This window comes from Capra hircus, chromosome 15, assembly GCF_001704415.2.
Source record: "Capra hircus breed San Clemente chromosome 15, ASM170441v1, whole genome shotgun sequence".
In the NCBI taxonomy this organism is placed as follows: domain Eukaryota; kingdom Metazoa; phylum Chordata; class Mammalia; order Artiodactyla; family Bovidae; genus Capra; species Capra hircus.
In genome coordinates, this window is record NC_030822.1 from 55558636 (window position 1) to 55630724 (window position 72089).

The following is a 72089-nucleotide window of genomic DNA, read 5'->3' on the forward strand; positions in this document are numbered from 1 at the left end:
TGGGAACTCATTCTCTTTAAGCTACAAATGATGGGGTGGGGGAAGATAAGGAATGGATGAAGCCCATTTATCTAATGTCTATGCTGGTGTTTGCACTTAAGAAGCATTCAAAAAGTGCTTGTTGAGTGAATAAATAAATGACTTTTATGGCAGCCAGAGGGATAGTGTTAGGATCCCATTGCCAATGAGTAAATAGAAGCCAGAAAGGCTAAGAAAGGTTCTGGGATTTTTACCCAGGAGTTCCTTGAAAGAGAGACATAATTTATTTTTTCCTGGATCCCATGGTCTGTGTATCACATCAAATTTTGGAGAAAATGAGAGAAGACTACCTCTCCCCAGGATGATGGTGTGGCAGACTGCAGAGGGGAGAAGTCAACAGGGCAGAGATGGCAAAGGACCAGCAGGGCAGTGGCCTACTGACCAAGCCCCAGGGAGAATGAGAGGCAGTGAGCAGAGGGGTGCATAGTCACTGCTTCGTAGATTTGTCTCCCAAGAAGAACATGAAGAGTTAGCACCTCTCCTCAGCCCTTCCTGCTGCCCGGATGGAGAAAGGGGAAGTGGGGGCTGACTTGTCCAGAATCCCACAACCAGCAGCAGAACTGTGTTGCTCAAGGTGTGACCCCTGGGCCAGCAGCACCCTATCACCTAGGACCTTGTTAGGAATGTAGAGTCTCAGGTGGTGCCCCAGAACTACTGAATCCAAATATGCGTTTTAGCAAGATCCCCCTGTGATTTCTAGACATACCAAACTTAAGAGAAAGTCAGTTATATCATGTGCCTAATACTTAGGGGACCACACGGTGTTTTATAGAGGGTTTGGTGGATTAGAAGTTCTCGTGATGACTCTTCATTAACTGACTGAGGGACTTGGGGAAAATCACTTAAGCTCCTTCTGGGCTTAGTTTACTCCTTTTTTTTTCCTTTTGATTGAACTATAGTTGATGTACAGTGTTGTGTTAGTTTCAGGTATATTGCAAAAAATATATATATATATATTATACATATATATACACACACATACATAATCTTTTTTCAGATTCTTTTCCATTAGATTATTATAAGACATTGTATACAGTTCCATGTCCTATACAGTAGGTCCTTGTTGTTTATCTTACATAGTTACTCATTTTTAATATGAAAGGATTGAAGCAGATCAGTGACTTAAACTTTAACCATCATCAGGGGCACTGAGGAGGAAAGGCTGATTCCTGGGTGCCACCCTGAGTTTCTGTGTAGGGCCTGAAAATGTGCATTTCTTATCTTTTCTTTTGGCTGCACTGCACTGCATGTGGGATCTTAGTACTCTAACCAGGGATTGAATCCACCTACCCTGCATTGGGACCTCCGAGTCTTAACCGCTGGACCATCAGGGAAGTCGTGAGAATTTGCATTTTTTAGGAGTTTTTCTTTTTCTTTTTTTGATGTGGACCATTATTTTTAAAAGTCTTTATTGAATTTGTCACAAAATTGCTTCTGTTTTATGTTTTCATTTTTTGGCTGAGAGGCATGTGGGACCTTAGGTCCCCGACCAGAAGTCGAACTTGCACCCCTTGTGTTGGAAGGCAAAGCCTTAACCATTGGACTGCCAGGGAAGTCCCTGGACCGCCAGGGACATCCCAAATGCATTTCTAAGAGGTTCCCGGGCTCCATGTGTGCTTAATCACTCAGTCGTGTCTGACTCTTTGCAACCCCATGGACTCTGGCCCACCAGGCTCCTCTGTCCATGGGGATTCTCCAAGCAAGAACACTGGTGTGGGTTGCCATGCCCTCCTCCAGGGGATCTTCCTAACCCAGAGATCAAACCCAGGTCTCCCATATTGCAGGCAGATTCTTTACCATCTGAGCCACCAGGAAACTGGACCATGATTATATTGCTGGTCTGGGGGGCCCACTTTGAGAACTGCTTGACTAGATGATTTCTCAGGTTCTTTCTGATTCCAGTATTCTGTGGAATTCCCATGCCCTATGTGGTACTCTTCTGCCCAGTGGCATCCACTGGTCCCCTGTGGTTTCTGGCTTCCCCTCCTGCTCTAGGTAGCTCATGTCATCTTCCCAGCACATGTGGGACCAATGAGCTGAGTCTTATAAAATGCAAACCGAAGGTAATTCAGGCAAAGCATTATCCACAAGATTTAAGAAGAGTCCTACAAAACACAGCAATAAAACCTGGAAATAACTATCCATTTCCTACAACAAAATGTCTCATTTCCGAGTCCATAAACGCTCCCCCTCCAGATCCCCAGACCCATCTGTTTTGTAAGCACGTATAATTATTAGTACCATAAAGTCACTTTCTATACCTGATGTAATTATCAGGAACCAAAATAATATCAGGTAAAGGAGGGCGAGGGAGTGGAAATCTTGCTCACTGCAAACTCAAGACTATTTCTTTAAAGAGAGAGAAGTAGCCACCTGGGAAGATAACAATTCTTTATGGTGATATTATACTTCCTGTGGAGGCTTTGGGGACAGCTTTGCAAATAAGACTGAGCTGGATCATCTCAAAGTAAAGAGTGGCTTCCGGCCTTGGATGGAGGATTTAGGTCCTGTTGGGAACTAGGAATTAGGATCCCCTTGCTTCTTTGGCCTCCATCCTCAGATTCCCTGGAGGCTCCAAGGACATGACCTCCCAACCAGAGGCATTCCCAAAGCCAGCTCTTTCCTTTCCTTCCTTTTGTATTTTCTCTGGAGGGGAAACAAACAAAAAAGGGTTGACAGAGTTATGCTGAGATATTGATCAGCTGGTGGTTCAGAGTAAACTCAAGGCTCTTGTCTCTGTCTCCTGCTGCTGTGTCTTGGAGGAACGAGTGAATGGGTGAGCGATGGATGAATGGGTAAGGCACAGATGATGACAGGACCTGTTATCACAGGAGGAGAAGAGCATCAGCCTCCTCTTTTTATGTCTCATTTATGATGGGGTGCAGGACCAAATAAGCACCAATGAGGCATTACTGCCAGGCTGATTTTGATTTCCCATGCTGTAAGCAAAATAGCATGCAACCATGAGAGCTGTTTAAATGGAAGGGCCCTCTGTGCCCAAGGGGTGAGTTTTCATCACTGGATATTTTCAAACAGAGCCTGGGAACCTTTCCCCGAGAGTCCAATCTAGGAGGTTGCTGTATTGGTATGGAAGAAGGGTAGGGGTGGTAAGAATAATTATTGAGCATTTACTGTGTTCCCAACTCAATATAATCTCATTTAACCCACTCACAAAAACCCATGAGGTAGACATTCTTACTCCTCTTTTGAGAATACAAAAAGCAAGTTCAGAGATTCATCGAACTGGTCCATGCCACCCAGCTAGGAAGAGATGCAGCTAGGGTCCAAACCAGCTCCGTCGGGTCCAAGCCAGCTCTTTGATCCAAGGTTCATCTGCCTCCTACAATGGCTTAGAAGGACCACGCCAAACTTCAAATTCTCCTGCGCGCTTGTCGGATCTGAACCTGACATGCCTGACTTGAGAACACATGGGCTGCCGCCGCTGTTGGCTGAGACAGCAATTTGTCTTCTGGATTCATCACTGAGAATTCAAAGCTCTCTTAAGAGAGCCTGTTATGGGAAGCAACTGTTTTCAAGGCAAATCTCTTTGGGTTCAAACCTTTTTTGTCAAGCTGCCCTCGCACCTTCTTATTCGCAGATTGGCTTGACTGCGGGGACCCCACATCCACGTGATGGTTGAAGCTTGCACTCTCTGATCTGGGGATCCACGTGTACTGTGGCCCCTTCATTTCGCTCCTCATGCTGGGGAAGGGGCTTTTGTGTCCTGCTTTTACACCGACCACAGTCAGGGCTGCCTGGAGGAGTGTTTCAGCCTGGCAGAGGCAGATGGCCCAGGCTACAGACTGCCGCGCTGTCGCTAATTTCCAGTGATGAGAGAATCCCTGAGGGGCTGGTGGTGCAGTCTGGGCAAGACTGAAAAGCTAGTCTGACCTGCTTTCTGAAGCATCTCTGCAGCCTTTGGAGGCCGCTCTGCATGTGTGTGTTTCACTCCTGTCTCTGTCCCTTGTTCTCATGCCAACCTTCTTTGGATGCCCACCAGATTCCTTCTGTGCCCTGTCTCTCATCTCTCTCTGCACCTGAGTAGCAGGGACTCCTTGCCTGTGAGCTGGGGGAGCGGCTGATGAGATGGCCGGAGACAGCTTGTCTGCTGTGCTAGGCCACCACCTTTCCTCTCTGAAGTGGAGCATCTTCCTTTTCCTCCGCTTTCCTTTGCCTTTAGTTCCTTCCAGCCCAGCGTCACATCACACCAGGGTAGCCCAGCTAGAGAAGGGAACCTACCAGGCCTCTGGGAGGGTGTATTCTTCTGCTGATCAGTACCCCTGTCTTTCTCCTACCCTTCAGCAGGGCGGAGAGGCCGTCCCCCAAGAACCTTGGAATTCAAGCGGGGAACTGGGCTCTGGCAACTGGCCTTCCCTCTGGCACTGCGCCTGCTCTGTCTCCATGGATTTCTCTCTGAGCGTTACTGTTGCCTGATGAAAAATGATCCCTTCCTGCAAAGCAAACCAGGGTTTTGTGTTGAGTCCATCCCTTTTATGCAACGGAAAGTGGGAGCTCCGGGGGTCCAGAACACAGTCAGTAGGAAAGGACTGAGAATCGATGCCCCCCTCCAGGCTGAGAGGAGCTTCCAGAGCAAAGGGCCGCGTGGAAGGCAGACCTGACCCTCCCAGCCTCAGACCTGTGGTGACCTGTCTGGCCCGGTGTGTTCATCTGCTACGGCTGCTGTGATAAAGCACCACAGACTGGGTGACTTAAGCAACAGAAATGTACTGCTTCATATAAAGAACAGACTTGCAGACTCAGTGGGAGAAGGAGAGGGCGGGATGATTTGAGAGAAGAGCATTGAGACATATATATTACCATGTGCAAAATAGACAACCAGTGCGAGCCTGATGTACGACCCAGGACACCAACGCTCTGTGACAACCTGGACGGATGGGTTGGGGAGGGAGGTGGGAGGAGGGTTCAGGATGGAGGACCCACAAGTATGCCTATGGCCGATTCATACTGATGCCTGGCAAAAACCATCACGATATGGTAAAGTAACTATTTTCCAATTAAAATAAGTAAATAAAAACTTAAAATGTACTGTCTCAGGGTTCTGGAAGCTGGAAGTCCAAAATCAAGGTGTCACAGGGGCTGGACCCTTCCACGGGCCCTGAGGGAGACCTGTTGCTGGTGTCTCTGTGTGGCTGGTAGAAGCCTATGTTCTCCTGGTGGTCTTTGTATCATCTTCACCCTGTGAGCATCTTGGGGCTCAAACTTTCTTTTTTTTTTAACAAAAAAATGTATATTTATTTATTTATTTGGCTGCTCCAGTTGTAGTTGTGGCATGCGGGATCTTTAGTTTGGGCATGCTAACTCTTAGTTATGGGATCTAGTTCCCTGACCAAGGATTTAACCGGAGCCATCTGCACTGAGAGCACAGCCTTAACTGCTGGACCACTAGAGGAGTACCCACTCCCCACCCCAATTTCCCTTTTTATAAAGACCCTGGTTGTATTGCTCAGGTGAGGCTGCTGTAATGAAATAGCATGGATGCTATGATTTAAATGACAGAAATTAATTTTCTCACAATTCTGTAGGCTGGAAAACTCACTATCTAGACGTGGCAGATCTGGTTTCTGGGGAGAACGCTTTTCTTGGCTTGCAGACACCTCCTTCTCACTGCATTCTGACGTGGTGGAGGCAGAGAGCTCTGATTTCTCTTCTTATGAGGACACAGCCCTATCAGATGAGTGCCTCTGCTTTACTCCTCTTAGCTACCTTCTCACAGGCCCGATCTCCAAATACTCTCACATTGGAGTGTTTATTGCTCAGTCATGTCTGACTCTTTGCGACCCCATGGACTGTAGCCCACCAGGCTCCTCTGTCCATGGAATTCTTTAGGCAAGAATACTGGAGTGGGTAACCATTCCCTCCTCCAGGGGGATCTTCTCGACCCAGGGATTGAACGTAGGTCTCCTGCATTGCAGGTGAATTCTTTACTGTTTGAGTCAAGGTTGGAGTTTAAATCTACAAATTTTGAGGGGAGGCAGATCAATCCCCAAGCATATAGGTTTAGGCCCCACTCTAAGAAGCTATCTTTGATTTGATTATGAGGGCTTCCCAGGTGGCACTAGTGGTAAAGAACCCGCCTGCCAATGCAAGAGACACAAGAGATGGCTGTTCGATCCCTGGGTTGGGAAGATCCCCTGGAGGAGGGCATGGCAACCCATGCCAGTATTCTTGCCTGCAGAATCCCATGGCAGAGAAACCTGGTGGGCTAGAGTCCATAGGGCTGCAAAGAGTAGGACACAACTAAAGCAACTTAGCATGTAAAGACTCTATTGCTAAATAAGGTCATATTCTGAGGTCCTGGGGGGTCAGGACTTCCAAGGGACACAATCCAACCTGTGACACTCGGGCTCCACTCAACTCGCTCTCCCACTCTGAAGTCCATCCCAGAAAAGACGGATGGCTCCTCAAGAAAGTCCCCCTCCTTTTCTAGGGCCAAGAGATGAGTATAGCCCCCTCATCGGCTCCCTTTTCTGAGGCTGACACCTAGGGCGCCCCAGGCTCTGCTCAGCGGCCCCGCCTCGTCGTCACCAGCTCTGCTCACAGCTGCCAGCTCCCATGTGTCAGCTCACCACTGCTGCCCTGGCTGACTCAGCGCCGGGCCAGCAGGAGGTGAGAAACCACAGCATCCAGGTGGCCATTTCGGTCTCCTTCAGGATATGTGGGCTGAATCAGGCAGAGAGTTAGAGGGAGCCTATCTGAAGAGGATGTGGGGACGGGGTATTTTGGAAGGATCAGAGAAATAGAGGAGAGGTGGAATAAGACAAGAGAGAAGTGGGAATTAGGTTCTCTTTCCTTCCAAAACCGCTGTCACAGCCATGGAGAAAACCTTTTCCCCACACTTTGTCCTCATCATAGGATTATCGCAAAAACATTTCAAGCAAGAGAAATGCTGTTTTCTTGTATATCTTCATTTAACATACATAATGATCAGAATTTTCTAGAATAAGTATTCCTTACACCTTTATCGTTCTCCTATTATTTCCTTCTGAAGGTAGAGAAGGCAGACAGGAGGCCCCCAGGCCATGCTATGATTCTGTGATCCTGAATTTCTGAGCTGGGGCCTGGGTCAGGGAGTTGGGGCTCCTCTCCCGTCCCCTTAAGCTGACCACGTGCTCTCACCCCTTCCCTTTCCTGATGAGCCCTGGGTCTCTCCAGGGTTTCTTCTCTGCCTCCCTCCTCATCTCCACACCCCTCTCAGCATCACAGTGAAGGGAGAACACAGGGCTGGGAGTGAGAAGAACTTGCTTTACTCACCGTGTGATCTAAGTGGTTCAGGGGGTGTTGGGGGCTCAAAGGAGAAGCTCACAGGGGAGATAGATTTCATGTGGTCCCTTTCATCCTGCTTGCACCAGCCCTGGCCAACTTCTGGGGAGAAAAATGGCTGCATGATGCCCTCCCCATTTCTACCTTAAAATCACAGACTTTGAGAGACAGAAGAGTCTTTGGAACGTGTCAAACTCATGTTCCTACTGAGTGTGTGGATGCTGAGCGGGGCTCTACTTTCATACATCCAGGGGTTGGCAGCTCAGAGTGTTAGAACATTTTCTCTAGTGATGAGTAGGATTGCTGCTATATTAGGGCTCCCCAGAGAAACAAAGCTAATAGAAAGTGTGTGTGTGCCTGTGTATACATATATATATTTCCATATACACTTATAGTTTCCATATATATGTGAATATACATTTCTACATTCATATCCATGTGTATGCTTATATAAAAATATATTTATACACACACATATATATGTATATATGGAAGGGGATTTATTAGAAGGAATTGGCCCATGCAATTATGGAGGCTAATAAGTCCTAAAATCTCCAGGGTCAGTGAGCAACTTACAGAACCAATGATATAGTTCCAGTCCAAAGGCTCAAGACTCAAGAAATGCCAATATTTTGGTTTGAGTTCAAAGGCTTAAAAAAGCCAATATGTTAATACCAAAGGCAGGAGATACTCTCTGTTACTCATGGAATGTCAGTCTTTTTATTCTATCCAGCCCTTTAACTGATTGGAGGAGGCCCACCCTCGTGGGGGAGGGCAATCTGCTTTACTCCATCTATTGATTGAAATGTTAATTTCCTTCAGAAACACCATCAGAAAAACATTCAGAATAATGCTTGGCCAAATGTCTTGGCACCTGGTGGCCCAGTCAAATGATCATATAAAATTAATCATCACACTCTTTTCCTACCATTTCTCCTTAACTCGGCCCTCCTTATCTGGTCTTAGAGGGAAGGGGACAACCCCTCAGTGGGATTCAGAGTGTTCAGCCCAGTTGACTGCTCCTGGGAAGGGGCCTGGGTACCCACGCCTGGAAGATGACTCTTATTCCCACTAGATTGCGTCTCTAGTGGAGTGGCCAGTTCCTCTTGCCTCACTGGGCCAGAAGTCACAACTGCCACACCTGTTCCTGTCTCCCTGCCCCACTCAACCTCATCCCTCTTAGCTTGTGGCTGAATCATGGGCAGTGGTGTCTGGGGCTAATAGGAACTATATGCTGGGACCAATCTTTGCAGAGAGGAAGTAAGAGAGCTCATTTCCACCTCTGTCCCCCCACAGCCAGGGGTCTTAAGGAGGAAGGAGCAGGGAGCCCTACTTAATGCCAAAGGCTTTACATGCCTTGCATCCTTGAAGCTGCATAAACACTCAGCACAGGCAAATCTCACCTCTATTTTAGCCACAAGGAAACTGATGCATGGTGACTTTGTGTCACCAGCTCAGAGTCAGATAGCTGCCAACTGCAGGAGCCAGGATTTGAATCCTGCTTTGGAGGGTTTCAAAACCTCCTCTTTCTGCCGCATCTTGGGATGTTATGTGCAGATGGAGGATACTGGTGGGCTGCAGTCCATGGTGTCGCTGGGAGTCAGACACGACTGAGCGACTTCACTTTCACTTTTCACTTTCATGCATTGGAGAAGGAAATGGCAACCCACTCCAGTGTTCTTGCCTGGAGAATCCCAGGGACAGGGGAGCCTTGGTAGGCTGCCGTGTCTGGGGTCGCACAGAGTCAGACACGACTGAAGCGACCTAGCAGCAGCAGCAGCAGCAGCAAGCCCCATAAAGAATACTGCCTAAGGAATGCGAGTGATACTCAGTTTACAGAAGTCCCACAATAGTGATGTAGTTCTGCCCAGGTGCCCAGGCAGCTCAGCCGTCAGTGCACAAAGGGAGTTGCTACAGCTCTGACATTGCCGTGCGGTGTCATCTGCAGTAGACAGTAAATGAGGAGGCTAGAGGAGATGACCACTAAGGACTACCTTCTCCAGTTCTGGGATCCTAAGGATAAAAGGCTTTCCCCTGACAAGAAGGATCCCCCAGAGCATGCAACCTGGAGTTCCCTTCATTTTGGTGGCACTGAGGACAGTGCCAGATGGAGGAATGCTGGGTGCACTTGAGCCTCGGGTCTCTGTCCCTTCTGTTGTGTGAGAGCAGGGCCTTGCTGCAGGAGGAGACGCGGATGGGAGCCATTGCAAAGGGCCGAACAGAGGCAGAGCCCAGTTTCCCGTGTTTGTCTGGGACACTGCCAGCCCGTGTTCTGCAGTGACTCGGAAGCGGAGAGCAAACAAGGGATTTTCAGATGGTCTTTGCATGCTTTCTACTTTGTTTTCTCTTGAAGGGAGAGGCAGCTGCCACGGGTTCTCTAAATCTTGGCCTGGAGAAACCAGGCATGAGGAGCTGGAGGGGGAATGGCTTATGTGAGATGGGAAGCCTGAGGCCAAGTTAAGCTGAGCTGGGGAGCGCTTGATCTCCCTGCTCCGGGAAGCTCCAGTTTCTCTGGAGAAGATGCACGCTGACCTCTTGGGATCTCCTTGCTTCTCTTACAGTGGACTCTAGAAGGAACAGTCATTAATTTGGAAAATCTTGGGGCTGGGGTGGGGCTTGAAGTCAATTACCCAGATATCCCTTGAATACCTACTTCCAGGGCAGCTCTTTTCATCTCTGCCCAGCTCCTGCCTGGGAGCTCTGTCTCCTGGTAGCTCCCATTCATCATTCTGGGGTCTCCCCCATCTACTCTGCACATGAATGTCCTCTGATCACACATGCGTATTTTGCTTGGAGAGGCTTTGCATCCCCATGGGAATGTGGCCTGTACTCTGAGATTACTTCCTGTGACGGTCATTTTGTCTCTTTGGCTGGACTGTAAGCTGCCTTCTGTAGGGACAGCTTGTCTTTTTTTTTATCCCACATATTCACTACTGGAGGGTTGAGCATATGGAGAGTGTTTAATCACTGCGTGGTGGAAGGAAGGGAGGGAGCGAGATGGGGAGGGAGTGTAGGGAGGGAGGGAGGAGAGAGAGCTTTGCCCTCATCTTTTTTGTCTGGCTGGACAATGGATGTGCACCCTGATGACAACTGGTTGTTCCTGTCTGGTGGGGCGGGGTGCAGGTAGCCTGCTGTGGGGAACAGCTTCAGGTTCTGGTCTCAGTACCTGGAGTCCAGTTCCAGCCTTTGTGTTTCCCAGCCAGGCAACCCTGGACAAGTTACTCCTCTGAGCCCCAGTTTCCTCTCCTCTCCTTACAAGATGCACGGGGTCCCCTGGTGGCTCAGTGGGGAAGAATCCGACTGCCAATGCAGGAGCCCGGAGTTCAGTCCCTGGGTCAGGAAGCTCCCCTGGAGAAAGAAATGGCAACCCACTCCAGCATTCTTGCCTGGTAAGTCCCAAGGAAAGAGGAGCCCGGAGTTCAGTCTCTGGGTCAGGAAGATCCCCTGGAGAAAGAAATGGCAACCCACTCCAGCATTCTTGCCTGGTAAATCCCAAGGAAAGAGGAGCCTGGTGGGCTACAATCCCTGGGGTCACAAATAGCTGGACATGACCTAGTGACTAAACAACAGCAAGGGGCATATAATCACTCACTTTAGGGCTGTTGTGAAGATCACATCAGATCAAGGACCTCACTGGGTTTCCTTAGTCATGATGGACAATGCTCAGGTCTAGCACATGGGGCATCTTGATTGTAACACTGATGACACTATTATTATTTGATTAATTTCTACTGTGTGTTGACCACTGAGACGTTCCTTACATAGGCTCTTGGTAATACAGATTATGAGGTGGGTCGTTTACCAGAGAGGGTCAGAAATCTTCAGAGACTTGAAAAACTAGGATTTGAACCCAGACCCCTAATGGCTTTTCTAGGTCCCTTGTTTCTCCCATCAGGCTTCTTCCCATTAAATGCAAATGAGGACCAATTTGAGGAGGTGGTTAAGTGTGGTGGGGGGATGTTGGATTCAAAGGCTCCAGAATAGACTCTCAATCTTGTGATTTTATTCTTTCCCATCTAATGTGTGCTAAGTCGTTTCAGTCGTGTCCAACTCTGCACAACCCTATGGAGTGTAACCCACCGGGCTCCTCTGTCCCAGGGATTCTCTAGGCAAGAATACAGAAGTGAGTTGCCATGTCCTCCTCCAGGGGATCTTCCTGACCCAGGGCTCAAACCTGTGTCTCTACATCTCCGGAATTGACAGGTGGCTTCTTTACCGCGAGTGCCACCTGGGAAGCACTTCCCATCTAATAGGGCAAAGCAAATACTCAAGGATCTTTCTTTTCCTGGGTTGCCTCTTAAAGTCTTTCCCTCTGCCTAAGATTTGGATCTGCTAGCCAGGCGCTACTTCTTTTCCAAGGAACCGGGGAGGGCTGCGTAAAAGATGTGGTTTTCCAGAAGCACTCAGTGGGAGTATGTGTATGTGTGTGTGTGGTAGTGGTTGGAGAAGGGGTGGATGGATCTGGAAATCAGGCAGAACAAGGCAAGGAAGAAGTGACTTTGAGGCCGTAACCAATGCATCATTCAGCAAACTTTATTGAGCATTAATATGAGCCAGGCGCTGTGCTAAACCCCGCAGGGTTGAAGAAACCTCACACTCTGATCTCCAGGAGCTTACAGATTGGTGAGGAAGACAGGATTCAAGGCAGATGGAAGCTCCTTCTGCTTAAAGATGGGCTGGAGAAGGGAGGGGAGGATGGTGGGAGGGAGGGTGTGCAGACGAGGTGGGGGTGGGGAGACACTCTGGGGGAGGGGATGGTGGGGGAGGGTGGCACACCTGGGTCCCTGTCTGGAATTCTCTACCCCCTGCAGCCTCCTCGGACCTTGTTCTCCGTTTAAGTCAAATAACTTAGGTTCCTGGTTGCCTACTGCTTGCCACGTTCCAGCTCAATCATTCTCTGAAATTTGGAGCTGTAGCTAAAACGCCTTTGCCCTGTAACAGGATTTTCGCAGGCTCCACAGCGGCGGTAACGTGGCTCATCACCTGCTGTTGTAATCGGCCCGGCTAAGCCCGGGGCTGCAGTCAGAAAGCTTAACTCGCCTTGCTGATTCCAGCTCGCTCTTCCTGGCATCAGAGCGGTGTTTCAGGAAGGGAAGCTAATCTGCTCCCCCCTCCCCACTTGCACACAGAAGCATTTCAAAGGAAATACAAATGGCAGAGGGAGGGGTGGTGAGAACCCAGATCCTGCAGGCCTGAGGGGGAGCGGGAACGGTGTGCTGGGGCTGTGACGGTCCCTTTTCCTGCAGAGGGGTGGGTGAGGGAGCTGGCTTTCCCTGAGGGTCTTATTTCCCGGCCAGGTTTCAAGGTCTGTATTGGGAGAGCTGGCTCTGTTGAAGGGAAGGGTGAGTTTTGAGTAGGAATGTGTGTGTGTTTGTCCACTGTGCCTGATGAAACACCTAGACACTTTTTCTAAAATCATCCTCACCGCTGGTAATTTTTTGCCCTCTCCCACCCTCTTAACACTTTCTATTTCCGAAGACCAGAGCCCAGAGCACCTAGAGAGATTCTGACATGTATTAGGAATACATTGCGGGCTCCTTGAGTCAATGAGTACTAGCACTTCAGCTCAGTTTTGTTCCAGGCACTGGGTTATGCCCTTAAACCCATGAGAATCCGATCACATAGGTTATACATGGGAAAGCAGGTTGGAAACAGAAGCAGGCTGTAAACGCCTTGGCGCATGGGCCATGCGTGCTTTTCAAAGGAATGCCTGCTAAGCTGCTTCAGTCAAGTCCTACTCTTTGTGACCCCATGGACTGTAGCCTTGCAAGCTCCTCTGTCCAGGGGATTTTCTAGGCAAGAATACTGCAGGGGGTTGTCATTTCCTCCTCCTGGGGATCTTCCCAGGAGACGCAGAGATCCAACACGCGTCTCCTGCGGTTCCTGCCTTGCAGGCGGACTCTCTACTCCTGAGCCACTGCGGAAGCCCGCATGCATGCCAGCATTCATTCATTCAAGAAATACGGAGCTTAACCTGTACCACCTGTTCTTACTAGATGCTGAGGGTATAGCCACGAAATGTACAGACAAGCTTCCCTGCCCCTGTCCTAGTGGAATGTACTGAACCGAGACTGGGCAATGGTCAGATTTTAGCCTAACCTAAGAAATAACTTTCTGATGACTAGACCTGCCTGACTATGCAATGTGCTACATATTCGGTAATGAGCTCCCCGCCACTGGAAAAGTTTGAGCAGAGGCTTCATGGGCATATACTGGGGATACAGAAGAGGGGGTGCAGCAGACCCTAGATACGCCTGCCTACATCCCCCTCCCCTTACCTCTTTGGTTCACACTGGAAAACTTCTGACTGTCAGCACCTGCATTTGTTTGCCTGACAGTTTCTTAGACCCCCCGCCCCCACCCAAGAATCTATTGTGCTGCCCACTCAGCAAGCTGGGAAGTGCCAAGGAATTGATGGGAACAATCTTTTCTAGATCACTTAGCCTGACAAAAACTAGGGCCTATGCCTGAGCAGGCAGGTAGTGGGGCTCATTGCCTTTTACCCCACTAAAGGCCCAGGGGTAGTGTGATTAAAGCATATTTTGTGGTGGAGGGGGGAGAGCGATGGTAGGTGTGGTAGACACCCTAGAGTGCCTCCCAGATCGGCCTTCAGTGAAGGACTAGACCTAGCTGCTGGGGAGGTGATCAACAGACAGACTTTAGTAATTGGGCCCCATCAGAGATTGCTTCAGCTGCAGAAAGCTTCCTGCCTAAGATACCTCCCTTTTGAGGTGGCCCACATCCAATGACAGATTGATGAGGGAATAGAAGGCCTGGCCATCTTGGCTGGATTGGGGACAGCTCCAGAGGCCCATTCTGTGTTCCAGGACTGCTTGTGGGGTTGGCCACGGCTGCTGCTGGCCTGCATAAAAGCTGCGTTCCTCCCTCTGCTTTCTATTTCTCTTCCCCACTGGTGTGGACCCTGTGGGCTCTGCTTAGTAAACACCTTGCTGGCTAAACTCAGTCTCAAGAGGTTGCTTCCCAAGGAATCCACCCCATGACAGTGGAACCTGATCCCTACCTGCCTAACTGAGCCTCTGGAATCGGTCTGCTATACCCTGTTCCTTCCCAAATTATCTCTACAGCAAGCTCTAGCTACCTTAAAGCCTGAGCCAGGTTCAGCTCCTTTCTTACTGCTTCATCTCAGCTTCCCAAGGAAGGGATGTGTGTGATCAGGCTGGTGGGCGTAGGGTACTTGCCTCTCTGACTGCCACACCCCTTCCCCTTACCACACTCGTGCCTCCACAACTGTGTTGTGTGTTGATGCCCCGGGCACTGTGCACCCAGACAAACCTAGTCAGGGGACCACCATGAAGACTGAGACAGTCTCGGGCTCCAGAGTAATGTCCCTGGATCAGAGGTGCATTCCAGCAGCTGGGACTGCGATGGGAGCTCGCTTTATTAGATCCCATTATAAATGGATGATTTGCCATCTCTGAAGATAAATGGGAAACTTAATGCAGAGGTATCCTGTCTAGGGGAACTGGAGAGTTATGGATGTTAGCTTTGTAGCTTTATGAAAGCACTTTCTTATGGAAACTGAAATGACCAAGATTAGATTGAATTAGTAGGTACTGGTATGAGCCTTTTCTCCCCCTATCCATCTTGATATTTTTTTTAAGGGAAATGATTTGCCTTATGCATGAGCATTTCATAAAAATGCAAATCCCAAGTTTGGGTTTGATAATTAGCAGAATTTCCTCCTGGTGCCTAGGAGGAAGCACCCAGCTAGAATTCTCTCTGGTGGTGGGCAAGTAGGCACCCTCTGTTGGCTCCACCCCAGGCAGTGTCTGCTCCTTCAGGTCCACTTCCTTCCCCACTGGTGCTAGGTACTCCCCTCACCTGTCCCCACAGAGCAGAGATGAATTAGTGAGACTTTCTGTCCCAGCAGCGGGGCTCCTGGCCTCCCGCTTTGAGGACGGGATCTCCCCATCCTACACAGGTCCCACTCTCCATCACAACTTCTCCAGCCTAAACTTTGAGCCCAGGTCCTAGTTGGGTGGTAAGGTTTTCTGTCAGCTAACAAGTCCGTCTGATGGATATTTGAGCACTTTTGATAACAAGTATCCCTGGTGGCTCAGCAGTAAAGAACCCACCTGCAATACAGGAGACACGGAGACCCAGGTTTGATCCCTGGGTCAGGAAGTTGCCCTAGATGAGGGCATGGCAACCCACTCCAGTATTCTTACCTGGAGAATCCCATGGACAGAGGAGCCTGCAGGGCTACAGTCCGTGGAATCATAAAGAGTCGGACACGACTGAAGCCACTGGGCACAGTGCCAGGCACCAGAGAAACAAAGATACAGATACTGATCCTCTGTCTTGGAGGCAATAAGTTTAGTTGAGAGAGGAATGCAGATAAAGATACTTTCCAGACTAGCACTGCCCAAAGAACTTTCTGTGATCACGGAAATGTTCTGTACCTGAGCTGTCTGCTGCGGTAGCCACCAGTGACATGGGGTCTTATGGAAATAACTTAAGAAAAGGATTCTGGAGAGGAATTTCAAGCTTAGTTTTTCAGCCACTCATCTGGAATCTCAGATACATTGATTCTGAGATGTGAACCTCAGTTTCATCATCTGTAAAATGGGATTATTAAAACCCATACTCTGCCTCTCTAGAATATTAGAACCAAGAGGCCTGGCTCAACTTCCTTATTCTATGGAGGAGGGAGCGGGGGTTGCGACCTGTCAGGTCTTGTGGAAAAGTAGGGGCAGAATCAGACCCTTAACATCTGATCCCAGGCTTTGGGGCCACAGCAGGATGCTGCTTGGGGGCGCTGTGGGAACTGAATATAGAAAAAAAGAAAGATCTTTGAAGCATGCGTATGCGTGAATGCCTGCATGCTGAGTCATGTCCAACTCTTCGCGACCCCATGAAATGCAGCCCACCAGACTCCTCTGCCCGTGGCATTCTCCAGGCAAGAATACTGGAGTGGGTTGCCATTCCCTTCTCCAGGGGATTTTCCTGACCCAGGGATCAAACCCACATCTCCTGCGTTGGCAGGCAGGTTCTTTACCACTAAGCCCAGTCTTTGAAGAGTCAAAACTGTCTAAGACGATGGGTGGTGAAACCGCCCAAGGGAACGATCGCAGCTGTTCAGGACCAGGTGTTGAAGAAGAAAGGTGGAAGAAGCCTCGCTTGTGAGGCTCTAGGCTTAGCACACACCTCACAGCTGGTGTCTGCCCCAAACATCAGACGATAAAGGGATCCCTAGAGTCAGGCTGCAGAAAGAGGAGACAAAAGGTGCAAGTGCCGCCTGAGGTCCGTGGGGACCTCAGACTGGGGAGCCCTGAGAGCTTCCAGGACCCTTAGAGGCTTTATCAGGGTTGAAAGCTGACCTACTGAGTGCCAAGTATCCCTACCAGACGCTGAATGTGGTATCCCAGCATACCACATTCAGAGCTGCCTTTGAGCCAAGAAATTTTGCAGACATGGGAGAGAGAGAGCCCCCAAATGAAATAAACATGGAGGACTCCTAGCAATGAACTCAGGCTCCAGGGGACTGAAATGAAATTTGAATGAAGGAATTGAGCATTGGATTGGGAGATGAGAGGGACAATTAGTCTCAGGAGGAGTCATTTAAAAATTTAAAATACAGATTAAACAGCTTCTTTTTTATGATGGTAAACGCTCTTCCAAATCCTAGGGTGTTTTCTCCACGAGATGCTGAGCTCTGCTGAATGGAAGTCCAGTTGAATGGGACTCTGTTGAATGGGATGAAGGCCTTAGGGTTGGTTCTTTCTACAGGCCCCAACTTTGGGCCCCAACAAGGCCCACAGGGGCCTCAGGGGCTCTGTCCTTGGCCTACCAGTCCCAAGGCTGCCTGCATTTCAAGCTCCATTCAGTAAAATTGTTTTTGCAGCTGGGAGCTGCTTCTGAATTCAGTTCCCAAGGGCACAAGCAAAAAGGTCCTGGAGGAGGGCCCTTGAGGCTGGCACAGGAGGCTGTCAGGGGCCGTGGGAGGGCAGTTTAGCTGGAAAGAGCTAGGGGCATCTGAGGACTGAGAGCTCCTGAAGGAAGAGGCCAGACTTGGGCCCTAGGCTGGGATTGAGCTGTAGATCTGTGAATCACTTTCCTACACGTGCTGGTGCCCCTGACTGTCCTGACTGGTGATTCTAACCTACAGGTGGAGTGTTGGCAATACTGACACACTATTCACCTGGGAGATGGGCTGTAGAAGACACCTGAGGACAGGCGGCAGGGCCAGGTTCAAAGGTCACTCCCCTGCATGCAGTAGGGCTGGGAGATCGGAGAGGAGAATGAGGACTGAGGGCTTCCTTCAGTTCAATGGACCCAAGCCTGTCATTCCTTCCTGGGGGCCCTCTTCTCTGGCCCTGGCTGTGGAGGCCCAAGGCCATAGGGTCAGCCTGCTTCCTGCTCCGGGTGAGTGTGGTGGGCATAGCTCTGGAGATGGACCTCCCCAAGCTTTCATCCATTGTGGCGTAATGACCCGGTTGACCTGCCCTCTCATAGGCCATCACAGTGCCGTCTCAGGGTACCAGCACTGGATGAGGACAGGCACGTAAAGTGCTTCACACGTACCCACGATGCAGCGGATGCTCAGCCTCACCGCTGCCATCCTCATTATTTACTGGGTCAGATCTCCTCTGTTAATGTAGGTTAACTCCCTTGCCCTGAAATGAGCTTCCTGACCTCCTCCCATGACCTGATGTCCTCCCATCTTTCAAGAGCAGACAATATAATCCAGGGACCTTAGTTTTCCACTTGGTGCTGGCCCAAGTGTGTGACCTCAGCCAAGTCACTTTTGCTCCTCAAATCTGTTTTCTCATCTGTCAGTGGAGGAACTTATTCTGAAACTGAGTTTCCCAGATGTGTTGTGGTACACGATGGGGGGTAGGGGGCTCAAATAGGTAACCCATGTGTTGAGAGGGGCGTTCCCTAGGTCCTGAGATGCCTGGGTGGGTGGGGATCGCCCAGGATGGCCCCTGGGACCCTGGCCGGCTCCCTTTCAGCTGGGAGTAGCTGAAGCTGTGTGCTCCAGCAGGCAGAACAAATGTTACCATTTCCCTGTGTGCCATAATGTACAAAGGTAAGAAATCAACTCCAAAGTCTGCTGGGATAATGTCTCTAATATTCTGAGTCGTCTCTGAGCTTCAAAATATACCTCTTCTGAGAAGTCTGCCCCTACAACATCATTCAAAGGTGTATCACCATCACGGTCGTCTTAGCGTTTATGACCTGCTTTAGTCTGAAATTAATTAGTTAATTTGTACTTCTTAAAATGTGGCCTGTGGGCTGTTTCCCATAACAGCTACTGTGACTGCAACTGCTGCTCCTGTTGTCTTTACGAGCTTGCAGGTGCCGGGCCCCTTGTGATGGGCTTCGCTCTTCACTCTCACAACAGTACTGTGGGGTGTGCGTGCACTATTGTGCATTGCACATGGGAAACTTGGGACTTCGATGGTTTGAAATAATCACCCAAATCGCAAGTAGCTGAGTCAGGATTTGGACGTGAGCCTGTTGGTCTGATGTGGCCCACGCTTATAGCCTGTGAAGCAGTGTGTGTGTGTGTGTGTGTGTGTGTGCACGTGCGCGCGAGCATGCACAGGCAGGCCCTCTCTCCTGGTTAGATGTCCAGTGTCCAATGAAGAGGCTTGTGTTTTCTGCATTCTTTCCGCCTCCCCGCAATTCAAGCCTGGGCTCAGTAGTAAGCACGCAAGGGCAATTGCTAGCATGCCAGATATTTTCTTGTAAACTAAAAGTGAGGGCTGGGACAGCCTGCCCTGGTCGCGGATGGAAGGCACAATTGACCTCTGTCAGGTCTCCTGGGAGGTGAGTGTGTGAAATCTTACATGCACTGGGGCTCAGCAGAGCAAGCCCCATGTAGCCTGACCTCTGTTGTTTTAGGGTAAGAGGTTGCGCCAGGGAAGTCCCAAACTGACCTCAGGTACACAGCTGATGATAACAGGTGCTGAGCCCCCACCCCCCATTGAAGTTTGCTAGACAGCCCCGTCCAGGGATCTCCGTGGGAGAGAGAAACAAGTCAATGAATGGCGTCCGGGATCAGCGCGTCCTGGGAGCCTGGAGAGGGGTTCAAACACCCAAGCAGTGCTCACTCAGGTGGCCCTGGGCTCCAGGCTACGGTTTACAGCACCCAGGATTCACTCTTTTCTTAAAAAAGTTTTGGTCACGCTGCATGGCATGAGGGATCTTAGTTTCCCGACTAGGGATAGAAACCACGCCCCCTGCTTTGGAAGTGCCATGTCTTAACCACTGGACTGCCAGGGAATTCCCAGCACCCTGGGACTTACACTTGACCCTTCCCCTCTCCTTCTTTCTGGGAGCTGCTCCTCCCCTTAGGTTGTGCGTTGGTCCTTACCTGGCCTTCTCACTGCTGGGATTGCCAATCAGGTCCTGTGAAGGATTTATATTTGGACTCCTGATGAGTTGTCCATGAGAGTCCTGGGCAGCCCCCAGCCCACTCGTCCTTCACCTGAATATCTGAACCACACATATACCTGCTGCATGACTAAGGGTCAGACAGACCTGAATTTCAGAGAAGCAATGGCACCCCACTCCCGTACTCTTACCTGGAAAATCCCATGGGTGGAGGAGCCTGGTGGGCTGCAGCCCATGGGGTCACGAAAAGTCAGACATAACTGAGCGACTTCACTTTCACTTTTCACTTTCATGCACTGGAGAAGGAAATGGCAACCCACTCCAGTGTTCTGGCCTGGAGAATGGACAAGGGACGGGGAGCCTGGTGGGCTGCCGTCCATGGGGTCGCACAGAATTGGACACAACTGAAGTGACTTAGCAGCAGTAGCAGACCTGAATTTGACTTCCTGCTACAACTCAGAACATGTAGCCTTAGACAAATTTGCTAACACCTTTCCAAGGAATGTTTACTATGTGTTTAATAGTACCTACTGTGTTTCAGGTACGGTTCTAGGCACATAGTGGTGTAGAAGAGGACAAGAAGCTGTGTGCCTAGAAGAGTGGTCAGGTAAGACCTCTTTGAGTTGAAATCTGAATGATGATTAAGAGGAAATCTGGAGCAAGAACATTCCACTGAGACAGGAAACAGCCAGTGCAAAGGCCCTGGGGCACAAGGAAGGATGACTTGTCCCCCAGGTTTATAACTTGTTGCTCCATGTAGAGCAAATTGCAGGGGATCGAGAGTGGAACTTGGGAGACTGGTTAGAAGGCTATTGCAAAGGTCTGGATTGGCAAGGATGATGGCTGGGTGAGTTCCGTCAGCTCCCTGAACCTCAGTTTTCTCACAATATGAAGATAGCAACATTATCTACCTTACAGGCTGATTGTGAAGATTAAATGAGTAGACACATAGCATACAATAAAATGGTAACTATTAGTATTAATAAAAGGAGTAATAATCATAAGCATGAGGGCTTAACAGCTAGGCCCCCACAGGAGGGCTAAGGCTTTAATTAAGTGGAGACTTTTCCATTTAACAGATCCAGGGATGCTTCCAGTGAGTCAGGAATTGGGTGTCTCCTGCCCCTCCTGGCTCACCTATCCTGGGCTTGGTGCAGGGAGGAGGAACAGGTAGGTGGTGTTGGGAGGGAGGGCAGTGACTTCTCTGTGCTACAAGAGCACGCCAGCCCAGGAACGAGAAAGCTTAAGCACCCCCCATGTTCCGTTTGTTTCTGGAACAGATCCGGAAGAAATCCTCCCCTTGTCCAGGAAGTCTTCTGCATTGAGACAGTGGCTTGAAAAGGGCAGGCTGATGAGGGGTCACAAGCCAGAATAAGAAGGCAGGGAGGTAGGCTCCTCTTCTTTCTGTTCTTTCCATAACCCAAGGCAGGGGTGTGGGGAGGATGCAGGAAGGGGTTGGTGTCATTCTCTGAGTTTAAGCCATCGTTGAGATGAGAGGATGAGATGGAAGAGGCTGAAGCTCCCATGAGGAATTTGGGGAAACACTCACAATCTCAAAGGTGGCAGCTGGGTTCAATCACATGTGACCATTCCAATAAGCGGGGGCTTCTCCCCCACAGAAATCCTCTTCCGCGCTGTGTTAGGGTTAATCCCACTGAGGTGGACAGGGCTCCAGTGACCTTCAGGGGGCCCCCACCTTCTCTCAGCATCTGCGATGTCTGTAGAGGGACATTTTATGAGCTCTTCAGTCCTTGCATCCCATGAGGATTTTGCCTTGCTCCAGACCCTCTCTGATACACACATATATCTTAAAAAGGAAAAGAAAGAGGGAGAAAAGCTATTTTATTTCATTGCCAAACTATCCACTTTAAATACCCTTTTTATTACAGTATCTGCATAGTAATACTAATAATAGATCTTGTTGGCAGCTCTAATGAGGCTGGAGAATATAAGGTTTCCAATAAAGTTAATTGTTGCCTTTAATATTCTCATACATTTATACATGGTAAATCTTTAACAGAGAAAAAACACTCCATTTCTTCCCTGCTTAGCAGCCGGTTCTAGACCAGATGGGAAGGGATGGCATTGGTGACGTCAGCTGGACTCTCAGGCAACTTGAATTTTGATCCTCCAAACTTTTTTCCAGTGGTAAGAGCATGAGTTTTGAGTCAGAAAGATCTGGGTTTGAATGCTGACTTTGTCACTTCTAGCTCTGTAGCTGGGACAACTTACTTTATGCTCTCAGCCTCAGTTTCTTGGTCTGTGAAATGGGAGTCGTGATAAATGTGTATAAATCTCAACATACTGGCTGGCATTTAGTCAAGGCTCTACACATGCTCCACTCATTGGAAATGACCCTGATGCTGGGAAATATTGAAGGCAAAGGGAGAAGAGGGCGACAGAGAATGAGATGGCTAGATAGCATCACTGAATCAATGGACATGAATGTGGGCAAACTCTGGGAGACAGTGAGGGACAGAGGAGCCTGGCATGCTGCAGTCCATGGGGGTCTCAAAGAGTCAGACACAACTTAGTGACTGAACTAAAACAACCAAACATGCGAGCTATCTGGTTGTTTGGAACTATTAAATACAACTGTTATTGTATTCACTCACTACATGAAGTGAAAGTCATTCAGTCGTGTCTGACTCTTTGCGACCACATGGACACAGTCCAAGGAATTCTCCAGGCCAGAATACTGGAGAGGGTAGAATTTCCCTTCTCCAGGGAATCTTCCTGTCTCCCTTCTCTGGGGGATCTTTCCAACCCTGGGATCGAACCCAGATCTCCTGCATTGCAGGCTGATTCTTTCCCAGCTGAGCCGCAAGGGAAGCCCAAGACTATTGGAGTGGGTAGCCTATCCCTTCTCCAGCAGATCTTCCCAACCCAGGAATCAAACCGGGGTCTCTCGCATTGCAGGTGGATTCTTTACCAACTCCCTGATAGACTGATAGCTCAGCTGGTAAAGAATCCACCTGCAATGCAGGAGACCTGGGTTCGATCCCTCGGCTGGGAATATCCCCGGAGAAGGGAAAGGCAACCCACTCCAGTATTCTGGCCTGGAGAATCCCCTGGACTGTGCAATCCATGGGGTTGCAGAGAGTCAGACACGACTGAGCAGCTTTCACTTTCAAGTGGAATACATTCATTCATTATTTCTCTCATTAACTGTGGAATAAATCAGGGTGTTACAATCATCATATCTGAACTTCACAGCTACTGTTTTTTCCTGTTAATCAGTTTCTCAAGGTTACCCAGTACTAAGTGACAGACGGAGTGAGAAGCCTGGATTCTCGGTCCCCTGCAACTTTGTAGCTAGGCAGCTCTTGGCATCCATCACTCTTCCCCATCCCACATCTAGAGCTTCCTTGACCCACTTTATCTGCTCACCTCTTCACCAGACCTGTCTGTGGCTTGGGCCCTGGGCCAACGTGGTTAAAACACTTGTTGTGAAGGGAGTGCCACTTCCCCGAGTCTTGGGACAGACTCCCAAGCCCCCTGTCCAACCTCTCCCAATGGTCACCATTCTTCTTTATTTTCACCTTCTCTTGAAGAAATTTCACGATTTTTACAGTCACAGAACAAAGAAGAACGTATGTCTCGCGATTTCTTATATAGCCAATTTCATTTATTTTTTGACAGTGCCATCAGATTTCTGACATTTACAATGTTTTTCTCCCGGGGGGGTTGGGGGTGAGTAGAAGGAGAGGATCACCCCACCCCATGATCCGGAAAAGGGAGAGATGAGCTTGAAATACCCTGGGTTAGGGACAGGCCTATGTGACTTGTGTTTCAACAAATGGATTGCCAACCACGCACCCCCACCTCCCCGACCTTCCCCACCCTGCCAGGGTTCTACTCTACACATCAACGCCTCTCCCGCTGGCAAGTGGTAAGAAATACTATGTGACAGGATGGTTGCCATGGCAACCCTCATTTCCAGTTAAACAACCGGGCCCTGATGAAAGGAGTCTCGTTTGCTTTGGTTAAAGGGTTTGTTGGGAGGGGTGTGGGGCTGGTTTCTTCCTTCTTCTCTCAGCCGCTTTCTTACGCCTCACTGTTTCCTTTTAGGGATGAAGTGGAGGCAGAGATGGGCCAGGCTCTGCCCAGGCCCTAGAGAATGGGCTTCTAGCTCCAGGCTGGACCAGAGGAGCCAGGATGGGGACTCAGTCTGAGACGAGACCCCAGGTTCCATCTCTTCTGCCGGCAGCCAAGGTTTTCCTCCCAGCCCCGCCTGCCTCAGGCCCCCAAAGCCCCCTGCCCTCCCAGAAGTAGGACCTGTTGGGTGAAGAAATGGGCTCGTGGAGAACCCAGTGTCCCAACAGGTGGTTGGGTAATTAAGTGAGCTTTATGCACACAACACTGTTTTGCCCGATGTAATTGCAGTTTCCATATAAATAATTCACGGGAAATTATTAGAGTGAGGACATCGCCCGCCTCCTCATAATTTGCTTAACCGAAATAGGCTCTTTCATCATCTACGTTGATTTGCCTTAAGACCGTGCACTCAGCATCCTTCATAGGCCTGCTCCTTCGAAAACGAGAATGCAGAATTTAATTAAGTTATGCAAATCGGGCGTCCCCTGCGTGGGGAGAGGCAGGGTGTTTGCCCACATGGCCGGGAGGTGGTGCAGGGAAGTGGGGCAGGGGCTGTGCTGCACCCCAGGTGATGGGCAGCTGTTTGGGGAGGCAGGAGGAAGCTTGCCCCACCCAGAGAAGGAGCAGCGTGCCCATGGCAAGTTCAGAAGCTGGGCTCCACAGATAGGGTGGACGAGAGTGCAAGCTTGAACTCTGGAGTCTGCCTCCTAGCTCACTGACTGTGCAATTTGAGGGGAAGTACTTAACATCATTACACCTCAGCTCCCTTCTCTGTCAAATGAGGATAATAAAAGCCCCACTCTCCTAGGACTGAGGTGAGGAGTGCATAAGGGCATCTGTCTAGTGTTTAATGTGATCCTAGCCACAGTGCTTCACAAGCAGCTGCTATTGCTGTTGTTATTACCATTACTATAGATGTTGACAGTTTCAGGTGTGTTAGACTTCTGGCTGTGGTTGGCCCTGCTCTTGATGGAACTATCTGACTGACTCCATCCTGCCCTTTGCAGTGAGGAGTGTTAAATTTATGACTTCATCCATAAATCATTCCATACTTTTGGAAAGGAATCGTTGCATTGGAAGGAAAAAGCACCTAACATTTTGGAGGCAGTCAGACCAAGGTTCAAATCCCAGTACTGCTGCTTACCTACTGTGTGGTCTTGGGCAAGTCACTTTGCAACAGGAGGGAAGGGGGCAGACACAATCTTTAAAAGAATGACATGGCCATAAAACATGACAAAAACAGCTGAGAACCAACTAGGTCCAAGATGGCTGAAGGTTTAAATCCCAATAGGCTCTGAGCCTCAGACATACATTGTAACACATCAGCATCTAAATGAAAAACCCACCAGCACCACAGCAGTTCCAAGGCCTACCATAACAGACCAGAAAGTGGGCAGTGGCCCAATTCCTAGAAATCCCTGCCTCTTCCCCAAAATAATTGGAATAACCCTCCCACTTGTTAGCCTATGAAATTACCCAGCCCATAAAAACCACTCCATATTTTGGGTCTCTCTCCTTCTGAGATGGCCCGTACTCCGTGGAGTCTGTATCTCTAAGTAAATCTACTTCTTACCTATCACTTTGTCTCCAAATTCTTTCACAGTGGAGGAAGAACCTCAGATATACCAGCAACAGCTTTACCTTCATGGGACCCTGAGTGCCTCTCGGGTAAAATGGGGGGAGTATTTTTGTCCTGCTTGGGGCTTTTGGGGATTAGGAGTAATGTGTGCAAGGCATCAGCTACATGTCTGCCACGTCGTAGCTGGCAGATGACGATCAGCTCATACAGGAATCCTCAAGCCTGGCTGCTGTGAGTCCAGGCGAGGGCCTTTCCTTGCCTCCTCACTCTCCAGTCTCTCTTCCCCTTAGTGGTGGGGCTTCCTCCCCGTCCTCTCAGTCGCCCTTCCTCTCATGCTTTCTGTTCAAGGATCCAATAAACTCATTCACCCTGAGGTGTTAATGACTGATGAGTTTAAACATTCTACTTCTCTTTAGTTGACTTTCACTTTCTAAAGGGGATAAAAAGCTTGATTATTCTTAAACTAAAGTTTTGGTTCTTTAATGGAAGTTATCTTGTAAGCCTTACAATGAAGCAGAGAGGTATTCCTAAAATCTCACCTGGAAAGTGATGGCTTCTTTGCAGAAGAACCGTTGGGTCTGGGGATTCACCCTGGCGGTTGGTGCCTCTCATCACTGTCCATCTCAGATTCAAGCTCTGTCACAGAGTCAACTGCTTCATCAGTTGACACAGATTTCCTGAGCACCTACTATGTGCCAGGCTTTGCGAGATTCATTGGGTTTACGTTGTGGGCAAAAGAGCACTGTTCCTGCCCTGAAAAGTGCAAGTGAAGGTTTCTCAGTCGTGTCTGACTCTTTGTGACCCCATGGATATACAGTCCTTGGAGTTCTCCAGGCCAGAATGCTGGAGTGGGTAGCCTTTCCCTTCTCCAGGGGATCTTCCTGATCCTGGAATTGATTCAGGGTCTCCTGCCTGGCAGGCGATTTCTGTACCAGCTGAGCTACCAGGGAGCAGGAACTTAAAAGCTAGTGGGAGGGACAATTATTAAACACATGGTACCAATTAATACATAGTTACATGCTCAATAAGGGTTAGAAGGAAAGGCACAGGCGGCAATGAGAGAGAATGGTAGGGGACCTGAATTTAAATGGTTGGGGGGATGCAGAAGCAGAAGGTGAAGGAGTAAACTGGGTGAAGAGTGAGAGGAAGTGCATTAATGGCAGAGGAAAGCACGGGCTCAAAGGCTCAGGGGCAGGAAGAATACTGGCGCCTTTGAGGAACCGAAAGGAGGTAAGTGGCTGGACTAAGGGAAACACAGGTGAGTTTGGTGACATAGGTGGGCATCACACGTGGGGATCCTGGGGCAACAGGGAGTCACCTTGAGCACGAGATGCAGAGCCTGGGGTCTTGACCATACTCACAGAGGCACAGGCCCTTCAATACCCAGGCTTTGTGTCTTAAAGAAGGCCACGCCCCACCCGTGAGGGGGCAGAGCAAACCTGTCCGCAAGAGGAACCGAGGAGACTCGTGGACTCAGCGTCAGAAAGAGCAGTCTGGTTCTGGCTCCTACTGTTCCTTAGGAAATTCTCTGCTCTGAACCCTCACATCCGCACCTGCAGTGGGCACATTGCTGGCCCCTGGAGACACGCACTGCCTTTCTCTACCCTGGGGCCTGGTCGGTATGCACTGCATCGACGGGCCCCCTTCATCTCCTGCGCAGCTGATTGGAGGCTCCAGCACAAAGACTGGAGGCAGGAGGAGCCCGAGGTGCAGAGACTTACTAACCTCACTCCTGCCCTGCTGGGCCATGGGCCGCCTGCCTCCTTCTCTCAAAGCTCCCCACCTGTCTCCTGTTCCTCTCCTGCAGCTACCGAATCCAGGTCTGGTCACTGCTCCCTCTCAGCTCCCCTCAGGCCAGGAGTGTCAATGCTCTCTGCTCTTTCTAGCCCTGAGGTGCATCGCTTTTCCTTGTCAGTTTCCCTTAACACTGCCCACATCTTTGCAAAGAGTCCCCTCAGTGGACATGACGGTTACTTTTACACGTCAGCTTGATTGGGCCACAGGTGCCCAGACCTTTGGTCAAAGCTTCCTCTGGGTGTGTCTGTGAGGGTGTTTCTGGATGAGATGAACATCTGAACACATACCGAGTGAAGCCATGTCCCTCCCTTAGTGTGGGTGGGCTCCACCCAATCGGTTGAAGACCCGACCAGGGCAAAAATGTTGCCCCTCCTCGAGTGGAGGGAAACTCGTCCTGTCTGAGGGCCTTGAAGCTGGGACGTTGGTCCTCCCCCGACCTCAGACTGAACCAGGAACATCGGCTGTTTCAGGTCTTGAGCCCATGCTTCTCCGCTGGGAACTTCCTGGTTCTCCAGTTTGCTGGCAGCAGCTCTCGATCTGTACCTGCCCTGCCCCCCTCCCTGGGCCATTGGGAGGCTCTGTCAAGGTGCTTTGTAAACCACCAAGTGCTCTACAATTTTGAGACCTGACAAGTGTTGCTGTTGTGTTCTCCTGAGCGTTGTGTTTTCTGTTTGTTCCCTGAGGTAGGGCTTTGGGGACATGACCCTCAGGTATGTGAGTTCAGCTCTCAGCACATCTTCAATAATGATCTCTGGGAACTGTCGTCCAATAAACAGTTAGTGAGGGATGAACTTAGCCACGCAGCCACACCGGTTCTGCCCTGCCATTTAGCTCACATTTAGAGCGGGAGGGAGAGAAGTCAGGAGCTCAGACTTTGTGGCCAGACGGTCTGGGCCCAGATCCCAGCTCCTCTTTTTCTTACCCATGTGGCATTTGACAGCTCTCTTACCTCCTTAAGCCTCAGATTCTCACCTGTGAAAAGGGATGCCAATATATATAGTTATCTATGTGCACAGCACTGCATTGTCACTCAGGTTACCTGAGACCTTGGCACAGTTCATGTGCTGGAGAAGACTCTTGAGAGTCTCTCAGACAGCAAGGAGATCAAACCAGTCAATCCTAAAGGAAATCAACCCTGAATATTCATTGGAAGGACTGATGCTGAAGCTGAAGCTCTAATTCTTAGGCTACCTGGTGCAAAGAGCCGACTCATTGGAAAGGACCTTATGCTAGGAAAGATTGAGGGCAGGAGGAGAAGCTGGCAACAGAAGATGAGATGGTTGGATACATCACCGATTCAGTGGACATTTGAGCAAACTCAATCGGTTTTGAGCAAACTCAGGGAGACAGTGAAGGACGAGGAAGACTGGCATGCTGTAGTCCATGAAGTTGCAAAGAGTCAGACACAACAGAGTGACTGAACACAACTGTGGCACAGTATATATCTTTAGGAAATAATAGTTATTACCACCGATGAGATGGTTGGATGGCATCATCCACTTGATGGACATGAGTTTGAGTAAGCTCTGGGAGTTGGTGATGGACAGGGAAGCCTGGTGTGCTGCAGTCCATGGGGTCGCAAAGAGTCGGACACGGCTCTGTGACTGAACTGAACTGAACTGAACTGGTTACCACTTTGTCAGTAGCCAGCTGTGTGGCCTTAGGAAAGTCACTTTACTCTTCTGGGCCTCAGGGATCTCTTCTCCAAAACACTTCTGGAGTGAGTGCATCTGGTATTTTTCTATTTTTTCCATAACAGATTTCCACAATTTTAGTGCCTTAGAACAACACCCATATCCTGTGGGTCAGAAGTCCCAGCATGACTTAACTGGGTTTTCTGCTTGAGTCTCCCAAAGCTGCAATCAAGCGGCTGGCCATCCCGTACTCTTATCTGGATCTCAGGGGGCTCTTTCAACTTCACTCATGTTGGCAGAATTCAGTTCCTGCGGCAGTAAGACTGAGGCTGTCACCCGCTAGAGGCTGTCCCTCACCATAGACAGTTCACAACAGGGTTGTTTGTTCCTCAAGGCCACTAGGAAAGTGTCCTTCTCCAGAAGGGCCCACCTTCTCTTTTAAGGTTTTTTTTTCAGATTAAGCTAGGCCCGTTTAGGATAATCTCTCTTTTCATTAATTAAAAAATCAACTGATTTGGGACCTTAATTACATCTGCAAAAAAAAAAAAAAAAATCTCTTCACTTTAGCCATTTGAAGTAATATGATCAAGGGAGTGAAATCCCATCACTTTTGCAGTTCATCAGTTCTGTCCACACTCAAAAGAGGAGCGGATATACGAGGCATAGCACCGAGGGAGAAAGACCATGGGGGCTCTCCTAGAATTCAGTCGACCACAGTGAGTTATTCTAACAATGCTCTGAATGTCTCTCTAGGAATGCCCCGACGGGGCAGAGACTGAAAGTTTGTCTCGCTTGTTGCCTTGCTTCTGGCATCTAAAACAGAGTAGGAGTTTGTGACGGTTGATTTTATGTGTCCGCTGGACTGAGCCACGGCGTGCCCAGGCCTTGAGTCAAGCATGACTCTGGGTGTGTCTGTGAGTGTGTTTCTGGATGAGATGAGCATCTGAATCATGGGCTGGGTGGAACAGATTGTCCCGTCTAATGTAGGCGGGCTTCCCTCGTGGCTCAGTAGCAAGGAATCCACCTACCAGTGCAGGAGATACGGGTTCAGTCCCTGGGTCAGAAAGATCCCCTGGAGAAGGAAATGACAACCCACTCCAGTATTCCTGCCTGGGAAATCCCAGGGACAGAGGAGCCTGGTGGGCTACAGTCCATGGGCTTGCAAAAGAATCAGACATGACTTAGTGACTAAACAGAAAAACAACAACAATCGAGGTGGCCTCATCTAATCAGACGCAGATCTGCATTGAGCCAAAAGGCTTTCCTACGAGTTCTCTTTTCTTGCTTGACAGCTTCATGATGGAATTTATACCATTTCCTCTCTTGGGTCTCCAGTTGACTGACTACAGATTTGGGACATCTCAGCTTCTGTAATCATGTGAATCAATTTCTTAAAAATCAGCCAGTCTTTCTCTCCATATATATCACACACATTGTGTATATATATGTACGTGTATACTCTTGGTTCTGTTTCTCTGGAGAACCTGAAAACAGTGTTCAATAAATATTTGCTGACTCTTGTGTATCGTCTCTTAGGTCGCCACCAACTCTCAAACTCAATTTAAGAAATAGAGTGTGAAAAAAGAGAGCAGGGGAGGGTACGAGGTAAAGGGGCACATTAGGCGCCCTGTGACTGGTCCAAGCCCAGACATCCTTTCATCTTTACTCTCTCTGTCTCTTTCCATCATCTCCAGGCCTTGACTGAAGAATTAGGATCAGGAGAAGGGAAGAGACAAAACAGTCATCTTCCTTACTGCTCTTGTACTTCTTTATGGATCCTTTTCTTTTTCAGCTTTATCAAAATATAATTGACTTACAATAAACTGAACATATTTAAAGTGTACAATTTGATGAGTTTTGACATATGCATATTAAAGATAATGAATATATCCATCATCCCCCAAAGTTTCATTGTGTCCTTTATAATCTCTGTCTTCTGTACCCTCCCCCCCACCCCCCATCCCCAGGCAACCACCGATCTTCTGTCACTGTAGATTCATTTGCATTTCCTAGAATTATATAAATGGAAGCATACAGTACGCACTCTTTTTTGGCTTGCCTTCTTTCACTCAGCATAATTATTTTGAGATCCATCTGTGTTGTAGTATATATCAATAGTTTATTCCTTTTCTTTCCTGATGGCATTTCATTAAATGAATACACCACAGTTTACCTGTTCACTGATTAATGGATATTTGGGCTTTTTCCAATTTGGGGCTATTCCATATCATACTGCTGGGAACATTTATGTAGAAGTCTTGGTATGGAAATATACATTCATTTCCCTTGGACAAATAGGAGAGGAATGGCTAGACCATATAGTAAGTGGATGTTTAAATTTTTGAGAAACTGCCATGCTGTTTTCCAAATTAGTTGTACTATTTTATATTCCTCATCCCCCACCCTTGAGAAGTGTATAAGAATCCCAGTTGCCTCATTTCCTTGGCAACACTTGGTATGGTAAGCTTCTTAATTTTAGCCACTCCAATAGAGGTACAGGGGTATCTCCTTGTGGTTTTAATTTGCATTTCCCTAATGACTAATGACATTGAACATCTTTTCATATATTCCTTTCCTATCTGTATATCTTCTTTAGTGAAGACAACTCTTTTGCTCATTTTTAAATAGGGTTATGTTCTTATTATTGAATTTGACAGTTATTTACATATCCATGGATACAATTTCTTCAGCAAGTATATGATTTTCTATTTTCTCTTGGGGTCTACAGTTCATCTTTTCATTCTCCTAATGGTTTCTTTGAGGAGCAGTTTTTAATTTCGATGAAGTCCAGTTTACCAATTTGTTCTTTTATGTGGTTGTATCTAAGAAATCTTTGCTGAACCCAAGGTCATAAATGTTCTCTCCTAGACTTTTTAAAGTTTTAGTTTTTACATTTGGGTCTATATTCCTTTTTGAGTTAATTTTTGTATATGGAACAAAGAATGGATCAAAGTTCCTGTTTTTCATGCAGGTATCCAGTTATTTTAAGTACTAGAAAATATTATGCTTCCTCTGTTGAACTGCCTTTACAAATCTGTCAAAAATCAGTTCTCAGTACATGTTTGGGTTGATTTCTTCTGTAGAACAAAGTGACTCAGTTATATACATATAAACATCCTTTCTCCATTATAGTGTACCCTAGGATATTGAATATGGTTCTCTGTGCTATACAGTAGGACCTTGGTGTTTATCCACTCTATATCCATTCTATCCTGTTGTTTATTCGATTTGTAATAGTTTGTATCTACTAGCCCTAAATGCCCAGTCCACCCTCCCCACACCCTTCCCCTTGGCAACCACAAGTCTGTTCCCTATGTCTTTCTCTGATTTGTAGATAGGTTCATTTGTGCCGTATTTTAGATTCCATATGTAAGTGATATATGGTATTTATCTTTCTATTTCTGACTTACTTCCATTAGTATGGGCTTCCCTGGTGGCTCAGAAGATACTAACTTCCATTAGTGTGGGCTTCCCTGCTGGCTCAGAAGATAAAGAATCTGCCTGCAATGCAAGAGACCTGGGTTTGATCCCTGGCTCAGGAAGTTCTCCTGGAGAAGTAAATGGCTACTGATGCCAGTATTCTTGCCTGGAAAAGTCCATGGATAGAGGAGCCTGGTGTCATCCATGGGGTCGCAAGGAGTTGGCTATGACTGAGCAACTAACACTTTCATTTTTCATTTATACACACACACGCACACACACACATATACACACACATTCAGTTCAGTTTAGTTCAGTCACTCAGTCGTGTCCGAATCTTTGCAACCCCATGGACTGCAGCACGCCAGGCCTCCCTGTCCATCACCAACTCCAGAGTTTACACAAATTCATGTCCATTGAGTTGGTGATGCAACCTAACCATCTCATCCTCTGTCATCCCCTTCTCCTCACACTTTCAATCTTTCCCAGCATCAGGGTCTTTTTCAATGAATCAGCTCTTCGCATCAGGTGGCCAAAGTATTGGAGTTTCAGCTTCAACATCAGTCCTTCCAATGAACACTCAGGACTGATCTCCTTTAGGATGGACTGGCTGGCTCTCCTTTCAGTCCAAGGGACTCTCAAGAGTCCTCCAACACCACAGTTCAAAAGCACCAGTTCTTTGGTGCTCAGTTTTCTTAATAGTCCAACTCTCACATCCTTACATGACCACTGGAAAAACCATAGCCTTGACTAGACTGACCTTTGTTGGCAAAGTAATGCCTCTGCTTTTTAATATGCTGTCTAGGTTGGTCATAACTTTCCTTCCAAGGGGTAAGCGTCTTTTCATTTCATGGCTGCAATCACTATCTGCAGTGATTTTGGAGCCCCCCAAAATAAAGTCAGCCACTATTTCCCCATATATTTGCCATGAAATGATGGGACTGGATGCCATGATCTTCGTTTTCTGAATGTTGAACTTTAAGCCAACTTTTTCACTCTCCTGTTTCACTTTCATTAAGAGGCTGTTTAGTTCCTCTTCACTTTCTGCCATAAGGGCGGTGTCATCTGCATATCTGAGGTGATTGATATTTCTCCCGGCAATCTTGATTCCAGCTTGTGTTTCTTCCAGTCCAGCATTTCTCATGATGTACTCTGCAGATAAGTTAAATAAGCAGGGTGACAATACACAGCCTTGACGTACTCCTTTTCCTATTTGGAACCAGTCTGTTGTTCCATGTCCAGTTCTAACTGCTGCTTCTTGACCTGCATATAGGTTTCTCAAGAGGCAGGTCAGGTGGTCTGGTACTCCCATCTCTTTCAGAATTTTCCACAGTTTATTGTGATCCACACAGTCAAAGGCTTTGGCATAGTCAATAAAGCAGAAGTACACATTTTCCTGGAATTTTCTTGCTTTTTCGATGATCCAGTGGATGTTGACAATTTGCTCTCTGGTTCCTCTGCCTTTTCTAAATCCATCTTGCACATCTGGAAGTTCACAGTTCACGTATTGCTGAAGCCTAGCTTGGAGAATTTTGAGCATTACTTTACTAGCGTGTGAAATGAGTGCAATTGTGCGGTAGTTTGAGCATTCTTTGCATTGCCTTCTTTGGGATTGGAATGAAAACTGACCTTTTCAAGTCCCGTGGCCACTGCTGAGTTTTCCAAATTTGCTGACATATTGAGTGCAGCACTTTCACAGCATCATCTTTTAGGATCTGAAACAGCTCAACTGGAATTCTACCACCTCCGCTAGCTTTGTTCGTAGTGATGCTTCCTAAGGGCCACTTGACTTCCCATTCCAGGATGTCTGGCTCAGGTGAGTGATCACACAATTATGGTTATTTGGGTTGTGAAGATCTCTTTTATACAGTTCTTCTGTGTTTTCTTGCCACCTCTTCTTAATATCTTCTCCTTCTGTTAGGTCCATACAATTTGTGTCCTATATTGAGCCCCATCTTTGCATGAAATATTCCCTTGGTATCACTAATTTTCTTAAAGACATCTCTAGTCTTTCCCATTCTATTGTTTTTCTCTATTTCTTTGCACTGATCACTGAGGGTCTCTTATCTCTCCTTGCTATTCTTTGGAACTCTGCATTCAAATGGGTATATCTTTCCTTTTCTCTTCTCTTCTTTTCACAGCTGTTTGTAAGACCTCCTCAGACAGCTATTTTGCTTTTTTGCATTTCTTTTTCTTAGAGATGGTCTTGATCCCTGCCTTATGTACAATGTCCTAAACCTCCATCCATAGTTCTTCAGGCACTCTGTCTGTTGGCCATCTGGTGATGTCCATGTGTAGAATCGTGTGTTGTTGGAAGAGGGTATTATGACCAGTGTGTTCTCTTGGCAAAACTGTTAGCCTTTGCCCTCCTTCATTCTGTACTCCAAGGCCAAATTTGCCTGTTACTCTAGGTGTTTCTTGACTTCCTACTTTTGTATTCCAGTCCCTTATAATGAAAAGAACATATTTTTTTGGGTATTAGTTCTAAAAAGTCTTGTAGGTCTTCATATACATACATTCATCAGTTCAGTTCAGTCGCTCAGTCGTGTCCGACTCTTTGCGGCCCCATGAATCGCAACACGCCAGGCCTCCCTGTCCATCACCAATTCCCAGAGTTCACTTAGACTCACGTCCATCGAGTCGGTGATGCCATCCAGCCATCTCATCCTTGGTCATCCCCTTCTCCTCCTGCCCCCAATCCCTCCCAGCATCAGAGTCTTTTCCAATGAGTCAACTCTTCACATCAGGTGGCCCAAGTACTGGAGTTTCAGCTTTAGCATCATTCCTTCCAAAGAAATCCCAGGGCGGATCTCCTTCAGAATGGACTGGTTGGCTCTCCTTGCAGTCCAAGGGACTCTCAAGAGTCTTCTCCAACGCCGCAGTTCATAAGCATCAATTCTTCGGTGCTCAGCCTTCTTCACAGTCCAACTCTCACATCCGTACATGACCACAGGAAATATGTATATATTTATATGTTTAGGTCTATTTCTGCACTCTGTTCTGTTACACTGAGGTTTTTCTGTTTTGTTTTGTTTTTACAGCAATACCACACAAACTTGGCTACTGCAACTCTTTCATAACTCTTAAAATCAGATAGTGCTTAGCCTCCAACTTTGCACTTCTTTTCCATGGTTGTTTTGGCTATTCTGGGCCCTTTGAATTTCCATAGAAATTTTAGACTCAGTTTGTCAATTTCTACAAAAACAATATTGCTATGTTGATAGGGATTGCCCTGAATCTATCAATGAATTTGGATAGAATTGACAGTTTAATAATAGTGACTCTTCCAACTCATGAACACAGTTTATATTTCCATTTATCTAGATACTTAAAATTTTCTTTCAGCAACATTTTATGTTTTTTGGTGTACTTATCTTTCACAACCTTTGCACATTTACCCCTAAGTATTTCATATTTTTAATACTATTATACATGATTGTGCTTTCTTAATTTCTATTTTTGAATATTCATTTTTAGTATATATGCCAAAACAATTGATAATTTGTTTATTGATTATGAGTGATGGTAGCATTCTCCCATGAAAATTTATGGGCCTGAAGTTTTATTTATCAGAAGATTTTAATTTAAAATTTAGTTCCTTTAAGTAGATATAAATCTATTCAGGTTATCTATTTCTTCTTTAGAGAGAGTTGGTAATTTGTATCTTTCAGTGTATTGATTTCTTTCTAAGATGGATCTATTGACATACAGTTGTTTATAATACCCACTTATTATTCATTAATATATGTGTAATCTGTAGAGCTGCCATACTTCGTATTATTTACATTGGTAACTTGTGTCTTCTCCCCATTTTTAGTGATCAGCCTGGCTAACTGTTCAATTTTATCAATTTTATTGATACTCTCAAAAAACCTACTTTGGTTTCATCGATTTCTGTTTTGTCTCTTGTTTTCAGTTTCATTGATTTCTATTCTAACCTTTATCAGATTCTATTCCAACCTTCTATTCTAAACTTTTCTTATTCTGGATTTAATTTGCTCTTTGTTTTCAAGTTTTTTAAGGTGAAGCTTAGGTCTTTGATTTGATACACTCCTTATTCCTTGTTTTCTAATATAGGCACTCAGTGTTCTAAATCTCCCTCCCAGCATCTCACCAGCCCAATACTGCTTTGTGGCCTTACCCAATTTTGATAAGGTTGTGATTCATATTTACTTGTTTGAAAATATTTTCTAATTTCCTTTCTTATTTCTTCTCTTGAGAGTCCCTTAGATTTTAAGGAGCTCAAAGCAGTCAATCTTAAAGGAAATCAACCCTGAATATTCACTGGAAGGACTGCTGCTGAAGCTCAAATGCTTTGGCCACCTGATGCAAAGCGTCTGCTCTTTGGGAAAGACTCCTACTGGGAAAGATTGAAGGCAGGAGGAGAAGGGGGTGACAGAGGATGAGATGGTTGGATGGTACCACTGACTGAATGGACATGATTTTTAGCAAACTCCGGGAGATAGTGAAGGACAGAGAAGCCTGGTATGCTGCTATCCATGGGGTTGCAAAGAGTCAGACACAATTTAACAACTGAACAACAGGTTCTTCTCTGATTCACAGGTTACTTAGAAGTGTGTTGCTTCCAAATATTTGAGGATTTTCCAGAGATATTTCTGTTATTACTCTCTAACTTAATCAAAGAAAATTGAGGAAACATATTTTGTATAACTTGACCTCTTTACATTTATTTGTGGTGCACAATATGTTCCATCTTGTGAAATGTTCTTTGCATACTTGAAAAAAATTGCATTCTCCCATTGTTGAGTGAAGTGTTCTATGGTGTTAATTAGGTCAATTTTTGATGATGCTGTTCAAATCTTCTCTTTAATAATTTTCTATTTCTTCTATCCATTATAACAAGGAGTTTTTAAATATCTGACTGTAACTGAGGATTTGCCCCATTTTGCTTTAAAGTTCTATCAGCTCTTGCTTCATATCATTTGAAACTCTGTCATTAGGTACATAAATGTTTTGATTATGTTGTCTTGATGAATTGACTCCTTTTCCATCATGAAATAACTTAAAAAATATCTACTATTTCATTTTTGAATGAAATCTACTTTGTATGACATTAATATAGCCATTCTAGCTTTCTTTTTTTTATAGCTTTATTGAGATGTAAGCTAAACAACATAAATTTACACATGTAAAAAGTACAATTCAACAGTTTTCCACATATTTACAGATTTACTATCACTGCAGTCTAATTTTAGAACATTTTATTAACCAAAAGAAAACTCATACCCATTACCACTTACCCACATTCTGTTCTGCTGTCTTAGCCTTCAGTTCAGTTCAGTTCGGTCTCTCAGACGTGTCTGACTCTTTGCAACCCCATGAATCACAGCACACCCAGGCCTCCTGTCCATCACCAACTCCCAGAGTATACCCAAACTCATGTGCATCTAGTCGGTGATGCCATCCAGCCATCTCATCCTCTGTTGTCCCCTTCTTCTCCTGCCTCCAATCCCTCCCAGCATCAGGGTCTTTTCCAATGAGTCAACTCTTCATGAAGTGGCCAAAGTATTGGAGTTTCAGCCTCAGCATCAGTCCTTCCAATGAACATCCAGAACTGGTCTCATTTAGGATGGACTGGTTGGGTCTCCTTGCAGTCCAAGGGACTTAGGCTACTGTTTTCACTTCTTATAGATTTCCTTATTCTGGATATTCAATATGAATAGAATTGTACAATATATGGTTTTTGCATAGAAGTTAATTAATATTTTTATTTTGTGATAATGGTAGATCCCATGCAATTGTACGTAGTATAGAGAGAGTTCATGCAGTCTCCCATCTTAAAAAATTGCAGTACACTGTCACAATGAAGACATGTATATTGACACTGGATGTAAAACATTTCTATCATTACAAGGATCCCACATATTGCCTGTTTATAGTCATACCAACTTCCCTTCCATCCCCACTTCCTCCTTAACTTTTGGCAACCACCAATCTGTTCTCCAATCCTGCAATTTTGTCATTTCAAAAGTGTTGTATGAATGGAATCAGGCAGTAAGTATGGTTGGCAGAGGGACTGGATTTTTTTACTCACCATAATTCTCCAGATGTGCATGTAGGTTGGTGTATACAGGAATGAATTTGTTGCTTTTTATTGCTAAGTAGTACTGCAAGATAAGATGCGCTACAGTCCGTTTAACCATTCATGCATTGAAGGACATCTTGGTTGTTTCTAGTTCTGGGTCATTGTTAAAGGTTGCTATAAGCATTTAGGTAAAATTTTATTGAGAAATAATTGATGTACAATGCGGTATAAGTTTAAAGTGTATAGCATGATGGTTTGATTTACGTATGTTATGAAATGATTATCTCCGTAGGTTTAATTAACATCTGTAATCTCATATGGATACAATGAAAAGAAAACAAACTCTTCTGTGATAAGAACTCTTTGGATATATTCTCTTAACAACTTTCCCATATATCATACAGCAGTATTAACTATAGTCATTATATTGTACATTACATCCCTAGTACTTATTTTGTACAGGTTTTTATGTGAACATTAGTCTTCATTTCTCTGGGATAAATGCCCAGGAGTACAATTACTACATCATACTGTAGTTGCAAGTTTAGTTATTCAAGAAAGTGTCAGACAGTTTTCCAGTGTGTCTCTATCATTGCCACTCTCTTTAGGAAAGTGAAAGTGATCCAGTTTCTCCACATCATCTCCAGCATTTGGCATTGTCACTATTTTAAAATTTTAGCCATTTTGATATGTGTGTAGTGATCTTTCTCTGCAGTTTAAATTTGTATTTCCCTAAAGGCTAATGCTGTTGGATAACTTTTTATGTGCTATTTTTCATCTATATATCCTCATTGGTGAAATGCCTCTCCATGTCTTTTGCCCACTTTTTAATTTGATTTTAACAGTTGAGTTTTGAGAGTTATTTACATATTCTAAATATAGTCATTTTCCGGACATGTAGTTAACAAAATATTTTTTCCCCACTCTGTAGCTTTTCAAACTTCTTAAAGGTCTTTTATTGAGAAAAAATGTTCAGTTTTAATGAAGTCTTATTTTTATCATTTTTTCCTTTTTCAGTCTTACTTTGGTGTCAGCTCTACAAAATTTTTGCCTAGCCCTAGATTTTCTCCTATCTTTTCCTAAATGTCTCATAGTTTTGCATTTAAGTTTGTACTCCATTTTGAGTTACTTTTTGTATAGCTGTAAGATTTATGTATAAGTTAAAAAGCTGTTGGCTTTCTGTTGATTATCTTTTGCTTTATTTTGTTATTGCTATTGTTGTTTTATCCTATCAGTGTCCAGTTGCTCCAGCACTGTTCATTGAAAAGGCTATTTTTCCCCCCTTGGACTGCTTTTTCACTTTTGTCATAAATCAATTAGTCATATTTGTGTATGTCTATTTCTGGATTATCTATTCTGTTTCATTTATTTTTGTATCTCTATTCCTCTGCCAATACTACACAGCTTTGATTACTATATGTCTTGAAATCAAGTAGGATGATTCCCCTCACTATATTGTTTTTTTCAAAATTGTTTAGAAATTCTAGTTCCTATGTCTTTCCATTTAAATTCAAAATAATCTTGTCCATATCTACAAAAAAATTGTCTGAGATTTTGATAGGAGTTCCATTAAACCTGTATATTGATTTGGGAAGAATTAACCCTGAAGAAGGAAATGGCAACCCACTCCAATATTCTTGCCTGGAGAATCCCATGGACGGAGGAGCTTGGTGGGCTACAGTCCATGGGTCACAAAGAGTCGGACATGACTGAGTGACTTCACCTTCACTTTCACTTTCAACACCTTTCAGTCCACAAATACCCATGTCTCTCCATTTATTTAGATTGTATTGATTACCTTTATCAGCATTAAGTAGTTTTCAGCATATAAGCACTGTACATGTTTTGTTAGGTTTGCATCTAAGGATTTTTTGTTTTTAAAGAGTGAAAATGGTGCATGCTGTGCTAAGTTGCTTTAGTCATTTCTGACTCTTTGTGACCCCATGGACTGTAGCCCGCCAGGCTCCTTTGTCCATGGGATTCTCCAGGCAAGAATCCTGGAGTGAATTGCCATGCTCTTCCCCAGGGGGTCTTCCCGACCCAGGGATTGAACCCTTGTCTCAGGTATGTCGTGCATTGGCAGGCAGGTTGTTTACCATCAGCGCCACCTGGGAAGCCCATTCTGGGTTATTCAAATGGTCTATTTTATATTAGATGAGTTGTGGTAGTCTGTGTTCTGAGGTTTTTATCTAGGTTCAAATACATGTTTGTAGACTATTCATTGTTATTCCTTATTTTTGTGATAGCCTTTGTTCTGATGTATTGGTCCATTCCATCTAAGTTGTCAAATACACGTTTGTAACTCTTTGTTCTGATGTATTGGTCCATTCCATCTAAGTTGTCAAACACAAGTTTGTAACCCTTTATTATACGTTCAGTGTCTGCAGAGTATATAATGATGCCCTCTGTTTCATTCTTTTTATTTCTGTCATTTGTGTCTTCTCTCTCCCTGTCAGTCTTGCTAGGGGTTTGTCAATTATACTGGTCGCTTCAAAGTATAGGCTCTTTGTTTCATTATTCTGTTTTAAATTTCATTGATTTATGCTCTTTATTATTTCCTCCTTTCTGCTTTCTTTGAGTTTAATTTGCTCTTTTTTCCCTAGATTTTTAAAATGGAAAGTTAGATGATTAATTTGAGACTTTTTCTCCTCTCTAATGTATGCATATAGGGCTATACATTTCCCTATCAGCATTGCTTTAGCTGTGTCCCACAGATTTTGATTTGCTGTATTTTAATTTTCCCTCAGTTCTATATGCTTTTTAGAGATTTCCCTTGAGACTTCCTCTTTAACCCATGGATTATTTGGAAATGTGTTGTTTGGTTTCCAACTCTGTAGAGAGGTTTCTATTTCTATTATTGATGTTGATTGATTTTTTTCATTCTGTTGTTGTTAGAGATACAGTTTGTACGATTTTAGTTATTTTAAATTTGCTGAGGTTTGTTTTATATCCTAAGACATAGTCTATTTGGTATATGTTCCAAGGGCACTTGAAAAAAAAAAAAAAGAGTGTATTCTATTCTTGTTGAGTGGAGTGTTCTATAAATGTCTATTAGGTCATTTTATTTGATGGTGTTGCTAAGTTGTTCAATATCCTTGCTGGTTCTCCATCTAGTAGTTCTATCATTGACTGAGAATAGAGTGTTGAAATCCTCAGCTATAATTGTGTGTGTGTTCCTTTTTCTCTGTTTCTCTTCTGAGTACTCCCTGCTTGGCTTCATTATGTTTCAGCCCTGTTTGTTTGGGTCATAACCTAGGATTGCTATGTCTTCCTAGTAGATTGATTCTTCTATCATTACAGAGTGTCTCTTGCTGTCTCTGGTCATTTTCCTTATTCTGAAGTCTAGTCTATCTGATATTAATACAGTTATTCTTGCTTTGGATAGATGTTAATGTTTGTGTTATATGTAATTTTTCATTCTTCTACTTTCACCCTGCCTAAATCATTATATTGAGTGTGAATTTCTTGTAGACAGTGCTTAGTTTGGTCAGTCTTTTAGTCCACTCTTTTAATTTATATATTTATACCATTTACATTTACTGATCTGTTATTTTGTTTTATTTTTTTGTTTTATGTTTGGTCTCATTTTTTGTTTGTTTATCTGTGTCTCTGTTTTCTCTTTCCTGCTTTCATCTGGGCTGCCTGGACGTCTTTTATTTTTAGAATTTCATTTTGATTTATTAATAGTGTTTTTCAATGTATCTGTCTCTATAGGATTTTTAGTAATTGTTGTACACACATAACCACCAACTATGATGTCATTATTTTACAAGTTTGAGTAAAATATAGAAATCTTTCTCCCCTTTGCATGCTTTTACTTTCCCCTATTTGTAAGATAATTGACTTAAATAGTTTCTCTGCATACATTTAGGACCAAATCAGATAATGTTATAATTTTTGCTTCAACTGCCAACCATATTTTAGAACATTTTAGAGAAAGAAAACCTCTTGAATTTACTAATATTTTTGCTTGCTGTGTTCTTCCTGATGTTTCAAAAAATAATTTTTTTAAAAATCATTCGCTTTATGTTTAGCGAACTTTCTTTAGCTACTCTTTTAGGTTAGGCCTTCTGACAAACAGTTTCCTTACTTTTGAGAATACCTTCATTTTCCTTTCATAAATAAAGGATAATTTTGTCAGATCTGGGATATCTAGTTGGCCAATAGGACTCTGAATTGATAGTAATTCTCTCTCAACACTTGAATAATGAAGTGCCACTGCCTTCTGACCTTGATAGTTCCTGATGAGAAATATGCTGTGATTAGAATTGTTTCTCTACAACAAACTACGTGTCATTTTCCTCTGGCTGCTTTCAGGAACTTTCCTTTGTCCTTAGTTTTCAGTAGTTTAATTACGATGCTTTATCACAGATTTCTTTGGGTTTATCACGTTCAGGACCTTCTTAGCTCTTTGACTCTACCGATTGATACTGTTTGGCACATTTGGTGAGTTTTCAGTCATTATCTCTTGGAGTACTTTCCCCAGCCCACCCCTTTCCTTTCTCCTGGAACTCTGGCAGCACAGACACTAGGCCTTTTGGTTTTATCTCCCGTATTCATGGGGCTCTGCTGGGTTTTGCTTGTTTTGTCCTTTTCTTTCAGCTGATATTCTCTCAGTTGTTCAGACTGCGTCATTTCTATTGTTCTATCTTGGAGTTTATAGATCTTTTTTCTCTCCTGTTCTGCTATTGAGTTCATTCACTGAGTTTTATTTTAGTTTTTGTGTTTTTCTGTTCATAAATGTCCCTTTGGTTATTTTTTTTATCTTCCACTTAGTGATAAGAGTTGGACACTACTGAGCAACTGAACTGAACTGAAATCTATCATATTGCACTTCATTTTCTATTTGTCCCATCTATATTTCTTTTTACTGTCTTCTTTGGAATAAATTGAATATATTTTAAAATTCCATTTTATTTCCCTTGTGTCTTTAGCTGTGAATTTATATTTTTTTTTATTTTTTTATTGATTACTCTAGGGTTTAGATATCTTTTTCTCATCACAGTTTACTTTCTAGTAATATTTTGGTTTTTGAAAGATATTTTCACTGGGCATAGAATTCTCAGTTGCCCATATCTTCTTTTAGTACTTTAATAATGTTGTTCTACCATTTTCTCACCTGTCTTGGTTCTAATAAGAAATCTCTTGTCATCCTGATCTTTCTTTCTTTGTACATAACTTGCCTTTTTCCCCTAGCTGCTGCTAATAATTTAAACAATTTGGTTATGATGAGGCATGCTGTAGTTTTCTTCATGTCTCTTGTGCTGGGGTTCATTGAGCTTCTTGAATCTGTCAATATGTAGTTTTGTAGTTTTCATCAAATGGTGAAAATTACTTGTCATTATTCAAATACTTTTTACTGCCACTCCTCCTTGGAAACTCTGATTACATATATATTAGGGTGTTTGAAGTTCTGCTATAGCTTACTGATGCTCTGTTTATTTTTAAAATTTATTTTGGTTTGTTTATATTGCTATGTCTTCAAATTCACTATTCTTTTCTTCTGCAGTGTCTAATCTGACACTAATCCTATCTGGCATATTTTTTATTTTACTTATTGGAGTTTTTATTCCTACAAGTTCAGTTGGTATCTTTTTTGTGTCTTCCATATCTCTGTTTAGTTTCTCAACATCCCATGGACAGAGGGGCCGGGTGGGCTACAGTTCATGGACTCACAAAGAGTCAGACATGACTAAGTGACTAAATATCAGCAACACATTTAGAGTTTTTATTCCTACAAGTTCGGTTGGGATCCTTTTTGTGTGTGTCTTCCGTACCTCTGTTTAGTTTCTCAACATATGAAATACAGTCATAATAACTGGTTTAATATTTTTGTGTGCTAATTCTAACATGTATGCCAGTTTGAGTTGCTTTTAATAAATTGATGTAATCACAAACGTACTTACAAGGTGGAAGCAAGAGGGCCAGAATGTGACAATGGAAATAAAGGTGATACTCAGAGAGAGATCTGAGAATGCTACATTGCAGGTTTGAAGATGGGGGAAGGTTCCATAAGCCAAAGAATACAAATGGTTTCCATATAAAGGAAAGGAAATGAACGAGTTCCTAGGGTTTCCAGAGGGGACACAGGCCTGCCAAGAGGAAGTGTTGAGTTTGAAAGAGGAAGTCTTGAGGTTATCTATGGGGGAATATTTTTTCACTGGAAGCTGGTTGAGAAAAGGCCTTGTTGATCTTGGGACAGATCATCTTTGAACTTAGAAAAAAGATCGGAGGCAGTTGGAACAACTCCGTACCTTGAGGGAAAGAGGGAGGCCTGGTAAGGGAAGTAACTTGTCTACAGTTGCTCAGTTCATTATCAGCAGAATGGGGCGTGAAGCCCAGGTGCTGTGCATCCCTGCTCTGTGCTGTTTTCTCCACCTCCTAACACACTACCACCACCAGGATTAATTTTAGATTCCTGGGCTGGGCTTCGGGAACTAGTTTTCTGGCTGAGGCCGCCAAGTGGCTTGGACACAACCAGCTTCTTGGGGACACAGGGAGAAAGGCCTCAGCTTGCTAGAATTGTGTAAACCATAGGAGGAGGATTAGGGCTGGTTGTAAGGCCATCTGATGTGGAGACGACTGGTTCGAGCCAGAGTGTCAACACTGCTGCCTTGTTGAAGGGTTGGGATGTTCCTACTGTCTCCAGGCCACTGAAGCTGACAATGCTAATAGGGATCCAGGCAAGCTGACCTGTCACTGCCTGCCTGTGGCCACTTCCTGTTGCGTGATTACAGGTGAGTCAGGGAGTGGGACTGACCATTAAGAGGAAGAACTGGGTCAGGACTTCCAGTGCCTCCCCTGCCGCAACTGATACTAACATAAATCGAGTGCCCTGGGAGCTGTCTTGAGAATGCAAGTTCACTTCCATGCAGTTGGCTGATGTCTATTGCAGCTTACCCTGTACCGAAAATTGTGCTAAGGCCAGCAGGCAAGAAAGGGAGTGAGGGGGCAAAGAGAACAAAAAGAACAGATATGATCATCACTGAACCAAATTTAGGTCCACTGGCCTGTGTGCGGTAAAGCGAATCTGCTGACACTGGGTTGTGATAAAACAAAATGCAATGTTTATTGCAGGGAAGCGAGCAAATAATTCAGGACAGTAAGTGCTCAAAAAACAGCCTAAACTTCCCAGTGTGTTTCAGAAAAGTACTTTTACAGGCTAGGTGAGGGAGGAGCATCCCAGGTTATATGATCAGCTGGTGCACAATTCTCTGATTGGTTGTTGATGAGGTAATAGGGTGGTGTCACAGAGGTTAACATTATCAATCCTTGGGTGACAGTAGGTCTGGGGGCTACATGCTCATGGTCATCAAGGAGTTAAAGTCTTTCATTAGGTGGTGATTTTAGCATCTGTAAAACAACTCAGGAAATGTGTATCAGATACTATTATCTAGGTATTTCAGAGAGGAACTAGAGAATATGGGGCAGGGGGTCTGTCCTGGCAGGGTCCTAGGGTCCTGCTTAGTTACATGATGAGAGTTTATGAGTCTGTCAGCCTCGTGGATTCTCAAAGAATGCTCTTTAGGTGAATTCACTAATTCACAAACACTGACACTTATCTACTGGCTCCAGACACCTGAGTCTGTGCTAGATGAGTTTCCAAACATTATTGTACTTACTGTCTATACAATTCCCCGCAAGATTTGTCCTGATCACCCTGATCCTACACATGATACAACTGCAGTCTGGAGTTGTCCAGTGATTTGCCCGAGATGGTGAGATGCATGCCCGCTGAATACATGAGTGAAGGAATGAATAGGAAAACAAATACTGTGCAAGCTAGCTTCAGTATGTGAAGGACAGGTGAGGTTCTGAGGAGGGAAAGATGCTTGTGGAAAAGGCTTAGCAGGGAAGAGGGAAGATTCTGCCTCTGGTTACACCAGGCTAATCATCACTCAGTGAGGGAAGATACACATGAAAGATGACGGACTAACTTAAAACAATAAATCTGTTAGGAAATGTGGATAGAGTCACAAATTCTGGTGGAGGAAGAAAGAAAAATCCACCCTCAGGAATGGTGATGCCCAGGGCTGCAGGGAGGGGACCTGGAACCTGGAGGGAGGGGGTGATGTTTGTGGAGAGAGGAGTAGCAACCTGCTCCATCAGGGGTGGGCAGAGAAGCACATCTGGGAGGGCGTGTGGCATGCGAAGCCAGACTCTGGCCTGGGGTGTGTCTGGTGCCATGCTGGAAACTGCATGTCTGAAAGGAAGGGTGGAGTTGTGGCAGGAGAATGGGTCACGAGAGAATGGACATGTCCCAGGTCTCGGGCAAGTCACAGGGACAGGCCACCAAGTGAAGGTCCTCGACTTCGAGTAAGAGAGAATTTGGGCTTCCCTGGTGTCTCAGACGGTAAAGAATCTGCCTGCAATGCACGAGACCTGGGTCAATCCCTGGGTTGGGAAGATCCCCTGGAGAAGGGAACAGCTACCCATTCCAGCATTCTGGTCTAGAGTATTCCATGGACAGAGGAGCCTGGCAGACTACAGCCTATGGGATCACAAAGAGTTGGACACGACAGAGCACACACACACACAAACACATACACACAAACACTCCATAGGCAGAATGGGGTCCATCTCAGAAGGTGAGAGTGGCCCAAAATATGGGATGGCTAGTTTTTATGGGCTGGGTAATTTTATAGGCTAATAAGTGGGAAGATTATTCCAACTATTTGGTGGAAAGGTGAGGATTTCCAGGAACTGGGCCATTGCCTACATTTTGACCTTTTATGGTCAGCCTCAGAACTGTCCTGGGGCTGGTGGGTGTGTCATTTAGCATATGCTAATGTATTACAATAGGCAAATAGTGAGGCTCAAGGTGTATGGGAAGTCAGATCTTGTGTCATCTTGGTTTAGTTGGTTCTAACCAGTTTTTGTGTATCCTCAATGGCTGTGTCATAGTTTTAATGATTGTGCCCTGCCCCCTTCCCTCCTGTCTCAGGGTGGTAGGTAGAAGAGGGTGCACCACCAGGCAAGGAGGCCTAAGCAGGCAGGAGTCCGAGAGGAGAGAGAATTTATTGCAACATCCCAGGGGCAGCTTCAGGCCCAGCCCCAGTCCTGGCCAGGATGCCCAGGGTTTGAAGCTCCCCTCCTTTCAGAGAGTCGTCTTTCTGAAGTACCATATTTTTCTTTCCTTTTGAACTTTTAATTTTTTTTACTGGGGCATGGTAAAGCGTCTGCCTACAATGCGGAAGACCTGGCTTTGATTCCTGGGTCGGGAAGATACCCTGAAGAAGGAAATGGCAACCCACTCCAGTACTTTTACATGGAAAGTCCCATGGATGGAGGATCCTAGCAGCAAAGAGTCGGACACGACTGAGTGACTTCACTTTCACTTTTCACTTTCACTTTCATAGCCGGTTAACAGTGTTGTGAGTTTCAGGTGAAAGTCAAGGGATTCAGCCATTGATATACATGTATCCATTCTCCCCCAACCACCTCTCCCATCCAGGCTACCATTTAGCAGAGTTCTATGTACTCTACAGTAGGTCCTTGTTGGTTATCCATTTTAAATACAGCAGGGCGTACATGTCTGTCCCAAACTCTGTAACTATCCCTTCCTGAAGCACCTCAAGCATCTTTAATGGCTCCCAATTTCCAGAGGCTGTGTTCCTCATTCCTTAATCTGGTTTGCTGCTGTCCAGGCTCTGGTCCTAGCACAGCTTTGAGGCCACGCCATCTGCTTTTACCCACCTATTTCCTGTGCTACAGGTGTGCCAGTCTTTATCTGCTTCCAGAATAAGCAGAGACTTCTTGCATAGAACCGCTGCGTGGCCCATCCTTTGCCTTCCACCCTCACCCCATGGATCTTCTCCCTCCTTCTGTCTTTCTAAACCCAACTTCAGCCTTTGAGACCTGGCTCAAGGGCCACCCTGCCTGGCAGCCTGCCCTGGCTCTCCTAGTTCAGGACGGCCTCTATCTCCCTTGAACTCCTGTAGAATTTGTTGTCTATGCATCTCCTTTCCCTCTTGGCACATCGTCCTTGGGTTGTCCACTTTGCTGCTGTGGGGAAATGATTCCCAGACTCAAGATCTGGCTTGTGTGAATTTGAATATATCCAGGAGCCTTTTTTGTTCTACAGACTCCTTTTTTGTAAAATAAATGCAGGTGATTATCCTGTTAGAATTCCATTGTGAGGACTAAAACAACCTGCTATGTGGGATACGGTTCACAAACAGGTGGTGCCTGATTAATGGTTGCAGCACGCCTGGTGTTCTCTTGCCATGCCTCTGAATTTGGGTTCAGATACTTTAAGGGGCCAGCCCTTGCTTGCTGATGCCACGAGGATCTGGGAGCCCAGCGTGGGTCCAGGGGAGGCAGGGAGCCGTCACTAGCTGACCCCTGAGTGTTGGCACTGGCCTGCCTGCCTCAGTCCATTGTCCCTGCTTCTCTCGCCTCCCCAGCAGGTGCAGACACGGGTTCTAGGCTCACTGCAGAGTGCTGAAATGCTGAGGTTCATTGCCACTGATGATTGCTAAGCTCCTTGTGTTCCTGGTCCCTGGGAATCTGCCGCTGCCTTTTAGAGATTCTTAAACAGGTTCTCAAATCCCAACCCCAGGGATACATTCCTCTTTTTTGTTGGTCACAAAGCCCTACTTTCCTAATGAGCTGCTAAGGAGCTGTCAATTACGAATGTAAATGAAGAGGCCCGAAACCATTGCTGGCCCAGAAATGAATGCAAGGAGCAGCTTCCCTTCATCCTCCCATGCTAGCCCCAGACCTGCCCTGGGAAGGCTGAACCAGAAGCAGGACATGGAGACTGGTCTGCCTGGGCCCAATGCCAGCAGCATCTCCAGGATTTCTTCTTCCTATGTGACCCTTCTCCTCTGGAGGCTGCCCCTCAGAAACAGGTCAAAACTGCAAAGGATTGTCCATGTATATTATATGTACTTTATGAGACTGTTCACACACAGAGAGAGACTGTTTTCAGTCTGGATACAGCAGACTGAATTTTTATAATTTATATATACATTTTTATAATTTTTATAAATTAGGAACTATTAGTGTGACAGATACATTTCCTTTTTCTAAAAATATTATTAAACTTCCTTTTCTGTTATGTGGCCATATGTATGTTTCTGATAGCTCAGTGGGTAAAGAATCTGCCTGCAATGCAGGAGATCCCGGTTTGATTCCTGGGTTGGGAAGATACTCTGGAGAAGGAATAGGCTACCCACTCCAGTATTCTGGCCTGGAGAATTCCTTGGGTTGTACAGTCCACGGGGTCGCAAAGAGTCAGACACGACTGAGCGACTTTAACTTTCATGTATCCCTCCCACAGAAATGTAGGGCAGTAATTGTTCAATAAACTTTCACTTAGCTGAAATCAAAAAAGGAATATATGAGCCCATTGGGCTGGTTAAGAGGGGGTTAACCGAGATAGCTTATCTTCCTAGCCCTTCTCTCCCAGCTAAGTCTCCTTCTCTGGTTCCCAAAGACCACTTATTTTTTGCCTTCTAAAAAACAAAAAATATTTTAATAAAATATTGACATTTGACCAGTGTACCATATGCAGTGTGGGCTTTGTATCAGCCTGCCAGGGTTCAGATACTGTCTTCCCTTCTATTTAGTAAAGCAGCAAACCTCTCGGAGCTGTTGTCTCCTTATTTGTTATACACAGGCAATTCTAGCACCCAAGCATAGGGATTGGCCTGAATGAAATGACATACCACATGAAAGTATTTACAGTCTAGCACACAGTAAGCCCACGTGACAGTGAGCAAAGGCATTGCCTGACACAACCCTCACAAGACCCTGTGAAGAGAGGTCTTCAGGCCCTATTGTACCTACTGTGAAGCCCCTATTGTGAAGAAGCTGAGACTCTGAGAAATTAGCCCAAGACAGCTAAATAGAGGTGGGAGTCAAACCTTTAGCATGGCCCAGTGGTTAAGAATCCACCCTCCAATGCAGGGGATAAGGGTTTGATCCCTGACTGGGGAACAGAGATCCCAAATACTACCCACATCCAACCTCCACGACTAGAGAAGCCTGTTCACCACAATAGACCCAGTACAGCCAAAAACAAAGAAACATTAACACCACCACCACCAACAACAAACTTCCAGCACGGAAGTCTAGAATTCCTGTTCTCACTATCGCTAGAGCTTGTGTTGCCTCTCCCAAGGGATTTTGTTTTAATGGTGACCAGAGGCTCCGTATTCACACACAGACTAGGAATATCTAATGGTCAAATCGTAAGGGTAGAAGTGAGCAGGAAGAGGGAGTGAGTTGGGGAAGGGGAAGGGTGAAAGTCTAGCAGGGAGGGAAAGAAAATCTGACTGCTTCAAAATCCTGACACACAAGCATAAACTCTTCTTGTTCTAAACTGACTTAGAAGGATGAAATCTCAACCAGGAAAAGAAGGGGCTGAGGAAGTGGGTTTTGAGAACCCCTGCAGGGTTCTAGATAAAGAATTGCTGTGCTTGGACCTTTGGAGTTGGAGAAGATTTTAATAATCACAGGTCTGGGAAGGCACTCAAGAGGTAGCTTGAAGCTGGAGCAGGCATCTACTGAGGAAGACTGAAGAAGGTGCTGGAAGGGTGAGGGTGATTCAGTCTGAATCTTTAGCTGGTCTAATGCAAGAGGAAATGGGTTTAAGTGACTGCAAAGGGAATCTTGTTAGAGTAAACACTGAGAAGCCCTGGGCTAGCACTGGCTTCAGGCAGAGCTGGAGCTAGGGGCTCAAATGATGTCATCAAAGTCTCATTTCATCTTCATCTCTCAGATCTGTACTCCATTCTCACGTTCCCCAGGACACCTACCAACAAGGCCAGGATCAAATGGTCATTACACCTGCAGACCCGTGATAGCAAAGGAGCATTCCTGCAAGTGTCAGTGAGTGCTCGGTCAGGAAACCAGAAGCTCCTTTAGACATACAGAAGAACAATGCATTCAGCACAGGAAATAAAGCTGATACAACCACTGGAACTACTGGGGAACAAAGGTCAAGGAGACCTGGACTGCAGGACCTCGGAGAGGCTGCTCTCCGGGTCTTAAGTCTGTTTGCACACAAATGAGTGATTCATAAAGGGGGTGTGGATGCTCAGTCGCTCTTTGCAACTCCCTGGACTGTAACCCACCAAGCGCTTCTGTCCATGGGATTTTCCAGACTACTGGAATGGGTTGCCATTTCCTACTCCAGGGGATCACCTCAACCCAGGGATCGAACCAGTATCTCTTACATCTCCTGCATTGGAAGGCAGGTTCTCTACCACCGCGCCACCTGAGATGCCTGGGAGCCTGCAAAACTCCACGAAGCTGGAGAAAAACATGGCTCCTTCTTCTCTTCACCTTCTACATCCTGTACACATGACTCCCACAGGTGAACTTTTAAATATCAGCCTGGTGAGGGAGTCTGGGAAAAAGAAACTCCTGACCTTTGGTTCTATGGACCAATAAGGAGCTGAGAAAGGTAACTGTGCGTGCGTGCGTGCGTGCGTGCGTGCGTGCGTGCGTTAGTTGCTCTGTCGTGTTTGACTCTTTGCGACTCCATGGACTGTAGCCCACCAGGCTCCTCTGTCCATGGAAATCTCCAGGTAAAAATACTAGAGTGGGTAGCCATTCCCTTCTCCAGGGGATCTTTCCGGCCCTGGGGTCGAACCCGGGACCCCTGCATTACAGACAGATTCTTTACTATCTGAGCCACCAGAAAAGTGGGGTATCAACAAATAGCCCCTCTCTCCATAATTCTCTTCCTATGGATTAGTTGTGTTTTGTTGACTCTGGCTGGATGAGGTGAGCATCCCCAGCAACGCACTGGGCCTGGATCTGCCATGTTCTAAGGATCCACCTGAGTCGTAAGACCTCTAAAGCTGGGAGTTGAGTAGATTCCTCTCCAGGATACAGAATGAGAATTCAGAAGAGTGTCTCTTGAAAGAAAATATGGAGTATTTTTCCTGAAAAAGAAGGAACTGATACTCAGAAAAACATTCATTGCAATTTCTATGTGGGACAGACAAAGCAAAAACAGACTTTGAAGCCTATTGCTCCTGGTTCAAATACACATATGATTTGGGCAAATGTCTTAGATGTCTTGGAGCTTCATTTTCCTCCTGAGAGTAACACGATGATGCTATCTAGTTGACAGAGTTGGTGTAAGATTCATGAATGAATAAATGTCTTTGCTACCACCTGGTACAGAATAGATGCACAAAAATGTTAGTCTATTTTCCTTCTCCCTTGCCCTTCTATTTATTTATTTAGTATTTTTTATTGTGGTATAGTTGCTTTACAATGCTGTGTTAGTTTCTGCTGTGTAATGAAGTGAATCAGCTATATGTATACGTATATCCCCTCCCTTCCACCCCACTACCATCCCACCTCTCTAGGTCACCGCTGAGCGTAGCTCCCTGAGCTACACAGGAAGTCCCCACTATCTATCTCTTTTACCCATGGCAGTGCATATATATCAATCCCAATCTCCCAGTTCATCCCACCCTCTCTGCCACCCTGTGTCCACATGTCTGGTCCCTACATCTGTATCTCTATTCCTGCCCTGCAAAAAGCTTCATCAGTACCATTTTTCTGAAAAAAAAAAAAAAAAAAAAAAAGGTACAGATAAACCTGTTTGATTTATTTATTGATACCGTAAATATTAATTAGGAGCTTGCCATGTATACCAGCACCTCGCTGGATGCTGGGAATAAAAGATGAATATAACAGTTTCTGATTTTTACTAGCTCAGAGTCCGGGGAGGAAGACAGTCATAAACAAATACTACCCCCGAGAGTGTGTTGAGTGGTATAATTCATTATAACACATGATCTCTCTTTTCTGATGCATAAATGCAATGAGGTGCATATTAAATGGCATCTCACTATATACTTAACACTACCATTGCTTGCAATTAGAGCTATGTTGGGAAAGCCAGGGTTTTCAGTTGCTATCATTCTCTACCTGCTATCATCACTCTACCCGCCCCCTGTCCTCACCGTGATGCAGAGCTGCCCACAGGAAGCCAACTAGATGGTCCAGTTCATCACCACCTCCTCTTCTCCCTTCCCCACAACCACACAGCTTGGCTTTTGCCCCACAAATGAGAAAGGAACGTCCAGGGGTTCCTGCAAGTCAGACAACCACTCCAGATTAGCGCTCTGTTCCCCTTCTCCCTTCATTCCCTCTCCCCTAGTGTGGGCAGTGCTCCTGGGGGCTGGTGGGACAGGCAGTCAGGGAGGTTGGTGGTCCTGGTGCTTCCCTGCGAGAGGCTTTTCCCCATCTCTGAGGAGCATCTTCCAGCTTTCTACACAGTTTGGTTCATGAGGCATTAAACTCCCAAGGAAAAGGTTACCAAGGGGCCCTGGCTGGCCTATATCTTACGTAACAACGGCAGAGATTCTTCTCTGCAGTAACCTTTGATCTACTTGCACACACGGAGTCCTTCAGCGAGACTCAGTTCTTACAGAGGATGGAAGTGACGAGACTGAAGGGCTGTGAAAGTTCAGGGCTTGGCTTTATGGCTTTTTGCCTCAAATGCCATCCAGGCCCCTGCTGTGGGAGCATGCCACCATGGATGCCAAGTCTAAACGCCCTGATAGCGGAGGTGTCGGGGATCAGAGCTATGGCAAGGAGGGAAGAAGGATGGGGGAGCATGGGAGGGCCCCCTGAGGACGGACCCAACGCCCAGCTGCCACAGAAGGGCATTAGAACCCAAACAGCCATCAGCCTATGTCCGGGTGTGCGGGATGCCCTCGCCCGAGGGGATGACTGTGCGCAGGTAGGAGAGGATGAGGAGCCTGGGACAGGTCCACATAAGACAGAACAGAAATGGAGAGCAGGATGGAAAGGGTCAGGCTTCCTCCTGAGCATTAAGTCTGAAAATAGCAAGACAGGTAGATGGCAGGGTCCTTACCGCATCAGCCTGGGAAACGGGCTGAGCTGAGAGACATCCCTGGGGGGACACAGAGCAAGACCCTATCTTCGGTGGCTTGTGCTATGACGCGGGGCCTGCCCCAGCTCCTTCACAGCCCTCCCTGCCTCCACGCTGTCTCTCACTGCTGTCACTGTAACCTTTGTAAAACATAATCGGAGCCATGTCACCTTCCCCAGATCCTTCAGGAAGTCTCAAAAGCCTGCAAAATAAGTTCAAACTTTTTGATTTGCTTCTAAACTCATCTAAGAGCTGGGCTCAACATACCTTTCTAATCTTGGCTCCTGTTACATCCCTCCACACCCCTGCAGCCCCAGCCGCCGACACTCTGCCTCTCCGAGTGGGCTGTGCTGTCATGCCATCCTCCTTGGCTGCTGCCACCTTCCCTGCATTTGTCTTCTCTTCTTTGCCCATCCACATTCTGCCCAGGGTCCAAGTGCCAGGTGAAACCATCCCTGATCTCAGTTGAAGATTGCTGACTTCTTCTAAACGTCGCTGGAGACACAGCCACACTTAAGAGGCTGTAAGCCGGTGGAGGTCAAGAATGATGTAAAAGTCATTTGGTAGCATCCTTGTGCCCAGTTCAGTGTCAGGTTTAGAGCAAGACCCCAGTGCTTGGTGACTCAGCAAACCCTCATTGGAGGTGAGCGGTAATGAACCACAGATGTGCCCCAGAAAGGGCAAGGTGCTAGAGAAGGAGTGAGGAGCTAGGTGTCTCTTTTCTTTCATGAATATTATTCATGTGCCAAGCTGAGCTCATCAGGCCTGCCACTGAGAGCGGGAAGCCTAGAGGCCTGTTCCAAATGGGTCCAGCTATTCTTGAGGGCTTTCCGTATCATAAAGAGAGTCCCCTGGCTGTCCTGCTGACCTTTCCCCAGGCCTCCTGAAGACTGAGTTATCGCCTCATACTTAACACAAGCTAAGCTTCCCTAGAGAAAGAGTAAAAAGCATGGTAATAGCTTCCACTTAATGGGCACTTCTGTGTGCCAGTCACTTAGTTCAGCACTTCAGGTAACTCTCCCATTTACACACACAGCACCATGGTGACTTAGGAAGGGTAAGAATAGGACACTCAGAGTGCTTAAGTGACTTGCCCAAGACCACACAGCTAGCACGTCAGGGAGCTAGAGTTTGGATCCAGATCTCTCTGACCCCAGAGTCCACATTCTCATCAATTACATTTTAGTCTCTGGTGGGACAGTGTCCATTTAGCTCTGCCTGCTCCTTAGGAAAACTTTGTCACCTAGAGGTTGGTCCCAGGGCTGTGGATATGCATTTTGTTTATGAAGGCTGCTCTCACTGTTTGGGTATCTGATGTGTGTGCGTTGTGAGTGTGTGTGCGTGTGAGTGTGTGCATGTGAGTGTGTGCGTGTGTGTGTGCGTGTAACTGTGTGTGTGTGCGTGTGCGACTGTGTGTGCATGTGAGTGTGTGTGCGTGCGTGTGTGTGTGACTGTGTGTGTGCATGTGCGTGTGTGACTGTGTGCATGCGAGTGTGTGTGTGAGTGTGTGTGCATGTGACTGTGCGTGTGTGTGTGCGTGTGTGTGCACATGTGTGACTGTGCGTGTGTGTGCGAGTATATGTGCATGTGTGTGTGCATGAGTGTGTGTGCATGTGACTGTGTGCGTGAGTGTGTGTGCGTGTGTGCGTGCGTGTGTGACTGTGTGCGTGTGTGCAAGTGCATGTGCGTGTGAGTGTGTGTGCATGTGACTGTGCATGTGAGTGTGTGTGCATGAGAGTGTGTGTGTGCATGTGACTGTGTGTGTGTGCACATGAGGGAGAGAGAGTGGGAGAGAGGGAGGATTTATCCTACTGATTATGCCACACATCCTTTGGGGGGCAGTCTGTGTGACAGAAACATGGCATGCCAATAAAGAGTGTCTTAATGGCACTGCTGGCTACAGGGACTAGACAGTCTCGAGCTGGAGATAAAGTCAGGAGAGAAGGATCAGATGCTGTCAGGATCTCGGCCAGTGGAGAAAGGAGGTGGGCAGCCAGGGGCTCAGCTCAGCCCCCTTGTCCTTGGGAGGAGGGATGGGCGGGGTGGGGGCTTGGCCTGTCTTGGTGGCAGTGTCTGTCCCCTCTGGAGGGGACTGCTCGTCGTGTGTGGGGGTGCCTGAGGGCGCACGTGAGCCTGTTTGCCTCTTTCTAAGAAAACACTAATGCGATACAAAGCGCTTTCTAATCACCGCATCTAATTAGAAAAAAAAAAGAGTAAATCACCAAACAAAATTAGTTTTCAGTCTTAATTATCACCAGAAAGAGTAATTAATAAGCGAAACAGGAAATGACCCTGCTGAGTCCCTTAGTTCTCAAAGATCTGCTTTGCTTCTCAGCACCACTTGGGTGGGGAGCATGGAGGACCTCGAAGGGGCCGTGTGGTGCTAAAGCTCTCAGAGCCCCAGTGGGCATTACAGCTTTCCTAAGGCGCCACACAATCTCTGAAGTTTGTCTGCCTTTCAAACGTGGTTTGCTGAGTTTCTAGGTCATTCCTTCCAGGCTCCTTTCTTTCTCAGGCCTCGAGGCCAGCGTAAGGCAGCAGAATTAGAATAAATAGACAGACCAGCCTTCCCTCTTTTTTCTCCCCCGGTGTAACAGGCTCTGGGCCAGAAACTCTCAAACCAATTGATGATAACAAGCTCAAGTTCAATGCCATTGGCTGTCTGGTGAGATCTTCCTGGTGAGACCTTCCTGGCTATACTTGTCTCTATTCCTTGGCTTGTATTTCTTTATTTATTTATTCATTTTAATAGTAGCATCATATAAATAAAACACTATTACAAAAATGTCACAGAAAGTTCAAAACTATTCATTATCCATTTCATACAGATTAAAATTGCCATCAAGGCTGTTTGGATTTGACTTGTGTTCCTTTCCTTCTAATGAGCCGAATAGAGAAGGAAAGGATGCTAATTCATCGTTACATCTCTATCATATCTCGACTTTTACTATATAAAGCATCAAGGTCGCATTTTGGGGAAATGTCTTTTTACCAAAGGTGCTATAATAATAATGAAGAAGCAATTTGTTTCAGCAAACTGCCTGCAGTAATGAGGCTTAATTATAACCATGTTATTAATACCGCTGCTTAAGGTAATTCACTTCTGAGCGGGGTGCAGAACAGTAAACTATAATTTAAACAAGAATCGAGACCTAATTTAAATCATCGGATCTACTGCGGAAAAAGGCAAACAGAACGACTATAATCCGCACGTGATTTAGAGCTTCCCCTTGGCGCCATTTCCGGGAGACTGAGGTGACTGTCAGAGGGTCAGGCCGCCTGAGATCTGGGTTTTGGTCCTTCTGCTTTCTTCCCGGAGGCTGTGTGAGTGATGCAGCTGAGCAGACCCGCATCCAGGCACCTGCTGCCTCTCAACCCCCTTCCTCTTGTAGGCAGGGGAGGCTGAGAGGCCAGAAGAATTTCTTCATCGCCTCAAGGTCATCTCCATGTGCCCTTGAACTTATCTTAGTTTGTCCCACTAATTTGTTATGAAAATGTGGAGTTTTGTGCTGGAAGGAGTCTTGTTGTCCTGTTATCAGCCTCTGTAGAGATGATACTCACATCCAGGAAGAACAACTGTCTGTGTGTCCTCACCTGTGAACACAGTAGACCGCCACCTATGAGCCAAGGTCACCTGCCTCTGGGTCCAGGGCTTTGGCTGCAATGCCAGGGCCGTCTGAAGGTCTCAGTGAGCCTGTGCTGGTCTCACACGGTACCTAAGACATCCAAGCCAGTGATTCCCACATCTGGTGGTTCATCAGACTCTTCTGCGATGCTAGTTAGAAAATACATTTATGAGTCCTGCCCCATCACCTAGATTGTGGTTTTATTGGTCTGGCTTTGAGGCAGGGAATCCATCATGTATTTATCAAGAGCTTTCTTTGTTCTGATGTAGGTGGACTAAGGCAGCACCATGGCGTTTAAATGGGATGTGTGTGTGTGTTTTCTTGATTACCTCTTCCGGGTTACATTTCTTCACTCATCTATCCAGTATTTATAGGGCCTCAATGATATGCAAGCCACAGTTTATGCACAACAGCTCTTCCTAGTCAACTCTGATTTAATCCCTGCTGCTTTATTTTCAATGAATTTTTCTCCTTCTAATGCAGGACTGTATTCCATGTTGCTTTCAATGAAAGCAAACAGGAAATTGAGAAGAGACTTCAGTGCGCAGCAAATGTTATAAACGACCCCATGTTTTATACCAGTGTTCTATGGATGTTAGGTATTACTAAGGTAAAGAGCTGATCTTACTTAGTTAGAGTCTTCACTAATGCTCAGTTCAGTTCAGTTCAGTTCAGTTGCTCAGTAGTGTCTGACTCTTTGCGGCCCCATGAATCGCAGCACACCAGGCCTCCCTGTCCATCACCAACTCCCGGAGTTCATTCAGACTCAGGTCCATTGAGTCCGTGATGCCATCCAGCCATCTCATCCTGGGTCCTCCCCTTCTCCTCCTGCCCCCAATCCCTCCCAGCATCAGAGTCTTTTCCAATGAGTCAAATCTTCGCATGAGGTGGCCAAAGTATTGGAGTTTCAGCTTTAGCATCATTCCTTCCAAAGAAATCCCAGGGTTGATCTCCTTCAGAATGGACTGGTTGGATCTCCTTGCAGTCCAAGGGACTCTCAAGAGTCTTCTCCAACACCACACTTCAAAAGCATCAATTCTTTGGCGCTCAGCCTTCTCCACAGTCCAACTCTCACATCCATACATGACCACAGGAAAAACCATAGCCTTGACTAGACGGACCTTAGTTGGCAAAGTAATGTCTCTGCTTTTGAATATACTATCTAGGTTGGTCATAACTTTTCTTCCAAGGAGTAAGCGTCTTTTAATTTCATGGCTGCAATCACCATCTGCAGTGATTTTGCAGCCCAGAAAAATAAAGTCTGACACTGTTTCCACTGTTTCCCCATCTATTTCCCACAAAGTGATAGGACCAGATGCCATGATCTTCGTTTTCTGAATGTTGAACTTTAAGCCAACTTTTTCACTCTCCTCTTTCACTTTCATCAAGAGGCTTTTTAGTTCCTCTTCACTTTCTGCCATAAGCGTGGTGTCATCTGCATATCTGAGGTTATTGATATTTCTCCCAGCAATCTTGATTCCAGCTTGTGTTTCTTCCAGTCCAGCGTTTCTCATGATGTACTCTGCAGATAAGTTAAATAAGCAGGGTGACAATATACTGCCTCGACGTACTTCTTTTCCTATTTGGAACCAGTCTGTTGTTCCATGTCCAGTTCTAACTGCTGCTTCCTGACCTGCATACAGATTTCTCCAGAGGCAGGTTAGGTGGTCTGGTAGTCCCATCTCTTTCAGAATTTTCCACAGTTTATTGTGATCCACACAGTCAAAGGCTTTGGCATAGTCAATAAAGCAGAAATAGATGTGTTTCTGGAACTCTCTTGCTTTTTCCATGATCCAGCAGATGTTGGCAATTTGATCTCTGGTTCCTCTGCCTTTTCTAAAACCAGCTTAAACATCAGGGAGTTCACGGTTCACATATTGCTGAAGTCTGGCTAACTGAGTAAGACTTAAGAATTCCTAGCCGCCAAGGCTAAGTTAATGAGGCAGTTATGAAAGCTCCATTGCTGGGAATTTACAAAGGCGGGAGAGATTTCTGGAGTCAGAGCAATGTAGATCTGATTTCCAGCCCTGGATCCATCAGAGAGCACAGCGGTCTCTGTACCTGGTGGGTGGGCTTTGACTGATGCCAATCCCTGTCTGTCTGTCCTCCGTCCAACCTCCGGATCCACCCATCTCTTCCTTGCTCTAAATGGATACAGGGGGTGGTAGGGTTGGGAGGGAATCTAGTGGCCTGAAACCCAGAACTCACCAGGGGAGACTGGCACACCTTCTCAGTTTGAGGTCTACCTAGAGAGGGTCGCTAGGAGTCGGACACGACTGAGTGACTTCACTTTCACTTTTCACTTTCATGCATTGGAAAAGGAAATGGCAACCCACTCCAGGGTTCTTGTCTGGAGAATCCCAGGGACGGGGAAGCCTGGTGGGCTACAGTCTCTGGGGTTGCACAGAGTCGGACACGACTGAAGCGACTTAGCAGCAGCAGAGAGGGTAAAAGTGTTTGTCACTCAGTTGTGTTTGACTCTTTGCGACCCCATGGACTGTAGCCCACCAGGCTCCTCTGTCCATGGGATTCTCCAGGCAAGAATACTGGAGTGGGTAGCCATTCCCTTCTCCAGGGGATCTTCCTGGGTCTCCTGCTTGATTCTTGACTGTCTGGGCCACCAGGGAAGCCCATGCCGACAGAGGGTGGAGTCCCTTATATTCCTCACCCTCAGCTCCTCCAAACCCCATGCACAGAGGCAGGTCTGAAACAAAGCTAAATGTGGAATCAATCGGATTCAGATCCAGAACTCTCTTCTGAGAGAGTGCCTCCAGCAACCGTGGTCCTAAATTCTGGAGAACTTTTTCAAAAGGTTCACTGTTTAGTTAAATTTAAAATAAAAAGGTGAAAGGGATTTCAAATGGCTCAAAAGATGGTGCAAATCCTCTGTTATTGAGGGAGATGAAGGCCTATCTTGTTCTGAATTCAGCCCATCCGCTCGGGTCTCAGTTTGCCTGCCTCAGTTTGCTTGCCATGCATCGCCCCCACACATGCCATTTCTACCTCTTCGCAAGAAGCCTGCCACCTCTTCCCTCTGCTTCCTGCACTTTCTGTTTTCTCTCTTACCTTTGTTCTTTTCCAAAAGAACTTCACCTCCTGGGTTTCATCACTGGTACAGGAGCGCTACAAAGCCAAATGACACCAAATGATGTCTCCAGCTGATGGTAATGATTGGACTCTGGCTGAACCGCAACAGCAGGGCTCAGAGCTATGGGCAGAACCCAGACTGTACCAGGAGAGATGCTCCATCTCCTCTCTGTCTCTCTCTCTTTCTCTGTCTCACACACACACAGATCGCATCCCACAATTTGTATCCATACACATCTGCGTGCATGTGTAACACACATATGCAAACTCACATATATAGCATTAATGCACACACATGAACACTGGTTTGGATGAGCAGAGATATACACCCAGGTAGATACAGCTGCAGACATAGTTTCAGGCAGCAACAACCTTCCCTTTCTCTGTAATTAACCCCTCCTTTCTTCTGCCAGTGCTGGTTTCACCCCACCAGTTATGCGGGCAGGTGTCTGGGGAAGTAGTCCATTTCAATCCTAGAGACACTGTGAACCCGTCCAGATAAAAATGTCTGGAGCCGAGCTGACAGCAGCGGAGGCGGGGGAGAAGAAAGTTGTGATGTCTGCAGCATTTCCCTTAGGGGGGGAAATAACCCCCCAACCCCCACCGCTGTTCCATTTCTCAGCAGCCTCCCGCAGGCTGTTTCATCTCATATTGTGTGAGCTCCGAGGGGGTGTCCAATTTAAGGAACAATGACTATAAAGTCATTTGCTATGCCCCGCTGAGGTTCAGTGTCTGCCTGACCTTGCTATGTACCACACCAGCTCTGCGGAGCTGACCCTCACTGTGGGCCTTGCCTGCAGCCCCCCAACCCTCTCCCGCTGGTGCCCCCAGACCCCAGACCAGTATCCCTGGAGTCGGGACTCAAAGTCTCTCAGGGCAGACCCTCCCCAGCTGTGGCTTTGGGATTTTGGTGGGAGACCAGGGTGGGCTTGTCTCACACAGGGAACTGAGAGGTCTAGGTGATGGACAGTGACCCCAAAGAATGTTTGGGAGGGGCAGGACCCTCTGGAGTGGATGCAGGAAGGTACCTAGAAAAATCCATCTCCTTTCTTAGTATGGCACGAAGAAGCTTGAGTCTGGAGGCTGAATGCCCTATGAACACCAGTGGCATATCGCTAGGAGCCTCAGGGCTGCTTTTTAAAAACTTGGATATTGGAACCCCTTTTTTAAAGTAATGCTGAATGGGTGTCACCTTCATAGGTCAGTTGGCTCATCACCTGCTCTTAAGAGAGAATTTGCCCCTCAGGGGAGAGTTCCTAGGAGGGCTTGTGCTTCTGAAAAGTGCCACTTAGCCTTCCTCCATGACTGTTCTGATGACAAAAGCCTTTTTTAAAAAATATTTTTCACAGCACTTTCACATGCATTAGCCCATTAATTGGTGCACTCACGGTACACATTTACTGAAACATGAGGCACTCCAAATCATTTTAGAATGATCTAGATAAATACATGCTTACATGTTGATTGTCCACAAGGTACAAGTTGCTTTGATGGGCAGTATGGGGAGTGAGAGGGGTTTTGCAGAGACAACAGAAGGCAGCCTTCAAAGTACATCCCCCGTCAGTCAGATGGCAAATGACTATGTCCATTTTGCAGATGTTTAAACTGAGGGCCAGCGCGGTTCACTGACTTGCTTCCAGTCACGAAATCAGTTAGAGGCAGATCTAGAAAGTACACTCTGATTCCAATCGGATGTGCCCTCCTAGTCCGTCTTCTTAAATGTTGCTTTCCAGAGAGCTCTTCCTGCATCACGTCTCCCCTTCCTTGTTTCTTTTCTTGGCCTCTCTGGAATAAGCGGTCCCAACGGAAAAACGGTCACTTTGCACATCTTTCTGAGCTCACATATATATTGCTTCAGAGACAAGAAGGAAAAAGATGTCTTCCCTGTTTCCGCAGGTCAGCAAGATGGAGTGGTCATATGCATTCATGGGCAGCCTCTCCAAGGCCTTTCCTTTTCTCCAGCAGAGCCCTGGAGTGGGCGAGGCAGTGGCCGAGTGTGCTATCTGCCTTAGGTAGCACTCAAGAACGTCTTCCTCCAGCCCAGCCTTTCTTTGCAGACTGAGAAGATGGAGGAAGACCCCTCCTCTGCCTTCTAGCTGGGAAGCCTGAAGCTTAAAGAGGTTAAAGGGCCTGCCAGAGGCCAGACGAGGTGGTAGTGGAAGGTTGGTGTTACCTGAGCTTGGGCTCTTGCCTGTCTCTGCTCTGAGGAGAGACGTCTGGGTGTGCGTGTGTGTGTGTTTAGGGGACATGTGAAGCAGGTTCAAGGTTGGAGGGGGAGCCATGTAGCTGCTATCTCATTGTACATGTCATCTTGTAAAAAATCCAGAGGCTCTTTAGGCCTTAGGCCCCTCTCCCATGAGGTCACAGTGTCAGCCCACAAGCAGCTGGAATGGCCTCAGGAATGCTAACGGTGCTTCCCAGGTTGCTGAGAGGGGCCCTGGCCTCTGGTGCCCAGGCCCGCCCACCTGTACCCGGGGGGCAGCCCAGCTCTCAGGAGAGCTGCTCTGGGCCAGGTCCAGAAGCTCCGGAGCCACCCTGTCACCTGCTTGCTCAGGCCCTAGTGACAGAACGGCCCTGTCTCCTGTCCTTCTGGAGCAAGGGCAAGTTCTTGGTAGCAAGCAGGCGGAACTGGCTCTGGGTGGAGTAAAGAAAAAGGAATTTTTTTTGGAAGTATGTCAGGGGTTCACCAAGACTTTGGAAGGCTGCCTGACTTAGGCTGAGGAATGGCCGGCTACTAGAGTGGTCCTGGAGAGCAAAACAAGGGGACAATGCTTGGTATTTAAGCAGGAGGTGTTAAAAACAGCGGCCGGCATGTTACCCCACTGTTGCGTGAAGCTGTCATGGCCTCAGCCACATTGTGTGGCCACTGCCGTGGGATGGCCCTTCTTCCCTGTGCCCCCATCTCTAGGGCCCAGGGTCCTGGGGTGCCACGGTCTTCCCTTACTCACTGAGAACCAGGGCCCAAGTGGAAGCAGGTGGCCGGTTGGGCCCAGACCACATCCCAAAGGTGGGCTTTTCGTAGTGGGAGATGGGACAGGGAGCAGGAAGATGCGTCCACGTGAGAGATGCAGGGATCTGGAGGTTCTTTGCTGGGAGAATGAAGGGGAGTAACAGAACTCAAAGAGGCTTAATAATGCCATTTAAATAACTAAAAGGTGATTTTTTTTTCTTCCTTTCTTCCTTTCAGAGAATGATGGACAAATGGCAAATGGAGACTGAAATGGGCTTACATCCCAGCAGGAGAGTGTGGATGAGATGTGTGAAGGGCTTTCCTGGTGGTGAGAGGGCTTCCGAGCCTGGGGTAGCAGACAGTAGGGTGGTGGGTGAGGCATAAAGGAGGACCCTCAGGCTGCTCGAAACTTCCTGCCACATCCCTTGGAGGTGTGTTTGCTCCCCAGAAGGGCCCAGGGCCGCATTCTTTCACAGAGATGCAGGAAGGTGCATAGTGGTGGAGGGCAGGCGGCTAGTGGCTGAAGGAGTGAGTTTTTGCATGCATGAGTGCTAAGCTGCTTAGGCCGCATCCCACTCTGTGCAACCCCATGGACTGTAGCCCGCCAGGCTCCTCTGTCCATGGGTTTCTCCAGGCAAGAATACTGGAGTGGGTTGCCATTCCCTCCTCCTCCTAGGATAATGTGAGAACACTCTCTTGGGACCTTCACCTTTAGCTCCAAGAAAATGAGACTAGGAGGAAGCTCCCAGTCTAGAAATGCGGCATTCTCTAAGTAAGAAAATGGAAGTGCATCCCTAGGGTATCCACCCCAGAGTGCCTCAAGCCACCTAGGAAAGGGGCATATCCTAGAGTCTCAGCTTTCCCCAGCAAAGGATACTCGGGGTCTCCTGTCCCTTTAAAGCACTCCCCACTTGATGCCACAGCTGGCTTGAAAATGGGGCCAGCCCAGCAGCTCTCAAAGGAGCCAGCACAGTAAATGATGAGCAGCTCCCTTGAACTCATCTCCCCGAGCCTGGTGTTTAAAGTGAATTGAAACGAATATCTGATAAATGAATAAACCTGTAAATGGAATCAAAAACCTTATGAACCTAAAGGAGAAATAGGAGTCCCAGGTCTGTTAAGTCTAAATTGAATAAATCTGATCAACTCCCTGACAATTTCTGCCAAAGCTCTTGAAGAAGAAGGAGAAGAGGGGTGAGAGGAGATCAGCAGAGGAGGGGGAAAGAGTGAGTGGGGGATGGCAAGACAGGAATTGGTTCAGTAATTTAGCTATCACCGTGAGCCAACAGAGGAGGCCCCAGTGGCCCCTGGTTTCACTCAGTAGGACTGGATAGATAGATGACTTTAGGAGGCTCTCGCATGACTGGCTGCTCCTGTGTCTGCCCCCAAGGACACCTCTGGAGAACAATTAGGCATTTGTACAAAAGGGGGAAAAGTGAGCTCAGCTGTGTGTAGTGGGAGTCCTTGGTGCATGAGAGTCAGTGGGGAAGCAGGCATGAGAGGTCAGGAAGTCACATTCAGAATGAGCTCAGAACAGTGATGGAGCCAGAGAATTCCTCCTTTAGTCTCCATTGACCTCAATCACATTCTTATTATTGTATCGGGCAGGTTACTTTCTGTAATGGTTTTAAAACACAGCCACAAAATTCTTTTAACACTCCTTCCGATGAAGGTGATGATGGTAGTCAGGGCGTGGGGAGGCTTTATGTCGTCTCCTCTGGAATAGGTGGGTTTGCAACTGCTTAGACCAAGACAGAGGGGCTTCCCTGGTGGCACAGTGGTAAAGAATCCACCTGCCAAAGTGGGAGATGAGGGTTCAATCCCTGGGTCGGGAAAATCCTCTAGAGAAAAAAATGGCAACCCACTCCAGTATTTTTACCTGGGAAATCCCATGGACAGAGGAGCCTGGTGGGCTACAGTCCATGGGGTCACAAAGAGTCTAACATGACTTTGCAACTAAACGACAGACCAATACAGAATGGTGGCCCTGATGCTATGTGAAGCTTAAGACTGGGTCAGAAAAGGTCACACAGCTCCTGCTTGATTTTCTCGGAATATTCATTTTTGGGGAAGCTAGCCACTATGTAGGAAACTCAATTACCCTGAGGCTGCTGCGCTGGAGGGGTGTCTCAGCCACTGTGCTGCTGAGTTCCCGACAGTTAGCCCTGAATACCGGCCATGAGAATGAGTCCTCTCATCCAACCAGCCTAGTGGAGTCTTCAGATGCCTGCTAGCCCAGCCCACATCTCACTGCAAGGGCCAAGGAGAGTGCACTTGCCTCACCCCCAAGCCCTTCCCAGACTCCTAACCAGCAAAATTATAAGCAGCAGAAAATAATTTTATAAGTTGCTAAATTCTAGAGTAATTTGTTAATAACAAAAACATCTCCTCTCTTGGATCTTGATTTTCTTCTTTGAAATAATAGGTTAGATCAGACAATTTTTAAGTCTTTATTTTAGAAATTGTAAGTAGTGGGTGAACACGGTATTTTCAAAAAGAGTTCAAATAACACAAAGGGATAAAAACAGGAATGAAACAATTTCCTTTCTTACTTTTGAATACTTCCTACCCATTGAGAAATAGCTACCTTAAATGAATTAAAGATCCTTCCAGAAGTGTTTTATGTGATCACATTGTATATAATTATATCTTTCAAAACTTACACATAGAATTACAGTTTGCTTTGATCATGTACTAATACAGACTGAAGATATTTCCATATCAACATATGTAAGCCTACCTCATTCTTTTTATGGCCATGTAGTAGTCCATGGCATGATGGTATCAAAATGTACTTCCTCTTCCCGACTGATGGATCTGAAGTTGTTTTATGTAGATTGGTTGGTGGTTGGCTGACTTTTGCTATTGTAATATTGCAGTGAACATTGTTAGAGACTTACTTGTGCCCGCTCATACAAGTGATTTGTAGGTTAAATTCTTAGAAGAATTCCTGGGTCCAAGGATATAAGCATTTAACATTTTGATAGTTGTAGTCAGAGCTGACTTTCAAAGAGGTGCCAAATTTATACTTCCACCAGTGAGAGGGCTCGTTTCTTGCTACCCTCATAATCTTCTAAGTTTTGTCAACATGCTAAAAAAACAGTGTTTTATTTTTGTTTTCATATCTCAGTTGTGAAGTTGAATTCTTTAATATATGTATTGATGACTTTTAATTACTTTTTAAACTTTAAACAGCTTATTTATATGCTTTGCAAATTCTACAGGTTTATTCATCTTTTTTAAGAGCTTTCTTGCATGAACTTTTTGCTGTTATCAATTACAAATGTTTTCCTATTAAACTTGTCTTTTGTATACAGGCACAAAATGTAATTTTGTGTAGAAGCAATTTTATTTTTTAATGACATTAAATTTATCAATCTTTTCAAAAAATAGCTTTTGAGTTTTGTCGTGGTTTCAAAGATCTTCCCAAAAACAGGATCATAAAATAAAATAATAAAATTAATTACACATATTTTATTTCCATTTTGTTTTCATTACATTTATTGATTTGGCTTTTATATTTGATATTTTGGGGATGAAGATTCAATCTTCCTTTTACAAATTGTCAGACTTGTGATGTCCAATAGAAGCATAATGTAAACCACACATGTGATTTAAAACTTTCTGTTAACATTAAAATAAGTAAAAAGAAACAAGTGGAAGTAATTATAATACCATTTCTAAAATATAATTTCAAAATGTAACTGATATGAAAATTATAAATTAGGTGTTTTACATTTCTTTTTGCATACCAAGTCTTCAAAATCCTTCATATTTTGGACTGGCCAGATTTTCAGTACACACAGCTACATGTGGCTAGTGGCTTTTTGCAAACCAAGTCTTTCTTTTTGCATACCAAATCTTCAAAATCCACTGTATTTGGACTGGCCACATTTCCAGTATACACAGCAACAGGTGGCTAGTGGCTTCCATATTGGACATACTCAGTCACTAAGTTGTGTCTGGCTCTTTGTGACCCCATGGACCATAACCCACCAGGCTCCTCTGTCCATGGGATCTTCCAGCTCAGAGCTCTGGAGTGGGTTGCTATTTCCTCTTCTAGCCCATATTGGACAGTACAGTGTTAAATGGTAACCCCAATAACTTCAAGTCCATCCCTCCCTGCATTGGTTTGAAATACCCCCTCTAACAGAGGCTAAGTGGATTTTTTGTGTTTAGGCCTATTTCGGGGCCCTATTGTTTCCCACTGAACTGTCTCTCCCTTTGAACAAGAATAATGGCCTATTTTAATTATAATAGGGTTTAAATATTTTCGGTACCTCCTACAGCAGTTCTCTCTCATTCTTTTTGTTTAGCTTTTGTGGCTCTTCCAGTTTTGTTCTTTCTCTAGATAGACATTGAAAGTGTTAGTTGCTCGGTCATGTCCAACTCTTTGAGACCCCATGAACTGTAGCCCACCAGGCTCCTCTGTCCATGAAATTCTCCAGGCAAGACTACTAGAGTGGGTAGCTGTTCTCTTCTCCAGGGGATCTTCCTGACCCACAAATCGAACCAGGTCTCCTACACTGCAGGCAGATTCTTTACTGTCTGAGCCACCAGAAAAGTCCCATATAGACATTAACACCCAATATTAGATATTATCTAATACTGTAATATATATACCATATTGTGGATACTGTCTCTATTATTTATACTAGGTACATGGTTCTGTAATACAGACAATACATAATATTAGATATTGTTACCTATTAGATATTAATGTACACCTAATGTATGCCTAATTAGGTGTACATTAATATCTAACACTATATTATTTTGAATAGCAAACAAGCTCTATTACTGGTATTGACTGGGATCATAATGGATTCCAGAGCCAGAAAATAGATTTCTAAGGGCCCTTCTAGGATTCCTAGGTGGCACTGGTGATAAAGAACCCACCTGCCAATTCAGGAGATGTAAAGAGACTCTGGTTCGAACCCTGGTTCAGGAAGATCCCCTGGAGGAGGGCATGACAACCCACTCCAGTATTATTGCCTGGAGAATCCTATGGACAGAGGAACCTGGTGAGCTACAGTCCATAGGGCCACACAGAGTGGTATGACTGAAGCAACGTAGCACGCACGCACAGGGCCTCTCTAGTCTAAATGTCAGCAGCCCCACTGTCCTTTATCAAGGAAAGCAGGGGCTGGTGACGCACATCCTGTGTGGCTAGTGTGGTGGCTCCTTTGTGCAGCAAGGGAGCTGTGTCCTCACCAGCTGTGTGACCTCCTGAGTGTGTGCTGTCAGATCTGTGTGAAGGAAATACTCCATGACAATCGTTCAGAAAGACCGACATGCCGGAATTGCTGGGGAAGCTGGCTGGCACTAGGCAGTGTGCCTGCTCCTTGGGGAGAGCTGTTTTGGAAGATGAATAAGAGGAGAGTTGGAAGGAAGAAGGGAGAATGAGGGATAAGATGAGGGGGGCATGGGCAGGGGAGAAAAAGCAGGGAGGAGAAAGGAAGATAAGGGAGTGGGGTGGGGGAGGGAGGGAGGTAGAGGGGCACAGAAGGTACTCAATAGGACAGAGGGGCCTGAAAGATACCAGGGAGGAGAGAGTGCTGCTGAGTGTGGGAGGAGATTCAAGGGCCCACGAGAACCTGGTGGGGTGGCAGGCAAGGGCTGAGCGTGGAAGCCCCTGGGCATTCTCATCGCCACCACCTCTTGCCAAGACAGCCCCATGGCCACGGCAGGGAGGAGTCTGTAAAGCGTGGAAAGGAAGGCTCTCACCTACAGAAGTTGGGGTGTCCTTGGGGACAGGATTCAGGGTGTCTGGGGAAGCTCTGGCACAGCCTTGTTTGCCAGAGTCCATTGTGCCTGGGGAATAGGACTAGGAGCCCAACAGATGGGAAGTTCCAGCTTTCAGTGATCTTGGCTGGTGTGCAGAATCTTTGCCTTTGAGACTGGATGGTCCTGGGTGACAGAAACGAGGATGTGAAGAGACAGAGCTGCCCTCACACTGAGAAGGAAGAGAGGGCTCGTCAAAGCCTCAGTCCCTTGATGACACGCGATCTGACCATCTTGCAGTTTGCAGGCAATGGAGTGCCCTCAGGCTCCTTTCAGGAGAAGAATGGCCACCATCACATAACCCTCTGGATTCAAGGGTCACCTCTCCCACTGTGACCCTCATCCAAACCAGAAGAACAGAGGGACAGACGTGTCACCTGCACGTTGCATGCAGGGCATCTGAGCAGAGTTCTAATTCCACTGGATTATAGGGCCACTCAGCGAGCCAGCAATGGGGTTGAATGGCCAGAAACCTGGCCACTGACATCCCAGCTGAAAGCCCTTGCCAGGGACTTTCTTGTTCCTCCTCTGTCTTTAGAAGCAGAAAACGGAATGTCAGGCATTGACTCTGAGCCACTGGATTTTCAAGGAGTCACAGGGTCACACTGAGACGGAAACAAAGGAGAAAACAACCCATCTTCCCAGCTTCCAGGAGATGCACAGCCTGTCTCCACAGACTGCTTGCGCCTCATCACAAGGGCGACAAAATGCTATTTTCCTTTCAGCGGTGTGCACAGGTGCCAATCCAAATGAATATTATTCACACACTTCTGTCCAAACACTGTGAAGTCTTCAAAGGTTGATTAAACCTCTGACATGGTTGCTTTATTTCTCGTGCACTTCTTGCCAGGTGAAGACCTCCCTCCTATGACCTCACCCCTCCTATTTCTCTGTCCTTCTCCCTGCACCTCCTTCCCTCGTGCAAATCCAGGTATCCCAGGAGAGGATGCCATCTGGTCTCCCTGGGAGGGGGCATGGCGGGGACCATGGCTCGGCTTTGGTTTGCTGATGACTCAGAGAGCAACGAGCAGCCAGGGCACCTTGTGTGTGATGGGGGCTGGCAGTGGGGGCACTTAAGGGTGGGGAAAGGGGGAGATTTGACTTTGATTACCCAGCAAAAATCCATTTCCTGCTTGTAATGACTGGCCAGTGCATATTGGAAATCACAGCCTCCCTGCTCGGCTCTCCCCGTGTCATTAGTCCCCAGTGGAGCGGTGTCTCATTGGAAATCACAGCTGGTGAAACGAAGCATGATGTGCAGCTCTCAAGACCTGCCTTTGCTTGGCAGCCTCACAGTGCCCGGCCCTGCCCAAGGTTTCCCTGGATAACCCAAGAGACCCAGTAATGCTGGATCCTTCTTTAAGCTTCCTTAGTCTCACCTATCATCAGAGGTGGGGTGTGGAGGAAATCTTCAAGCATCTCTGTACCACCTGTAGAGCTTCACAGAGTGCCTGATACCTGGGAGAGCCCTATGAATAAGTCAGATCAGGACAATGACAACTTAAAAGATCGAAGGGCCTTCCAAAGGCCACAGAGCCTTTCCAAGCTGTCCTTGTTTTGCTGACCTTAGCATCCATTCGCTTTTTCTTTTTTTCGTAACAGAATCCCAAGTGTCCTTAGAGGAACCATGTCTCCTACCCCAGTTGGGAGCTTGGGATAGGCACCTCTCCATACCCTCCACCCCACCTTTAGCGGTGGGCATATGACCAAATGCTGGTCAATCAATGTTGACTGTACTGATCGGTCCAAGGATTAGTACAGAAACTCAAGTGTGATGCTGAGATTATTGATTGAGGAAGAGGCATTCTTTTTACCTGGTAGTGCTAAATCGATTAGGGTAAGACTGGGGCCACACTTGACTATTTTGATACCACATGAAGTGACCACATTAGTGGCTAGTGAAGCATGAAGTATAGTAGAAACATATATACAGTCACCCCGTTTACAACAAATGCTTTCCTACGATGCACTGAGGGGTAAAGGATGTACTTTTTAATAAACGGTGCTGGGTTAATTGGATATCATATGGAAAAAAATGAACCTTGATCTCCACTTTATGCCATTCACAATAAATTAATGCGTGAAGGATCACAGGTCTAAATATGAAAGCTGAAACAATTAAATTTCTATAGAAAAACAAATGAGAATATGTCCAAGCCTTTGAGAGAGGCAGAATATTCTTCAACAGGCTATACACACACATCCCCAAATAAAATTAAACATCAAAATGCATGTTAAATCTGACTTTATTAAAATTAAGAACCTCTATTCATATAAAGACACTATTAAGAGAGAAAAAAAGCAAGCCAAAGACTGGGACAAAATATTTGAAACTCGTGTATCAGAAAAAGAATTACAATATTCAGAATATATAAATAATTCCTACAAACAAGTAAGCAAAAGACACATAATCCAATTAAAAAATGCTCATGGGGGTGTAAATTGAGATAACTGCTCCAGAAACCTATTCTGAAGGGTCTATTAAAACTAAACATACATATATTCTATTTTCTGGAA